Raw genomic sequence first — 72,089 nt, forward strand, 5'->3', positions numbered from 1 at the left:
GACAACTCATAAAGTCTAGAAAAAGCCACGGCCAGGGGGACATTTAACAACCAAGAATCCTCCCAAAACAATGTGGTACTCCCATCACCTACCTTCCTGACTATGTTATCAACCAACCACGTAGACTCAACCAACCCCACACCAGCTCTAACTTGGTTTAACTGACGCCACCAAATCGAACCAACACCCTCACAAAACCACACCCTCCCCCCCAACTCTCCGTATTTCGCACGCAACACCACGTTCCATAAACTTTCCCTATCCTCCAAAACCCTCCACACCCACTTTCCTAGTAAAGATAAATTGAACTCCCGTAATCTTTTCACACCCAAACCTCCATTCTCCTTATTCAAACAAATATTATCCCATTTAATCTAAGAAATTTTCCTAAAAATGTGTGACGAACATATACATTTTTTTTTGTATTATTCTTGATAATTATAATTTTTTGAGGGAATTGTTGGTAATTTATAGAAGTGAATTAGATGATATAAGATGAAGAAAGAAAAGAAGAACCATTGATTAATAAATTTTATAGGATTGTGGTTATGTTTTTTTGACAAAAGGACTGTGGTTATGTTGTGCTCAAATAAATTTCATTTTTTTTTAATTTAAAATGAGTATATGTACAAAGATGGTTAACATAATGAAGAATGTGGGAGGATCAGAGGTTATGTGGTTAAGTGGGAGGACTGTAGGTTATGGTGCTCAATTTAATTTAATACTCTATGTTTAAAGTATATCTATTATTAGAAATAACTTTTCAAATATTGTCCGGACGTTGTCCGATGGGCAATTTTTGTAGAATTATTTTTATTCGTAGATGGACTTTGAACTCTATGTTTGTATCTTGACATTGATCATCATATCAAGAGTTTTAGCTTGAACTTAGTGTTGTTGTTTTTTCTTTTTACAGAACTTAGTGTTGTTGTTTTCAATTTAACAATATTTATGATATGATGGATCTCTCTTTAAATAACTATCCAAAAGCATTACCCTCAAAACCATCTTTTGTCATTTCTCACATTGCTATATACCTTCCCTCTTAATATCCCTTTTTTTTTTTTTTTTTAATCATCAAATATTATTAAACGTCATCCTCGCAAGACGCAAGATATGGACGGAACAATATATAAATGGTGCCGCATATATACGGTACACCATAACCCCCATACAAAGCCCTTGAAGATAACCCCCAAAACACATCACCACCTAAGACGGACACCTTAACAGAAACAAACCCTGTAAACACAGTATCCATAACGGCCTATCGTCACTACTCACCCCAGAGAACACCCCTCAAAATAAAACTCCCAGACTTCAACATCCAAACTGAGCCACATTCGAAAAGCTCTTAACCGAATGAACATGCAGCTTCCACAACCTCTCAACCTCCGATCCACCGAAAGAGCACAAAACAAAATCCCTAAAACCAACTTGAGCCAAAGAGCTGACTCTCGATCTCGAATCAAAAGTGATCGGCCCACTAGACTTTAGAACCAAATCAGCAGGGCACCCCTTTCCCCCGGTACACCAGAGAACACCATATCAACTCAAACAGGATTGCAGGTAGACACCAACTTCTGATTGCAGGTAGACACAACTTCCGATCTCGAAGCAAAAATAATCGGCCGATCGGACACCAGCACACAATATGTAAGACGATAGACATGATATGCAATTGGTGCAAACAACCAACCAGTCACAAGGAAAATGCTCAAACACAACGGGACACACACCCTCCAAACACCCTACACACCTAAACAACCCAAAAGCGATAACAAGAGCAAGTGACGACGAACAAAGACCCGTGTCACAGACAATGAATGACAACCCTGTGCCACTACTACGGGAAATACTTAGGTGCCATAATTTCTTTGGTGACATATGTTCATTTTATATGAGAGAGAATGATTAAAATAAATTATTTAGATGAGAGAGAATGAGTTGTTAAGAGAGAGATAGACACAAAGTTACCCATGACACCAATGACACCAAAAAAACTATGGCACCCAAGTGCTACCCCACTACTACCAACTCTCTTCACATCTTTATTGAATTTGCTGTGAACACCATTTCTCACACCCAAATTGAAATTCAAATTCACTACTCTTTCTCGTGACATTTTCCCCTTTTCACTAATTTGAATTTTATTATATACTGACATTTCATATTTAAAATTGGGTTATTTAAGTTTTTAGTCCCTATAAAATATACTAAATTTTATTTTTAGTTCTTATTAAAAAAAAGATAGATTTTGGCCCCTATAAAAAATTAGCAAGTGGTTTTAGTTCCTGTTAAATTAAAATTTGTTTAATTATGTTTAAACTTCTAAATTTTTGAAAGATTTTTTACAGACATGTTCATAACATCGTAAGACACCCCTTAATAAAATCTTTTAGTTTTTTTTAACATGTATTGAATTAAATATAAATTTTTCTAAAAGCCAAATTTTCAAGGATTAAAAGTATGTGTTGGTCCCTGTTAAATTAAAATTTCTTTAATTATACTTAAACTTTTATATTTTTAAATAATTTTTAACAGACATGTTAAAAACATTATAATAATCTCTTTTATAAAAAAATTAGAATTTTTTAACATGTAATGAATTAAATATAATTTTTTTTAAACGCCAATTTTTCTTACATTATTTTACACGTTTTTTGACCACGTTAATGATGTTTATAACCTATACTATCATTCTCACCTATAAATACCCCTCCATACTTCCCGAATTCCTCATACGATATCACTTTCTCCCCCTCCTCACTCTCTCCCTCTATTTCTCTTCTTTATTTTTTCAATATTCTCTTTGGGGGGTAAAAAGTGAGCAAACTTCTTTGGGGTAAAATAGTGAGTAGCTGACTTGGGGAAGTGATCGACTCTTGGGATAAGTTTAAATCTGCTTTTTTTTTAACCCCATAAACTTTTTACCGTGGGTAAAAAAAATTCTTGCGGTAAAAAAAAACCAGATTTAAATTTAGCCCGAGGGTTGATGATGTATTTTCCCCAAGAAAGTTGCTTACTATTTTACCCCAAGAAGGTTGCTCACTTTTTACCCCAAGAAGGAGAAAATAAGTAGCGAATTTGAATAAATTATTGTATGAATTATTAATAAAATGAGATATTGTTTTATTTATAAAAAAATGAGATATTGTTATATGCCTCAATTTTGTTCATTCCTTTTTATTGTATATTTTCTTTTATTTTCTAATGTTGTATTTAACGAATAAATATTAATTTAGTTCATTTACTTTTATTTATATTTGTATTTATTTAAAGAATAATATCGAATCAATAATTTAGATTAATGTAAAAAAAATAATTTAGAATAAAGTTAATAAAATAATTTAGATTAATGTAAACAAAATAATTTAGAATAAAGTTAATAAAATAATTTAGATTACTATAAACAAAATAATTTAGAAAAAAGTTAATAAAATAATTTAGAATAAAGTTAATAAAATAATTTATAATAAAGGCCTTAAATGTAATCAAAAAATAAAATAAAGGCCTAATTGAAAATTATTTAGTGCATAGGTTTTATATGCACTAAATGCTAAAAAAAAACAGTAAAAAAACGTGTAAAACTCAATAAAATCATGGTTGAATAACCGACCAAAGTTCAAAAAACGTGTTCTTGAGTTGTGACCACCGGCCAAACTGGCGTGAGTTAACTCACGCTAGTGTTAATCATGGGCTCAAGAACACGTTTTTTTGACTTTGTTCAATGCATTTTAATGTATTTTACACGTTTTTGTTAAGTTTTTACACGTTTTTTGACTCTATTTATGGTAGATATAACCTATGTTACAATCTCCCCCTATAAATACACCTCTAAACTTCTCCATTTCCTCACACCATCTTCCATTCCCACTCTCCTCCTCACTCTCTCCCCCTATGAATCTTCTTCCTTTCCTTGTTTTTTTCCTTCTTTATTTTGGTGTAAAAAGAGAAAGAATGATAAGTAGTGGGAATGCTGGAGAAAAGATAAGTAGTGGGCATCTTTCTTGGAGAAAAAAAACCAGATTGGTAAAACTAAATGTGCAGATTTAGTTTTACCCCAGGAAGGTCGGTTTTCTGGTGGTTTTCTTTTAGTTTTACGTCAGGGAGGTTGGTTTTCTGATGGTTTTTATTTTTTCGCAGATTTAGTTTTACCCCATTGTAAATGTAATAAATATTATATTAATAAAATGATATTTTATATCTATTATTTTTGTTTCTTTATTTTTGTTAATTGTTGCAGTTATTTTACGAGTGCGTATTGAATATATTCGAATAAAGGTTACGTTACATTACATAAACAACATGTATGTCAACTATATATGTTCAAAAATATGTCATATAATTACATTACATTACATTCGGGAATGCACCTTCCAACTACAACAATTGTCTTGCCCCTGAATGGGGCAAATTCAAAATGACTAAGCAGCAGGACTCCAACATACGATCAACATCTTGAATGATGGTATTCAAGTGTCAAAAGAATGAGGTGCATTCTTTGACACTTGAGAATTGCCCCATCCAGAGTAAGACAATTGTTGTAGTTGGAATGTGCATTCCAACTACAATAATTGTCTTACCTTTGAAATGGGGTAAATTCAAACTTGCCAAACAACATGACTCAAGCATTTCACCCGGCATTCATGTTTTCCTTTGAAAAGAATAAATTTTTGTTAGGCTTGCATTAGATGATAGTATTCAAGTGCCAACGAAATGAGGTCCATTCCTTGACACTTAATACCTTCATCTAAACCAGCCTAACAAGAATTTAATTTGTTCAAAGGAAAAACATGAATGTCGAGCGAAATGTTTGAGTCCTGGCTGTTTGGCAAGTTTGAATTACCCCATTTCAGAGGTAAGACAATTGTTGTAGTTGGAATGCACCTTATCCTAACTAATGACGATCTTCTGGTGGAATCAAGTTGTTGATGATATCTTAAGTTGATCTCAGCAACGTTACCCGCATATCGATCCACTGGAATATGGTGTTCTCCCAAAACATACTCGTCACGTTTTCGTCATTCTTTAACTCCACCCAAGTGAATGATACCCTTCCCTCGTCGAGCGTTGGACGTTTATACCGGACGTATTCCACCCTCCTTGTGTCTCTGGGGTTGACTCCTTGGTTGAATTCATTCAATTGATCCTTGAGACCTCTTAATGTTACATCAAGACACCTAACCTTCAACCTCTGAGGTTCTCCGCCGTTGCATTCTGCATGAACATCGATCCACCCGCAATTGCTTCAAATCTACACAATAAGAAATTAAACACAATCAATGAAAAACTCATTCCAACATTTTATCAAACACTTGGAGTGCAAATTATACATAAACCCTAAAAATGATAACTACAACATAAACATGCAAACATCTAAATAATTAAGCAATATTACTCATTTGCATGTTTTTTTTTAAGTAAGGAGAGAGGACAAGCATCAAGAGGCATCATCGACATCCCAACTAGGTTGGCATCCCGAGAGACCTCCATCCTATGCCGCCAAACTCAAAAGATTTTATTAAAAACGGGGGGAAAATATTTACAAAAGGAGGGGGGACTAGACCAAAACCCTCAAAATGAACAAAAAAGAAAAGAAACAGTGGAAACAACAAACACTCTAATTACAGATCAAGGAAATCTGTAATTAGGAAATCCACATCTATCTCAAAAAAAATCAAGCCTCAATTCACTTGGAAGAGTGTCAAGCCAAACCGCACTAGCAGTAGCAAGTAAGTCATTTCCCTTAGGTAATAAGGGGTCTTTATTATTAATGCTATAGGCCAATACCAAGCAGGAATTTGTGCAAAATTAACCATCGGTTCCGCAATAAAAATTAGAATAGGTTTGTGAGACATATATAAATTTTTAAAGCAATCCAAGTATCAGAGTTACTGATACCTCTAACATTCCAATAGAGGAAATTCATCGATCAGTCGAATGATTGTCACCCCGAGCACGAGATTTATTAGGCTACTTTGCTAAGACTTGTTGTACCTTGAGTTTCTGTTTATGTTTTCTTGTTAGAACATGCACGAAGTCTTCAGCTGCTGATCTTTCATCATATTCTCGGACTCTTGCCCACAAATCTAAACCATGCTGGATATTCTTGCTAGGATGAACCTCTTGCTTTTGCAAAATAACCACATCTTGTTCCTTTTCCGTGGGCATACTTCCACTAACAACACTGGGTGGTTCGACAACCACAGGTGATTTCAAGGCGTGTGATCTAGCATACACATCATCGTGCTCAACAACAGTATCTGTCTGAACCTGCACCGATTCTACAAACTCGTTATGCACCTCTTGGTGCTCAAAAACATGCGATGAATGTGGTCCACTCTCAATGGAACCTTTGGGACTCTCCTCCAGCTCCCTCGGGCTCGAAAGATTGTGCTCACTCTCGTGAGAACCTTTGGGACTCTCCTCCAACTCCCTCGGACTCGAACGATTGTGATCCACCTCATCTGAAAGCAAACCAGAGACATCATCCATCGTGGGGTTCTCCAACACCTCCCTTGATGTCAGATGTAACTTCACTGCTATCTCAGAATGAACGTCAACGTGCGCAACAGAGGAAACAACTTCTAACACTGACATAGTATGTGGCAACTCTCCAAGAGAAATTTTATCAAACACATTGTGTAATGGAAAGCTGAAAGTATTGGACGACAAAGACATATCCATCTGAGAATTAGCTACTGTAGAAGTAACAACTGGCCCCTTCTGTGAATTAAAGGTTAAAGTAGGGGCAAAAAAAAAACAAAATTTAAGCAAACCCTAAATCTAGAAAAAATCTAATCTAAGTGTAAAAAATCTAACATAGTCATGCAAACATCTAAACATCATACTACCTCCGTCCCTAATTATAAGACCCTTTTGAGAATTTTTTTTGTCCCTTTTTATAAGACCCTTTTTCTATTTTCAACTACATTAATTATTTCTTTACATACATGCCCCTATTTATTATACATCTTTTTCTTCAATCAACAATAAATAGAATGTTGAAAGCATAAGCCAGCTCTCTTTCTTAAAGGATAAAATTGTAAAAACAATAGTTATTACAAACATATTTAATACAAATATCCACTATCTTAATTCCCGTTATTTTTTCAAAAGGGTCTTATAATTAGGGACGGAGGTAGTAACAATTAAGCACTATAAGTCATTTCCATGTAACATTTTCTATCATTTCTTGCAAAAAAAAATTAAAATTTTAACAAAACACTAAACCTAAAAAATTCTAGATTAAGTGAAAAAATCTATCATACCAACATATAGTTTAAGTGAAAGCTTACTTGTTCTTGTTGGAGTGTAGTTTGATTTAAAAGATCAATCATACAACCATAATGCTCAATCTGAGGCACAATTTCAAATCTCTCCATAGCTTTGAAGCATCTTCTCTTCTTCTACCAGACCACAATGGTTGCAAGCAGATAACACACTAGTCATAGTTATCTCATTTGGTTCAAACCATTATTCCTGTAAAATCACCGCAAACACCTCCAACGCTTCCTACGAACATCCATTGACTCCGCAGTGTCCACGGCATTCATATCAGCCTCAGCAGTGGTTGTCTCTGTCACCAATTGTACAGTGTTCTTTGTAGCATCCCATGCAGTTTCCACATTTTCCTTACCAACTTCTTCAACACTCTCCAGCACTTCTCTTGCTTTCTCTGATCCTTGATTTATTGCTCCTAATGGATCACCACCCTGAATTAAATAAAGTACACAGTATTTAAAAATACATATTTGTAAAAGAAAAAAAAATTGAGGTATACTTGAGTATGAATGTGAGATTGTTTTGCAATTGAGAAGTTGAAAACTTTGGCAGCATTAGGAGTGGTTTTGACCAATTCTTTACACTGCGCAAGAAAGTGAAATGTTTTTGCCATTTTTCAGTGATGATAGGTGACAATTATTAATATCTTATGTCTTGATGCAAGTATGTGAATGAATTAATCTAGCTTATATATATATATATAGTATGAGGAAGTAAATATCTAAATGGATTGTGTTGTGTGACACGTGGTGGAAGGTAAGACATGAGTCATGAATATTGGAGTGATTTTGTAACACAACACGTTCTTACGTTGTCACCAGCAATAGCGGGAAGAATTGGCAAATTTTATAGTACATTCAATAAATTTGAGTGTATCGGTACACCAAGTCGTAAAATTAATAATAAATGAGTTATTTTTTTGAAGAAAAATAATTATTTTCTATCATTGACAACTAAGATAATTAAATTTTATATACCAAAAGCTTCGACGAAATAAAATTTAATTTTTAAGAATTTTTATTACTCATAACAATGAATATTGATTATTTTTTATGATAAAATGTAAATTTTGTAATATGATCCTTATAAACAATGAAATGATGGTTTTTCTTATGAAATGATGTTTTCTAAAATATAAATAGTGACAAATACTTTTTTATTTCATTAAAGTGATCTTTAATTTATATATTTTGTGAAAGAAGAGTACCGGTACACTCAAAATTGTGAGTGTACCATAGAAGTTTCCGAAAGAATTTTGTATTTATATATACGGTACTTAATTGTGAAAATGTAAAAAATATGCATCCGGTAGATACATACCGGAGGTGCAAATATGAAAAGTTAAAATGAACCACCGGATTGTATCTACCGGAGTCCCTGATATTTAAAAGTAGAGGTTAATTTCGTATTTTTAGGGGGCTTAAAAAGATATTGGGGGGCCTAAAGAGCAACCTTCATCATCTCAAACCCTAGCAGAGTTGGGCTTTGTCCTCTCTCATCAGCAGCAGGGGCCACCATATTTGTCCCCACCAATACCACCGCCGAGATTGAACTTGTTGAATTCTGCTCTTTACCCAAATCGTTTCGCTCATTTTCAAGATAAATGTCACAAATGCCCCTGCATAAATTAACATGCGCTGCGTGAGTTAACTCACGCAAATTATAATTCAACAAAAATTACATTGAAATCCCAACGTGAGTTAACTCACGTTGGTTTTCATACACACGCTACATGAACATCCACCCACCATATATTTTGCAAACCTCCAAATCTGACCATACTCCATGTGCAGATAGTGACAAATCTGACCATATATTTTAAAAACCGAATCCATTGACTTGAGAAAGCCAATTGGTTGATGAAGTGATGAGGAATTCATGATGGATGGTCCTTTGTAGAAAGTCAACACAAAAGCACCTGCTATTGAGATTAGGGTTAATACCTCTTTTCGTCCCTGTAATATGAGCGAATTCCGGTTTTGGTCCTTGTAAAAAAAAAGTTTAGATTTTGTCCCTACAATATAAGATTCTTCCACTATTGGTCCCTCACTTAACTTTGTCAACAGAATCTGCTGACGTGTCATGCTGACTGGAGAAATATTTAATTTTTTAGTTTTTTTAAAATGGAATCATATGCCACATAGATTAAGTTGTTTGTTTTATTTAAAAATTAAATAAAAAACAAATTAAAAGTCCAGTTAAAAACCCAGAAAAATATGATGTAACATTGAAATAACAAAAAATTAGATTTTATTTTATTTGGAAATTAATATTTTTGTATGGTATTGAAAGAAATAATAGTTGGATTTTTTTTTTTAAAAAAAAAAAAGAGTTAATAGAAAGCAAAGATTGGTGCGCACGACCGTGCTTTCTTTTGAAACGGTCGTGCTTAAACTCACTGGAGTTGGGTTTGAAAATGTTATGGGATGTTCGCACGACCGTGTTTACATTTGAAACGGTCGTGCTTATAGTGACTGGAGTAGGTTTTGAAATTGTAAGGGCATGTGCGCACGACCCTGCTATCGTTTGAAACGGTCGTGCTTAAACTAACTGGAGTTGGTTTTGTAATTGTAATGGGATATACGCACGACCGTGCCTGTTATTTGCCTGGTCGTGTGTGATTGTCAGATAGTGTTTGGTGTGTTGTCTGCAGTCGGTGCACGGTCGTGCGTGCATGTGGCACAGTCATGTGTGTGTGTTAGCTGACATATCCAGTTGAACCAACAATCATTAGTAAAAAAACAAAGTCAGGTGTTTTGTTAACATGCAAACAAGTTCAGATTAAATATAATTTACAACATAATTAAAATCGGATCATTGTTCATACCATATCTTAAGGAAGTTAGAAAAGCTCTTAAAAGAGTACTTTCAAAATGCAGCCAAAACAAAACATTAAAGTTGAATAGGTGTAACTTTATTATTGTGGACCGGGTGGTGGATATTGGATGTTGAGTTGCCTCATTGTTGCTGCAAGCATTTGTTTGACGACTGCAACCTCATTATACGTCCTGTCAACCTTCGCCTCCATCCTTCGACGCCAATCATTGTCGTCTTTCAAACCCTCTGTTGGTTGTTTTTCCTCCCGGTAATCACTCATTTCTTCGTCTTTGGCAGCCTGCTCTTTAGGTACCCGTGAATCTAAATCCATATAAAGCCAATTTGCTGGAATTGTTACGTCAGTTCTCGATGTATTTGGCAACAAGATTGAATCTTCGCCGAATACCAACAATATAAAATTCTTGTTGTTCCCATCTAGATCCCTTACCATATGTATCTGTTTACATAAATCAATATCAATGGTATAGTTTCCATCAATGCCAATTTCTTGTGTTGCACTTCTCGCTCCCAGCTTCCAAGCAATGAAACTAACCAATCCCCCCGCCACTATCTTACCTTTGGCTTGTGATGTAGTATTTTTGCATCAAACAATAGTAAGTATTTATATCGTCTCCACAGGGATTGGTGTGATATTCTAGGCCGTTCAACAATTCATATCAATCTGAGCTAGGGTTGCGAAATTGTTTTGGTTCATAAACTATAAAACTACAGAAACGTAAATGGGATGAGAGTTAACAGGGAAATGATTATGTTGGGATTAAACTTCATCAACCTATACATACGTATTTGATGAGTCATTTATATACTATTTTAATATGCTTTTTAGTTTAGTTTTATTTAGATTTTATATAATTTTATATTAGTATTATTTCCTTTTTAGGATAGTTTACTTTAAATTGCAATTTATTATATTTCAGGAAAGAATATTGGATGGATTGAGTCTTGGAGCAAAAGAAAGGGATTTGGAGCCGATTGGACACGAAAATATGAAGATTGAGAGACAAAATACGTCTCCACACCTTTAGCTGCTTTTGCTTGGATTCTGAGCTATTCTATTTTAGCGCGCAATCTCTCGTGGAATATTCTTAGAATATACTTGCTTAGATTTTAAGTCAAATGTGTGCTATAAATGGAATAGCTAGCCATCACAAATATTCATCTTTTCTTGGAATGCAATATGTGACAATTGTTTTCTAATAAAAGTTCATTTACTTTATTGTTATTTACTTTTATGCTTTCTCTCTTCTTCTCCTTGTCTACGATGAACGTCAGTGAGTAGACTTCTCTTGTCTTGGGATTGTTGGATAAGTCTAATGACATAATCCTAATCAAACTAAGCTTTAAACCTTAATCTTATGTAACCCTAATTCCTTATCTAAATTCACCGCTTTAACATGGATCAACCATTATCAAACTGTGGAAACGAAAGTGGAGGGTTTGATAATTGTTTATCCATCATCTCAAATATCAATTCATAAAACGAAAGTGGAGCTTTGATATTCGAACAAGTGAATTTAGACAAGGATTGCAAAGTCAGCGAAATAGGCTTTGCAATCTTTGAGACATATAGTTTCGATCTTCAAGGGAACTAATAACAATCAAGTCAGCGAAATAGGCTTGGTTGTTAGAGGAACAAAAGAGAAACTGTCTTGAGAAATTAGGTCTAACATAAAGTTATAAGTTTAATAGTTTGGTTTGAGAAGGACTTGTCGTTAGGATGAACCAATAACCCCAAGGCTTTTATCTTTTATTTTATTATTTACTTTTAATTAAAAACCCCAAAACTTTCTACCTTATAAACCTTTAGTCTAATCATTGTCTAAAGCTAATTGGATTCATAACTCCCTGTCGGAACGATACTCTTTTCATACTACTTCGGTAAGACCGTGCACTTGCAGTTTTATCCCATCAAGTTTTTGGCGCCGTTGCCGGGGACTTATTGTAATTTGATTAACTTTTCAATAGTGTTTAGTCTTAAAAAAAAAAAGTTATATAAGTAAATAAAATATATTTATATATAAAAAAATATTTTATTTCTTTTTCTTATCTTTTTATTTTTTATATATTTATCTCTCTCTATATATATATATATATATAAAAAAACAAAAAAATTATATATATTTATATATAAAATATATCTCTCTCTCTCTCTCCATAAATAAAAAAAAAACATATATATATATATATATATATATATATATATATATTTTCTTTCCTTTTCTTATCTCTTTATATATATATATATATATATATATATATATATATATATATATATATATATATAATATCTCTCCCTCCCTTTCTCCTTATTTTTTTTTTTTTTTATTATTATTTTTTATTTTCTATCTTTAACCGTTTTGATTTCAGGCATGGTTCAAAGAAGATAATAACGATATGGATGAGAAACGTGCTCTTAAAGAGTATGGAATCACATCTTCAGATGAGCCGTACGATGCTATTGTGTACCCAACGGTTGAGGATATTAAATTTGAAATAAAGCCTGCACTTATTTACCTGGTGCAGCAAAATCAATTTTTCGGATCACCCACTGAGGATCCGAATTTTCATATTTCAACTTTTCTAAGACTCAGTGGAACTTTGAAGGCAAACCAAGAGGCCGTAAGGCTGCACCTCTTTCCTTTCTCTTTGAGGGATAGAGCTAGTGCTTGGTTTCTTTCATTGAAAATTGGTTCTATAATTTCATGGGACCAAATGAGGAAGGCATTCCTTTCTCAATTCTTTCCCCATAGTAAAACTGCTCAATTAAGGAGTCAAATCACACAATTCACTCAAAAAGATGGTGAATCTCTTTACAATGCGTGGGAACGTTTCAAAGAAATGCTTAGGCTTTGCCCCCATCATGGTTTTGAGAATTGGCTTATTATCCACACTTTTTATAATGGTCTTTTGTTTTCCACAAAAATGAATGTTGATGCAGCTGCAGGTGGAGCTTTGATGAATAAAACTTACACAGGAGCCTATGATTTGATCGAGAACATGGCATACAACCACTATCAGTGGACAAGTGAGAGAGTTATCACTGAAGGTACTCCTCCACCCTCTAAAAAAGAGGCAAGTATGTGCCAAGTTTCTAACCTTGATCATCTATCTGCTAAGGTGGACACACTTCTTCAAAAATTTGATAAATTAACTGTAAGTGTCGTCACACCTGCTCTTGTTTCACCACCTTGTGAATTTTGTGGAATACTTGACCATACTGGTGTTGAATGCCAACTAGGTAGTGTTGTTAAAAGTCCCGAGCAAAAATTTTATACCTTTGGACAACAAACAACACCACCCGTTTATGCAAGCAACGAAAGAGTCCCTCAAAAATCCAGCTTGGAAATTTTACTAGAAAAACATGCTATGGAGCAATCCAAGCAATTTCAAGAACTTAAAAATCAAACTGGATCTTTGAATGACTCTTTTGTCAAGCTTACATCTAAAGTGGACTCCATTGCTACTCACACTAGAATGCTAGAAACTCAAATCTCTCAAGTAGCCCAAAAAGTAGCTACTTCCTCTCAAACCCCCGAAGTCTTTCCAGGTCAAACTGAAGCCAACCCCAAAGACCTTATAAATGTTATTCAACTTAGGGACGGTAAGCAGTTAGAGGACCCCATTATGAAAACTAAGACAATTGAGGGTGAGATAGAGAGTGAAAAACAACAAGGTGAGGAAGTCATAGGAGAGAGTGATAAGCCAATCGTTTCACCACCTTATAAACTCAAAATCCATGTCCCACAAAGGCTTGTTAAGCCTAACCTCATAGTGATTGAGAGTTTTTCCACCCCTTGTATGATTGTTGAGAGTGAAACCATTGAAAAAGCTATGTGTAATTTGGGAGAGAATCTTAGGTTGATGCCACTATCCCTTTGGGAAAGATTGGGTATTGGGTAGAGAAACCTTCTAATCGTCAAGCTAATGACTCTAAAAGAGCGCTTCGTGGGAGGCAACCCACGGGTTTAATTGCTTTTTTTTTTTGTTTTTTTTTTTTGTTGTTTTAATTTATTTTGTAGGTATTTGTCCAAAAATGATGCGAAAAATGAAGAAAATTGAGCCTTGCATGTCCAGAAGCTTGGCACGGCCAGTGCCAGTGATGGCACGGCCGTGCCTGTAACCTAGCCATACTTCACCAACTTCCAGAGAGTTGGCACGGCCCGTGCCTGTACTCGCACGGCCGTGCCATGGTCCCAGACCCTCTTTTACCATTTTTTTCGCTTTTCTTCTTCTTCCTTCATTCTCAAACACAAACTACCCTCATCCTTCAACTTCCCTCTCTAAACCTCCATAACATCAACATTTAAACCTCCATATCTATCTCCATTCATCATTCCAAACATTTACCACCAATCAAAACCAACAATCATCCATTCAAACACCAAATTCTACACTATTTAACCCTAACCCAAAAACCAAAAAAAATTCTTCACCAATCTCCATCATTAAACTCATCAACCTCACTTAAACCCCAACCCATCACTAAACCAACCTTTCCAAACCATAACCTTCCCTAAAACCCAAACCAAGTTAACTAGGTCAACGGCATAAAAAAGGCAAGGAGATTGAAAGCTCTAGAAGTGGTGCAAAGAAAGAGAAAGCAACATCCAAGAACCATGGCATCCATTTTAAAGATGACAAGCAAAGGAGTAGGTCTAAAGCTCTTATATCTCAATCTATTTATGTTTGTCGATACACTGATAATAATGCTATGGATAGACTAGGAAAGAGGTAGGGACTGATGAGGAATGATGAGCTATTTATGAGAAATGCTTTATAACCATCATGTTAACATTTGCTATTACTTGCTTGATTATCTTGTTTCAATTGATAAAAAGAAAACCAGATGATAAGGGTAATATAATGGTAGATGGAATCATCACTTTTATTGCTAAGAAGTTTGGGGTGAGTATGAATCAAGGGATCAAGAGGATAGATGAGAACTATTATCTAAACTTTTATACTACTTTGTCATTCCTTAAAACCCATGACCCTACTCACAATTACCAATATGCATGGAGAATCATTAGAGCTAATTGTTTGATTATTCTACCTAATTCGGACATTACTAATCCGGAGGTGGTGGAAAATTTGCTTTATGTTGGTACTAACCCACAGGTACAAAATGATGGTGATGATGGTGGTGATGAAGAGGAGGTAGGTGCAAACTTGCACCATTAACAAGAAGCCGGTGGAAACTATAATGATGAATGGTGGGCATTGATGCAAACCGAAGTTCAAAGAACATGCACCGAGCAACAAAGACAAGGTGTTGAAATGATCGGGCTAAGAAACGATGTCCTAAGGGGCAATCAAATAAATGAATAAAACAATCAAATGTTCCGATACATGATGCAACATCTTCACCTCCAAGGTCCACCTTAAGGACTTCAATAAAATTGTGAGCTCTCCTCTTCCTTTACTCTTCTCTACCTCTCTTCTTTCTTCATCCTCTTCTTCTTTTTCTTCTTCTTCTTCTTCTTCTTTTAAATCATTGAGGACAATGCTTCTCCTAAGTGTGGGGGGAGCCTAATAAAGTGTCTTTAGTCGTAGTGTTTCCAAACTCCCTTGAACTTTATTCTTTTGTTTTGTTTTATTGTAAAAGGCATGGTTAAGTAGCTAATTTTTATTGAAAATATCATGGCACAAAATTTTCATTGTCTCCTCTTATTTGATTGATTCTTGTACATAAAAGCAAACTCTTGTGTTTTAAGTCTTCTTGATATACCCACATCTTGTTTTAAAGTGAATAAAATTCTCCAATGAGAAAAACACAAAGTTGCTTCCCTTGAGTAAATGTATGAATAGGTATTTTAAGGAAACGCGTTTTAATCTTAGTGGTGCATTAACCTTTAAAGATTCTCAAAGTGCCAGTAGTATAAGTTAGTATAAGGGAGTTCATAAAAAGCCAAAAAGCCAAATAAATTCCAAGATCTCATCATTGAATCTAGATTGGGGAAGGAGGTAGGCCCTCCGACTTCCTACGTGAAGATGATTGTTATCTTGAGGAAAAACTTTAAAACGCATCATTGAATCTAGATTGGGGAAGGGGGTAGGCCCTCCGACTTCCTACGTGAAGATGATGTTTTAAGGGATACCATTGAATCTAGATTGGGGAAGGGGTAGGCCCTCCGACCTCCTACGTGAAGATGTTGTTCCTTAAATAAAGAACTTAAAATGTGCAAATGGCAAAGAACAAAGATTCTCAAATACTCCCATCTCTCTTATATGAATTATAGAAGGAATCTTTCTTGGTTGGTTTAGTGCTAGGATTACACCATGTTTCCTCATAATGCCTATCTTATACAGGAGCAAGAAAAGGGTTGGACTTCACACACACACTCACTTGAAACTTGATCGTTGGGTTGAATAAAAATTACAAGAAATGCTTGAGTTTGTGATTAGTGTACATTTGGGATTTAAGCCCTTGAGGAGACATGTGCTTTAATTGAATTGTCATTTGATATAACTGTTGGAGCTACTATGTTTATGCCTTTTGCTTGAGGACAAGCAAAGATTCAAGTGTGGGGGAGTTTGATGAGTCATTTATATACTATTTTAATATGCTTTTTAGTTTAGTTTTATTTAGATTTTATATAATTTTATATTAGTATTATTTCCTTTTTAGGATAGTTTACTTTAAATTGCAATTTATTATATTTCAGGAAAGAATATTGGATGGATTGAGTCTTGGAGCAAAAGAAAGGGATTTGGAGCCGATTGGACACGAAAATATGAAGATTGAGAGACAAAATACGTCTCCACACCTTTTGCTGCTTTTGCTTGGATTCTGAGCTATTCTATTTTAGCGCGCAATCTCTCGTGGAATATTCTTAGAATATACTTGCTTAGATTTTAAGTCAAATGTGTGCTATAAATAGAATAGCTAGCCATCACAAATATTCATCTTTTCTTGGAATGCAATATGTGACAATTGTTTTCTAATAAAAGTTCATTTACTTTATTGTTATTTACTTTTATGCTTTCTCTCTTCTTCTCCTTGTCTACGATGAACGTCAGTGAGTAGACTTCTCTTGTCTTGGGATTGTTGGATAAGTCTAATGACATAATCCTAATCAAACCAAGCTTTAAACCTTAATCTTATGTAACCCTAATTCCTTATCTAAATTCACCGCTTTAACATGGATCAACCATTATCAAACTGTGGAAATGAAAGTGGAGGGTTTGATAATTGTTTATCCATCATCTCAAATATCAATTCATAAAACGAAAGTGGAGCTTTGATATTCGAACAAGTGAATTTAGACAAGGATTGCAAAGTCAGCGAAATAGGCTTTGCAATCTTTGAGACATATAGTTTCGATCTTCAAGGGAACTAATAACAATCAAGTCAGCGAAATAGGCTTGGTTGTTAGAGGAACCAAAATCTAATAGTAATCAAGTCAGCGAAATAGGCTTGGTTGCTAGAGGAACAAAAGAGAAACTGTCTTGAGAAATTAGGTCTAACATAAAGTTATAAGTTTAATAGTTTGGTTTGAGAAGGACTTGTCGTTAGGATGAACCAATAACCCCAAGGCTTTTATCTTTTATTTTATTATTTACTTTTAATTAAAAACCCCAAAACTTTCTACCTTATAAACCTTTAGTCTAATCATTGTCTAAAGTTAATTGGATTCATAACTCCCTGTCGGAACGATACTCTTTTCATACTACTTCGGTAAGACCGTGCACTTGCGGTTTTATCCCATCAGTATTCTCGGATTAGTGTTGGAGATCCTAATTATCAATTGATATTATCACATATTGCTCGACAACATCATTCGTGTCCAAATGATATCGTGAATTCTATTGAGTCGTTCAATCGTCGATTTCCCAAACTACTAAACGATCCACTAGTCGATTTTATCGTTGTATAGTTGATTTTCCAAACTATTCAATGATACAAAAGCTTTAAGTTCCAATATTCAAAGTGATTACCAAAACCTAATTCCATGTCTATAACAAGAGATTTGATAGAAGATTATTCTAACCTAGATTCAAAAGGTATTTTTCAATAACAATTCAAATCCATAAGATCAAATAAAGAATTTATGCACGACCGTGTCAATAGTACGCACGACCGTGCCGTTTGTGTGCCAACAAACAAATTAATTAACTAACTTTTTTTTTAGACATTAATTAACTACCTATTGCTTAAAAAAAGAGGTGGCGCAGTCAATTAAACACATTGCAACCAACAAGATATTACACAAATATTTAAATATTCAAGAAATACTTTGATTTCGTGTTCAAATAAAACAATCCACAACAAATTAAACACGTTCCGCCAACATAATTTCAAATTTAATATAAATGCTTAGGTTCACGGCCAAACACACGCAAAGCAACAAACAATTTAAACAAACGACCTGTCACGAACATCTTCGAAAAAAGGGCCATCATACACCATTGTTCGGTTCATCCATTAGGAACATCTTTAATGCAAAAACATACTTCACAATTCATCATGCTCCTCCAATCTTCAATTTTAATTAAACTTCTACACTGTTCGAACAATAATAAATTATTTACAATATTGACGCTAATATGAGCATTTAAGTTTTAAACAATAAAAACTTAAAACATTAGATAGTAACGGCTTCAGACTTACCATGGGTGTGTTCCAATCTTCAGAGTCTTCATCATACCCTTGATCATGATTGGAATTTGTTGATTGATTTTGTGATTCTACATTAAAGTCTTCTCGTAAACGACAAGATTGCCGGTTGTGACCCTTAACTCCACATATTCCACATTTTGGCGAACTCCGCTTTCTTTTTCCACTTGCATTACGAGATGACGACGCAGCTGATGCTCCACCTCTTTTCTTAAGCCGTTGCGGATTACCTAAACTTTTTCCTGCCACTGAACCGAACACGTGCAATTCATCAACTTCACCCCTGCTTAATGATTCCAATTTTTCAGTGTCACTTTCAACCATTTCCATGGTTTTATGTATATATTCAAGATCTCCACACTTCAACACCGCATTTTCCATCCTCTTACAACGCTCCACAAACATCACATACGTAGTTACAAATGCAGGATCACAGTGACTTGAACTATTACGGTTTTCGGCATTGATTCCATCTTTAGCACGTTTGGTCCTTCGTTCCATCAAAAGACATTTTGGCATTTCAACAATGTTCAAATACACTAGAACACATAAGATATGTTCACAAGGAATACCAAATGTATCCAATCTTTTCCAAAAACATTTAAATTTCAACTGTTGTTCGCAAAATGTCACGATCCAATGAATATCATTTCTAGGGTATTTGAAAACATTATAGGTAAAAATGGAACCACTGCGCCCATAAACTTCAACTTTGCACCGACTAGATCTCTCCAATACGGGCCTAAACTGCCTAAACACTGACCTTGTATAAATTTTTGAAGTTGACTTCTCTAAACTTTTGTGTTGAGTTTGCAAAACTGTTTCACCAAAAGAAGATGCATAGTCCGCCTCAATTTCTCTATATCTAACATAATTCAGCCACCGCAGAAAATGCTGTAAAAAAATCCACCAAATTCGACAGGACAATAACATATTTTCCAAATTCAGAATGTAGACCTTCACACCTTGAGGTTGTTCTGAAACCAGCATAAAATCTACCACAGATATGCGCAGTTGACCATTGCTCTCGCTTCTCATACAGTTCATGAATCCACTTATTATTTTCCAACCCAAACTCTGCAACCAACTCCACCCACATACTTTCAAATTTTTCGATATCAAAATCACCAAACATACACTGTTTGAACTTCGGGACAAATTTTGGATTTTTGATATTGCTCATTGCATTTCTTGCCAAGTGCCAGGCACACAGACGGTGATGAGCATTTGGAAATACTATTCTAATTGCATTTCTCATTGACAGATCTCCGTCAGTTATAACTGACACAGGTGCCTTCTCGTTCATTGCCTCGAGAAATTGTCGCAGCAACCACACGTAAGTGTCCTCAGTTTCATCACCAACAATCGCACTACCAAATATGACACTTTGATTGTGATGGTTCACACCGGAAAAAATAACTAACAGTGTGTTGTACTTAATTTTCCGATAAGTGGCATCAAATACCAAAACATCTCCAAACACCGAGTAGTCCATACGGCTAACCCCATCACACCAAAATAAATGTTGAAGTGTTCCATCTTCTTTAATTGTGTGCCTCCAAAACATTATATCATTCGTACTACACAACTCCTTAAGGAAATCAATTGCATCATCTGCATCTGTACTCTTCCTCTCACTTTTCTTGAATTGCTCGTTGTATATGTCTCTTCTTGTATATCCAAGATTTTTAAATCCACCAGCCTGTGAAGCAAAAAAACCATAGATGCGTGACGTTGTAATACCAGTTTTCCTCATTGTTTTCATTTGGTATTTGTCATAGTCGCTCATCTTCCTATGTGCAAGTAGCATTCTCTCATATCTAAAAAGGTGTGATTGTGAATATCGTCAAACAATTTTATGTACCATTGACCGCTACCATCGTCAACATGTACTTGAATTTTTGTCATACAACCACACCTACTAGTTGGCTTCTGCTCTCTTTTTCTATCAACATTACTTGCAACCCTGAGACCTTCTCTATGACAAACAAAGGTTTGTTGAACAACATCGCCATCCTTGTTCTTAACAACACGGCTTCTTCTACCAGCAAATCCCCATACACAACCGTACAAATTGTTAAACTTGAATGCAACTAAACGATCCGGAAAATGGTACCTCATGATTTCATCAGACCTTATTTCCTTATAATTAATTCTCTCAAGGTCAGCCATGCAATCAACCACCGTTTCATCGTCAAAGTTGCACTCATACAACGAAGTGTAGATGTCTTCAACATCTTCATCTGAGGGACATACATCACTCTCTGAACAAGAGCTATTGTCCATGTCCTGCACAATAAAAAATGCTAAATAACTTAGTAATTTACAATCCTCGGACCAAAATTACCCAACTGTTTTCGCTAACTTCAAAAATAATTTACACAATAATCAAATCACACATCAACATACCTCTACCTCTGAAGCTTCCCCAGTAAGGTTGCATCCCCCAGTTATGTCGCTTACATTAGGAATTTCAAAAATTTCTAGAATTTCATGAATATTCATCTTCCTGTTCATACGACATACATCGATTTAAATAATCACAATCACAAATTCACAAAAACACACACTTCCTTTATATGAACAAAATTGCAGGAATCAAACAAATACAATACTACATGGCAAAACTAGTAGAAAGCAAAGACAACTACTTCCAGGATGTAGGGCACGACCGTTTCGGTAATCAGCACGACTGTGCTCGAAAAACATACAATTTATACTTCATGCATGGAATTTTGGCATGACCGTGTCCTTACAACGCACGATCGTGCTCGACTGCAGTTCGAAATCTATCTAAAAAAAACTAGCCTAAACCATCCATATTTACTTCCATTATGACAAGCACGACCGTGTCATTATTAAGCACGATCGTGTTCATGACAATAAACTATATGCATCCAATCACCAGTGAGTTTAAGCATGGTCGTGCATAAATTAAGCACGATCATGCACGACAACAGCTCCATAAAATTTCTAAACAACGTTGTGTTGCAGACATTGTTGGTTTCTTACCCTCTTTCATTGACCAAAAAATTACTAAGAAATTAATTATTTATTCTTTCAGTTATGATATCTTACACTCTTTTATTAGCCAACAACAATACTATACAACAACCATATAACATACCTTTAAGTTGAAAATGAATCAAGATCTATAAACCAAACTAAGATGAAATCTCCGGATCAATAAAGGAAAGTGAAATAATGTTGAACAATTTTGTTCATGAAGAAGAACTTTAAGTTAAGAATGAAGGAGAAAGGATGTCAAGAACATGGATGGCTATGGAGATGAAGAAGAATGTTAAGCATGAAGAAGAAGGGAAACAAAGCTCAAAATGATATTTACTGGTGTGTCACGTGTGAAAAGAAACTGAATTACTACTCTCCATGTTTCAATTTTAGTAGGGGGTATACAAGTTATTGCTGATAACTGATGGTTTTTTAGGGGAGTGTGAGCAGCAGAAACAATAAATGGAATATTTTACAATATAATATGTTTCATTAAAATATTCCAGCAGGTAAAAAAAGCAGTTTTTACCTCCACCTGTCCAAAAGAAAATAACGCAATGCAGAAGACACAAGAAACCGTATGAAATATATTGTTTTTAAAGGATGAATAGTATCTTCGAGTAGAAAACCGTCATGTTAGCATTTAATGCAAGCAAGTAGAAGTCATTCTAGCAATTGTGAACAGTACATCAAAATTTTACTCATTATTGAGATTTTTTTTTTATTCCGACCCTGTATGCCAAAAAAAATTCAAATCTGACCCCTATCAGATTTATTTCCCAAAATGACCCACTTTCTATTTTTGTTCTTTTTTTTTTTTTTGCCGTTTTCCTCATTCCCGCCATTTGAAACGGCGAAATGAGCCCCCTCTCTGACACATGTCTGCGCGTGACAGGTTCTGCAGGTTTGACTTGCTTTTTTTTTTATTTTTTTTTCATTCCTGCCGTTTGAAATGGCAGGATTGGATATTTGATTTTTTTTTTTTTTGTTTTTTTGAGCAACATATGTATATTAAAAACATAAATAATAATAAATAAAAACATATTAATGATAATGATGATAAATATTAATTTATGCATTTAAAAACACTAATTATTTTATTCATAAGAAATAAAAACAAAAACTACTTTCTCCACGGCTTCCATTTACGTCAATGTAGGATGGAGACATTAAAGATGTAGTAAATAGTATGGGTAAAAATATTATCTTATGACATTGTTAAGTCCAACACCCATCATGTCAAACAGTTTGACCGAGAAAGGTATACCTTCTCAATTCGTGAGACCGTCAACTACAGGGAGGGAAGGCCAATGGAAACTTTCAAGGTAAACCTACAAGCGGGGTGGTGTGATTGTGCGAAATATCAAGCTTTACATTTGTCTTGTTCCCATGTCATAGCCGCGTGTTCTTCATTTCACCATGACTCGCAACCCTTATTCCAATTGTGTTAAAAAACGAGAGTGTTTACTCCATCTACAACACAACATTCAAAGTAGCCCACGACAAGAGTTATTGGCCCCCATACGACAGTCCCGTGCTTTGCCATAATCCAAACATGCAAAGACTAAAGAAAGGTCGACCCAATAGTACTCGCATAAGGACTGAAATGGACGAGGAGGTGGTAGAGAGGACTCCAACACCGAGACAGTGTGGGTTGTGTCGGCATACCGGTCATTTTAGGAGAAATTGTCCGAGTATAAATAATCGATAGTTAATAACGTTATGTACTATGTGTTCAAATAAATCGATATTTATCATCATTATCATGAATATGTTTTTATTTATTATTATTTGTGCTTTTATTATACAAATGTTGCCCTAAAAAACAAAAAACAAAAAAAAAATCAAATATCTAATCCCGCCATTTCAAACGGCGGGAATGAAAAAAAAATAAAAAAGCAAGTCAAATCTGCAGAACCTGTCATGCGCAGACATGTGTCAGAGAGGGGGCTCATTCCCGCTGTTTCAAATGGCGGAAATGAGGAAAACGATAAAAAAAAAAAACGAACAAAAATAGAAAATTGGTCATTTTAGGAAATAAATCTGATAGGGGTCAGATTTGAATTTTTTTTTTTGGCATACTGGGTCGAAATAAAAAAAAAATCCAGAATTTTTTTTTCTGACCCTGATTCCCAAAACAATTCCACTTTTGACCCCATATGAGAATTAATGACAAAAATGACCCACTTTCACATTTTTTTAATTTTTTTTGTCCTGTAGTGGGCCATTACCGCCAATTGAAATGACGGAAATGACAGATTTTGACACGTGTCAAGGCCAGCCGTTTTTTGTTTTGTCCTGTAGTGTATTCAAAAAATTGAGAAAAAATTTCAATTTTTAAAACCAATGTACATTTGATGTTTATTTTCGCATCCAATAATATATATACCATTTTTAAAACCAGATTCACACACCATGAGGCATGAACCATCCAATTTTTCATTTTTGTTCCCTCAAAAAAAAAATCATTTTTTTTTAATATAAGTGTTATAAAAAAAAAATATAGGGTCCCCATGAGCTTAGCTCATTTGGTAAGGGATAATGCACAATATCTGCAGGGGCCGGGGTTCGAACCCCCGGCATAGGCACCTCACTTATTCATCTTTAAGGTGAATTTCTCTAGCCACTAGGCTACTTGACAAAAAAAATAAATATAAGAGATTTTATAATTTTAATTGGGTTCTAGATTTTATTTTGAAAAATTACTCGAATATGAACAAAATCTAGATTTTATTTTGAATATATATATCTTGAAATAATATATATATCATTTCGTCGGATAATTTATCGGTGAAAAATATATATTTCTATATATATATATATATATATATATATATATATATATATCTTCGTCGGATATTTTATCAAAATATATTTCGTCTGAGATCCTAAATTATCCAATAAAAAAACAAAAATGAAAAAGTTGGATGGTTCATGTCTCATGGTGTTTGAATCTGGTTTTAAAAATGGTATATATATTATTGGATGCGAAAATTAACATCAAATGTGCATTGACTTAGTGGAACACAAAATAGCAATGTCCCATACACGCCTGTTCGACTCCCTTTGGGAGCAAAATTAAAATTTTTTCTCAATTTTTTAAATACACTACAAGACAAAACAAAACAAAAAATGGAGGTTGAGTGACAAATACAACTTAATCTATATAGGACCATTAAGAAATGCATGATGAAGAGTTGCTCTTTCACGTCGTTTACATGAGTAGAAGTAGAACCGAAGCAGTTAGAGCTATTACTAACCTCACTGTTTTGATGAAGAGTTGCTCTTTCACGGCCTTTACATGCACTTCATTAACACATAGTATTATAAGTATTATAAATATGATGATAGAGTATGATAATTAGATTGCATATTATAAATAATACATGCACCTTTTCTCTATGTGTTGTTTCTTTTTTTAGCTTCATTTTTCGGTAACATTACTTTTAGGTGCTGCTAATTTACACCCACCTAAATCACTAAGGTGTAAATTAGCAAGCTACACCCACCTAAAAATACTAAGGTGTAAGTTAGCAACCTACACCCACTTGATTATATACACTCATTTTTATAAATTTTATCAAATTGTTTACAACCACCTTACTAATTTACACTTATCACTTTCATCTCATTCTAAATATTGTTTCCTTAAAAGTTTGTCTCTATTACATATTTTATACCTTAAGCATGTCATTGTTTTTTTTTTTTGTTTCTTTTTTTAAGGATCTTACTTAAGATAGTTAAGAAATTGCCCTTCTATTTAAATTTAATTAGAATAGAAACAAAAAGGTGTTTTAGTAAAATATAAGTGTGTGTAATTTACATGTTAGTGTATTTAGGTGGGTGTATCAGCAGTCCCCAATATTATATACCTATATATGATTTATTTATTATTTGAAATAATAATAACAATTATAATACTTCTTTCTTTCTAAAAGAAAATGTTCTTCTCAATATATTTTTGTAACACTTATTTTATTCCATTTTTATTTTAGAAATTTATATGTAAATATTGCCCCCACTACTTTAAATCTCTGGCTCCGCCACTGACCGCACCTATTCAAGCCGAGAAGAGCTAATAAAAAGGACGAACTCCAGTTCTAATTGAAATATACCCCTCCTTTTTATTAGCTCTTCTCGGCTTGAATAGGTGCGGTTAAAGCGCACCATCCAATTCTTAAATTCTTTATTTATCCGAAGCCGACGCCACTGTTTCTAATTCTTGGTTAATGAAGAAAAGCTTAAAATCTGCAAAAAAAATAAATTCTTTATTTATCTCTAGGTTTTTGAAATATATTCAAATGACAGCAACCCCAGCTGAAGTAGAATTTGAATGAAGCACGTCCTGGCCAGATGAAAATCCAGAGCCTGCATAGCAGATGAAATTCCAGATTTTTTTAATCTGCAAATATTGATAATATAAGATGCACAAATAAAGTAAAACATGTTAAATATACCTCTCAAAGGACCTTTCCTCGAGTTCAGTGCCAGCCACCGATTGCTCTGCCTCCTCCTCAAGTATGAAATATGGATTCTTCTCATCATTTGGCACAAATGTGTAAAACACCACTAGGTAGAAGATGATGTTTAACATCTCATATGTTAGACTACTTACCCACCTAAACCTATATTTTGTGATGTGGTTAAGGACGAAGTCTAAGCTACGGATGAAGACCAGATAGAGGACCAAAAGAACATAGAAATTTTTGAAGATATTTAACTTCAGGCCAAGAGCTTTGTTGTTTCCATCTCTTGAATTGGCAACTTTTTTAAGGAATCTAATGCAATACTGCGTTGTAAATACAACTACACAGCCGCACATAATATCAACCAAAATGAAGACTAAGGCTGTCCAAAGATGGTTGTAGAAAACATGTCAACCACGACATTAAAGAAATATAATCTACTTTTTAAAAGAAATATAAACATGTCAACCACGATATTAGCAATTTTTTATAAACAAGTTTAGTTTAATTGAATTAGACTCTCGAAACTCATACAAACCTCGGTTTAAACGGTACTCACAGATCACGTATTAAAGAAATATAATCTACTTTTTAAAAGAGGTTATTTTTTTAAAAGTATAATAGTTTGGTAAAAAAAAAAAAGGTTATTTAAACAAAAATCCAAACAAAAATTAAAAAATGGCTTGTAGCCTCGCTTTTTTATTGTTTTTTTTAGCTAAATAGAGTTAAAAAAAATTATCCGAGTCTAATGTATACTAAGTCGTAAATCTTTTTCAATCAGTATGATATATTGTCACTCTAGTCACAATTGCACCTTCTTATCTTATCTTATTTAAAAGAAAGAAGAAAATACTAACGAATTCTACTACTTAAACATCAAACGGAAAACTTATAATTTTCTTTCTACTCTTTCAATACATCATACTCTCTTTTTTTTATAGAAAATATCATAACTCTCGAATTCATTCTCTTAAAACAAAAATTTATATCGGCATTCTCAATAGAGCTGTGAGTTTCGGCTCGACCAAATAGACCGGCCCAATGAACCAGTATTTTAGGTTAGGCTCGGGCCCTCGGCCAAATTTATCGTAGAGACAATATTTTAAGGGGTAAAACAGAATTTGTAAATCTTAATGGTACTCAGATCATTTTTCTTACTCGGGAGGGTGCAATTTTAGTCTTTAATTAAAACAAATTAATGGGAGGGTGCAATTTCCTTTTAATTTGGAGGAAATAAAAAAAATTGAATATTGTAGGGATTAAAACAAATTAATTGGAAATAAAAAAAAATACAAAGACCATTCCAAAAGGAAAAAAGTTGTAGAAACTAAAAGTAAAAAATTAATATATTACACTATATGAAGTAAAAACATATTTAAATCTATATTATAAATAAAAGATAGTTGAGAGATAACTTACTTGAAGAATGGAGTATGTTTTATTTTTATTTTTTGAACAAAGAGGGCTGAAGTCCACTTGATGAATATTCAGGCAAGGTTGCAATTTTTTGTGAAAAAGAAAAATACATATGTGACAAATGAGTATCAAACCTAAACCACTCAAGTTGAAGGGTAGTAGATTTTCAACCAAGTGATTCTAGGATAACCAGCTTAAAATGACTTCCTTTTTCTTACTTGGGAGGGTGCAATTTTAGTCTTTAATCAAGTAAATATTAAATTAATTGTCATAAATCATCTGAGCACCATTCATGAATCCATTGTTATGAGAATCCTATACACCTATCTAAAAGTAAGAGCTGAAGACCACAGCTGAACTGTTCTGTGCCCTCGGAGCTAAATAAATATTACAATCTGAACCATTAAAGATAACTAATGTACATCACTTCCAACTCTCTCTTTACAATGTGATCCGCATTTTCATTGGATAAATGGAGGATACTCCTTTTTGTGAACATACAGTAGACACATCAACCACTCCCGATCCAAATATGAGAAGGGTTGCCAGCTCAAGTAAGTCTCATTGTTAGGTGACAACGAATGAGCTCCGGAATCTTGAGTATAAATTACAAATGTAACGACTTCATGAAGATTATTATGTGCATAGAAAGAGCCACAATGCTTACAGGTAGTAACTTGGAGGGAATCCCTATCCTCGAGCAGCTGCCCGTCTGTCTTGCTCTTGCATTGATGTACTCATCCTTGCTTGTAGTCACTGAGACGTTTACAGACATAGAACCTAGCAGCAATTTTAAATTTTAAGACAGAGGTGCAGTACCATATACTTCTTGCAAGAAATAACAGTTCATGTGGTAAACTTACAATCATAGTTAGTCCATCCTATTTGCTGACGAGCCAAGTCATAGACAACTATCTTATCTTTCAGGACAAGATCTGCATTAGAAGAAACAACATCAAGGATAAATTCAATTCTCAAAATACCTAGTTGATCATTTGTGACAAATAGATAACAAACATTAAATTAAATATCTGCTAGAAATCAATTTGAATGATAATAATGAGAGTCCCCGACCATTTTTGGATCACACTTGAGAGTTCGGTAAGAATGTTTACTAAAATATTAAAAACAACAATCAATTCAAATGTTTAGTTGTTCCCTAACACTCGATCAGGTGTTTTCCATTTTCAGTTGTGATGGGTTTTGTGGAATTATGAAGTAGTAACGGACTAGAAATGGCTAAAATGATGCCTAGTTGTTTGTCGCAGATACAGAAGACATCTTATTGAATCTTTTACCATTCGTGAGAGTGCCCGTATCATAATCAAATGCGAGAATTCTATTTTTTTTCAATGCCTTGCAGAGTTTAGTCTGTTTAAATTTGTCCATCAACTAACCTCCTAAAATTGTGACTCCCTCTTGCACTTTCTGGAAACCTATGCACCACATTTTAGCACCGTCCTGTTGAAGCAAATTGAGACGTCAGTGGCATACAGTTCCAAAGAATAACTTCCTTATATCAAGAATGTAACCAGACTCGTAACAGACATACTTTACCTGGAAACCCCTATTCAAAAGGTATTGTGATGGTTTTAAATCCATTGATGCTCCACCCTCAAAGTTGAAACTGACTGTAGGAAAACTATCATCTATACTGAATATGTAACAAACACAAATTTTAATGACATATTCAGAAATCCTAACAGGACAGACTATCTTTTCATATGAAGTATTTTATAACAAATATTATGTTCGTAATTACCTGGTTAAGACCAGATAACACTGGCTTCCTTTTGAAATAAAGGAAGTAGCAAATTGTGACACGGCCGTATCTACCTATACATCCATTTAGAAACTCAACATCAGTATATGCTACAGTCAATATCATTCATAAAATACAAGAGAAATAAGAAAAAGAAGAATTTGTTAGCCTCTCTCTACCAAACCACCTTTTGAAAAAATTAATGACAAGAATTATATAATAAAATGAAGTAAACCTCGTATGGTGTTAGATTGCTGAAGTATTTTAGCATACAAGTCTCCATTAAATCATTTCCACAATTTATTTAAAACAAGAAACAGTTATTTACTAGATCAACGTATGGTTCAAAACTGATACACACACACACACACACACACAAACAAACAAACAATATAACTTAATACCAGTCAAATAAGAAAGGAATGTGAGAATCCAAATAAACTCAACAGAGAAATGTCAATCGGTGATCTAGGCAAACAATGCATAATTCCTCATAGAAAAGGCAAAGGAGAATAATATGCCTAACAAGCAACAAAGTTCAACGTTTCAAAGTTTTGGGCGATGTATAAGAAAACTTACTGCGTTGACAAGAGGATCATAAGCTTCTTGAACAAGATATGACAATGTTGTACCACTGTCAATGATAGTTCCTCGTTTGTCAGATGTTGCAAATACAGCTGGATTAATTGAGAGAACTTGCCCATTGACAGCAATGCTCTGAAGATTTAAGTTGTAATGAGGCCTGAGATTGAATAAAAAAGCAAAAGACTGGTCAATTATACTGCAAAATATAGCATATAGAAGTGTGAAGTATCTAACAAGAACAATAACAGCATATGAAGCATTTTAAGAACCTGATTTTTAGCAACATCAACTTTTACATTCAATTAAATTAAGAAATTTTTAAAATGGCTTTCCATTGCCAGGTTGATTCAATCATACTCACCAAGGGTGTGGCATGTGATGTAACTATGTGTAAGAGAAAACATAAAGGAACCCAATGGGGACTCAATTAACATACGATGACAAGACATATTCCTTCAAGACAATATCATCTTGAAAAACCAAAGCATTTTGTTCTCCATAGTACTTCTTTCCAAAAATAAAAATGATAAGTTTCATAATTATGGAGCAAGTAATTAATGATTACCAATTGACAATAATGTAATTGTAAATATTTGATTCCATAAAGTCATAAACTCGTTTCATAAATGCAGTGTATCTTCCATTATATCAATATTGTGCAATATCAGGGAAAAGTGATGCACAAACTGGGAAAAGAAAATAAGAAAAGCAGTGCGGAAGAGAACATACTGTGATGGGACAAGTGGACTATAAACAATACTTGGCTCCAAAATCTCACCAAGAACTAGAATGCCTCCTCCATTGCCATCTCCTTTCAAGCAATGAGAGAAAACTTTGGGTGTTATTCCTCGTGATGACAATTGTGATACAACAGATAGTTCACCAGGGCCAAACCCAAGAATTCCATCGACCGCTTTATCCGTCTTAGTCAAATCTCCAGACTGATAGGTACTACACCTATTGCAAAAACAACCATTCAATGAAATTTTATTTCAAACCAAAATTCATATTAAGTACTAGTATTGACAAAAATATGTGAATATATGCAAAAACTAGCAGAGAAGATAAGCAAATCCCACTATTTACCATTTCTCCATTTTATTGAAAAATCAACCTATTGACAAAACCGGCATTACCAATTTACCCCCCAGCACCCCCCTCTCCCAACATTCTCTCTGGTTTTCAGTCCTACCAAGCATGTCCCATAGATTCCTCTACAAGGATAGGCTCCCTTGACCAGCCTATCCAGGTCTAATTTCTATATGTTCCGAATCCCACATGAGTGTAAACACACAAACACACACACACCATTAAAATTGTCCAGAATAAATATGCAAAAGGGTTACTCACCCGAAAACAATGGTAGCTGAAGAAGCAACATTGGCAGGAGTAGATTGTCCGAGAATCATGTCAAAATACATGGCATCAGAGACATAAACACCGGAAGTACCACTCCCATCTTCATACTGAAAGGTGTAGCTGCACTGATTAACCTGAGGGGAGCATTGAGCTGCCGCACCTTGAATCGCAGAAGCGCACATGGGGTCCGAGCAAGGAACCAACGCAGCTGTGGATGAACCAACCGTGTCAAAGAAATTGAGCTCAATCTGTACCAAGAGAACAGCAAAAAATTAAGTTCCAAATCAGAACCTTGGTTGCCAAGGCAACAAAACAATCACAAGAAAGTTGAAAAATGCTGACCCCAAGTCCACTAGATTTAGGGCAATTACTGCAAGTATTGCAATTAATCCACAAAATGTCACTTCCAGTATCAATCTGAACAGTAAATTCCCTAGGTGGAGTTCCCATCTTTACTTTGGTAGTATACAGCCTGAAAAAAGAAAACCAACATCATCATTAATAATAATAATTAACCCTGTTTAGATAAACAGCTTACATAAGCACTGATATAGTATAAGCTATTTGTCTATCAAAAAAGATAAATAAACAGCTTACTTAAGCAATTATATATAAGCTATTCCAGAAAATGTCTGTTTCAATATGAGAAAGCATAGAGAGAGAGAGATGATTACGATAATTACCCGTACCCAAGAGTGGATGGATCGGAAGAGCCTTGAACTCTGAAGTCGACAACACCACCAACACTAGCACGCAAAATTCTCCCATGGCGAACTCTGTCACGAGCTCTAAGCGTGTCTATCTCAACGCGGTGGTTAAGAGGAACGTTTCGTTGTAGAGGAAGGTAACCGGCGCCGTGAACCGCCGTGGCGACGAAGGTGAATATGCAGCATCCAAAGAAGAAGAACGTTGGAGTGTGAAAACGCATTTTTGTTTGGTTTTTTCTGTTTATGGGTTTGTCTAATAATGGGAAATGGGAATGGTGATGATAGAGTCGGTGCATTGGAATTTGGAAGTGGAAAAGAAGAAAAAGAGTGAGGTGTTACGGTTTCTTCAGGACTATGATGGTTGATCATTACACTTAATCAGTAACTACCTCTCAATTGACGTTTCTTCTTAGCACTGTATTCCACTCATTTTAGTTAGTAGTTTTTTTTTTTTAAACAAAATAAAATCTATATTATTAGACGTATAATATCACCTTAAAAATTGAAAAGTGATGACTCCAACAATTTTTTTAATCAATTATTGTATGACCACCTATCATTTCTTGTGACATTGTTTTACCTTTTTATATTCATCCATTTGAATTTGTAAATTACATCGAAGATAACACATATCTCATGCGATAAAATTGAAAAGAATTAGTATATGAATAAGCTTACATCATCTAAGTTAACAATGTAAAATGGTAAAATATTTACAAAATTAAAGTGATCAGAATGCTCGTGTCATCAAACATTGATGTTCAAGTCATATTTTATTGAATTTGTAATGAATTGAAATGGAACTATCGGTTAATTGAAACAACAAGACAAGAAACTCTAACTACGTTGTAGTTAGACGACGAAATAACAAAAATATCATATATAAAAAAAAACGGTGTGTATGGATGATTTCATATTAAAAAAAATTGACTCAAATTAACTCATTTCCGATAGATGAAGAAAAAGAGAGATTATAGAGAAGATTAAACTTGTTTCACTAAGAAAAACAAAGTCCGACTATTGACGTGCATTTTGTTGATATTTGAGTTAAAAAGTAATGCTAATAACCCTTATTTTAATATACATTTTTTAGATATTCACTATTTTATCGATTGAAATGCATATGATTTTACCATTTTTTGTGGAACCATTTTAAAAATAGTAGGACTCACCTGTATTTATTCAATAAAAAAGTAAATATTAGAAGAAGAAAACAAGTGTTAAAATAGTGTTGCTAACATTATCTTTGTGTTAAATCTTTATTAAGTTGGTAGAATTTTTCAGAATGAATTATAGATTGTATGATGATGGTGATATATTATTAATATAAGATAAATACTAACGAGTGTCTTAAAAACGTGTCCTAAAGTTACTCCTTAACAATCTTTAAAAAGTAAATTTTTATAAAGATTGATATATTCAATGCATTGAAAATTAAACTATTTAATTTTTTCTATAAATATTTGTTTAATTAAGAATTCTTAAAAACCGTTCTTAAATCACTCGTTAACGACATCCATTATATAGAGCCTTCTGGTAGATAGCTAGTATAACAGAGTTCGGAAAACAGAGAATGAATCACCAAAACAAACAAAAAAAAAATTAATTCAGTATTGACATCCCAATCCATATGAAAAGAGACACTCTAACTCTTGTTAGTTGTTAGTAATTGTTTATGTTATACATCTACCAAAGCATGATATAAAAATCAAATTTATTATGGTGTGGTGGATCACATTCACATGGAGATTATAACAGTGTCTTTGAAATATATAGTTCATCTTTTGCAAAAAATTAAGGACACTTACGTGAACTTCTACTGGAAATTAAAATTGCAACGTCTACTGAACATACCGATATTGAAAATTTTGACAAAAAAATCGATATTGAAAACGACATGGAGCCCCGATACTTTAAAGATGGTAAAAAATCGTGTCTGATGTGTATGCAACATCGACCCTAAATATTATAAAAAAAATATTGATGAGGCTAGCGAGATATGATTATTATGGTTGGTGTTTTCTAGGTTTTGAGTCGAGACAATAAAACTTGGTGTTTTTATTTAAATTTTATGAGTTTGATGAAAAATACAATGATGGTGAAGTTCATGAACATATGAACATATGAAGAATAATATGAATATGAGTATTTGTTTTTTCTGAGTTTTTTTACAATAAAAAATTATCTATAATAAAAACTATTATTATATCACACGTGGCAAGCCAACTCAACACTTTTTTGTAATAAAAAAAATAGAAAAATGACTAACTTGCACACGTTTTAACATATAAAGAATTTAAACGGTACAAAAAAATAAATAAATGATTCAAGTATTACAAATAAATAAGATAAAAGATTTGAACGAGACAAAGAAAATATAAAGAAATTAACTATTACAAATAGATAAGATAGATGAGCCCTAAAATAATTTGCCATATTGTTCTTAGTTTTTAATTAAAAAAATTCATTGATTCTAAGTGCTTGTTTGGTTCGGCTTATTTTTAGTCTAGAAGCAATTCTAGAGCTGGAGATTTAAAAAAGGCAATTTTTGACATGTTTGGTTCAGCTTTATAAAAGCAATTCTCTTCTTCAAAAGCGATTTTGACTGAAGCTACAATTCCTAGTTTTTGAGTTAACTAAAATCAATTCTCCATTAAATTTTATATTTTAATTAGGCAAAATTACATTTTTAGTCCCTTAACTTAATTTCATGTAACAGTTTGGTCCTTTATCTTTTTTTCATTTGAACTTGGTCTTTTTTGTCCATTTTCATATACATTTTCAAGCTTCAAATCTAATATTCTTATGCAAACAGAGAAAATTATTATAGATTTGAAGACTGGAAGACCATAAGAAAATAAAATCATGAATTTAAGCTTAAAAATGTATATGAAAATGAACAAAAATGACCAAATTGAAATGAAAAAAATATAAAGGTGTTGAGGCAAAATCCCTAATTAATTTTAAAGATAATAAACTTTAATGATTAAGGATTAAATGGACTTTGATTCATTCCTTGGTATTTAACTTGTGCTCTTGAGTGTTTTCACTAAGACAGGAACAAGGTTTGAATCATACCAAGATGCATAAAATCAAAAGACATTGAATCCATGAACTAATTCTGAAGTTCAGAAAGTTAGTTCAGAATGTTGATCAGAACGTTCTGATGATAGTTCAGAAGGTTGTTCATAAGCAACCCATAATTCATCAAGAACATGAAGAGCATGCAAGTACACTTGACATGAATAAAAGGTCCAGAAAAGTACATCTACATGGATCTATCAACAAATAAAGGCATGGACAAGGAACTATGTCAAAAGGATCTTTAATGTTCATCCAAGACTATGAACATTAAAGCACTAAGAATATTCCAAAGAGAATATTGTCCTAGATGATGCATTCACTGCACTTCAGTTGTATCTTACTATTAGGTTTGATTACATTAAAAGTTAAGTCTTACAAATCAACCTAAAGTAAGAACAAATGGAACATTCTGATATCAGAATGTTCACTTCTGCACATGCTTCCAGCCATGAACAGTGTAGTTGGTGGAAAGATGGAAAAGCTAGCAAAAGGAGATCTTGCGTCAGAGATAACGTGTACTCTGAGATGAATCAAGCAAATCTCCTTTAAGCATGGGCCTGAAGATTGCAGATCCACTATCCTCTCTCTCTTGCACCAAATCCAAGACATATTTGTTTCAACTTTATCCTACTTTTTCAAGCAACTTTTGATGCATATGGAGAAGTAACTTTTGAAGGATAAAACTTGAACATACCTCATGTCACGTATGGAATGGACCCAGAAACTCATCTGACACTCATCCTTGATGAACCCAGATGAAGAACATCATGAATATCAAACATTCTGATGAAGAACACAGCAACATTCTGATGTTCATCCTGGGAACTCAACAACATTCTGATGTTCACCCAGATTTTCAAGTAAAAGCTTGTGGGGCCCAGGACACGTGGCATAACACCATTGGTCATCTTACAACGGCTATATGAGCCCAAAGACTCTATAAATAGAGATCAAAGGCTCAACATTACTTGCACCATTGCAAAGCATACAAGAAAACAACAAAGATTGTTTGAAGCTCTTGCAAAACTGAAATTGATCAATCTCGAAGGCTTTCGTTTACTTAGTGCAAATCAATACTCTTTGTTATCTGAAAGATAACTTCTTCCTTCTCCTTTGTTTGATTCACAAACATTCAACCTCCATACAAATTGTAACAAAGTCTCATCTAGCTTTAGGGGTACTAAAGTGTTAGTTTGAGCAAAGGTTGTAAAAGTCTAAGTGGTTAACTTAGCAACAAGGTGCAAGCCTGCTGAGGCTTAGAGAATACATAATTGTAATTGTTCAGGTGAACAAAGATTGTAAGGTGCAGGATTTGAGAGGTTATCTCAAGCATCATAGTGGAAACTCTCACAAGATTGTGAGGAGTGGACTAACCCACATTGGGGGAACCACTATAAATTCTCTGTGTGTTTATTCTCTCTTCCCTATACTCTTTACTTATTGCATACACAACACACACAAACACATTTACTTTATTAAACTGTTTTTGCACTCAGACATCAGAATGTTCTGAAGTCTGCTGTTAACTTAATCATTCCAAGTTTCAACTTGAGAATCAATTTTAAGTTACAGGTTTAATTTTTAAAGGGTCACAATTCAAACCTCCCCTTCCTTGTGACTATTTTATCTACTTCAAAAGGACCAAACTGTTACCTAAAATTAAGTTAAGGGACTAAAAGTATAATTTTGCCTTTTAATTATTACAATCCATTATTTTCCTTTATTGTCCTTTATCAATTCTCCTTCTCTTTGATTTGTATTTAATTTGATGAACCAAATTTAATAAAAAAAATTAACGAATCAAATTAAACCTAAAAGATATTTATGGTCAGGAGTTACCAAATTTTAGATTTTTCTTTACGGTTTTTCCGTTCAGATTTACTGTATTTTTCTTTTACGCTATATTTATCATTTTTCGCAACTAGCTCTATTATTATTGTTTAACTTATATATTTTTTATCAAAAAATATGAAATACATAGAACAAATAGTCTGTTAAAATTTTTGGTTTAATGATGATATTTATTAATTTTTAAATTAATATATAAAAAATTATTTATTTAAATTAAATAATATATTTACATTTAATATTGCACATATATTCAAAACTATGTCCATTTATTTGTATTTAACTATGTCTATTTTAGTAATTATAGATTCAAAAGTGATTTTGATCAAAACAATCCAAACAAGACGACATTGCCGATAGGTCTTCGATTGCTGACATTTGGCATAAGCAGATTCCTTCAAAAGTCTCTTTGATGGTGTGGCGTCTTCTCTAAAACAGACTTCCGACTAAAGATAACTTGGGTCGTCGAGGTATTCTTGCATCGACGGATTTGGCTTGCTCTGTAGGCTGCGATTCATCTGAAACAACTAATCATTTATTTTTGCATTGCACCCTTGCAAGTAACTTGTGGTTTAATGTGTGGAAATGGTTAGGTATTTCATCAGTGCTATCAGGTGATCTTCGACACCACTTTATTCAGTTCACCAAGACGACGGCTATGCCTCACTTTACACACCACTACCTTTTCATTATTTGGTTCGCAACTGTTTGGATGATATGGAAGGATCGCAACAGCCGTGTATTTCAAAATTCGGCTTCTAATCCTTTAATGTCTATTGAAAAAAATCAGCGTCTGTCATTCTTATGGTTGAAAACTAAAAAGGCTAATTTTGCTTATAGTTACCACGACCGGTGTAACCAGCCGTTTCTTTGCTTTGGTGTTAGGGTGTAATCTTTATTATTTTTGGTTGGTGCTCCTTTTGCAGCACTTTGACTTGTAAATATTTAGCGGTGATTGTCCTATTGCACACCTTGTGCGGGAGAGTCTACCGTTGTGTTTGAATATCATTTTCATTTGTTCAAAAAAAAAACATTCATTCTATTTAATCAAATTCTATATTATCGTATCCAAACATAAATCAATTCCCTCAAATCAATTATGTCAGAATCAATTATGCCATAATCAATTATATCCAAAGCTGAACCAAACACACCCTAAGACACAAATCTATAATTGGTCTCTCTTTTATAAAAATACGGAGAATACTAACTGGTGTTCGAGGGACACTAGTTAAGGAATCAAAACATGTAGGTTTATATAAATAAGTAATGTAATTATCACTTCATTAAAATAAAAATTTACATTTTGAAGACAAAATTTATATGTGAGAACCGTTTAACCTGTACGCCATGGCATCCGTTAGCAAATATATACACCATATGATCACTATTATAAGTAAAAATCAACATTTTAGATTTATTTATTAAATAATGTTTGTGACCTATCATAAATACCATATACATTATTAATTCAATGGATTTAAAATGTAGATTTTTGTTTATAGGGTCTTACTAACCAGTGCCGCAATGGTTAAGAAATTCTGACGTAGAAGTTTTGTCTTGGAAATGTAAGATGTTACATTTGGCCAAATAATGCTTATATTATTTATTTTTTATTAAAAACTTACTTGTTTCAATTGCTTAACCAATATCCTTGGCGCAATAGTTAGCATTCTTCTTATTTATAATACTTATCCAATATATCTAGTTTATTTTTGTACAAACCGAATATATATATTTTATACTCTTGTCGGTCATATTTACAAAAATCAATTAATTTTATTAGATTTATTAACTAATTAATTTATTTGATTTAGAATATAGACTAAATATATCAATTATTCAATAAATCAATTTTTTATTTTATTATTTTTTTATTTATAAATAGAAACGGAGGAATATAACACAATCAATTTCATCAAAAACAATATAAAACTATCAAAAGGATTTTTGACTATCGGTGCATTGAACACGAATCCCTTTTAAGATTTGAATGTGCTTTCTTTTGACGCAACATTTATTACCCCCAAGTCGCGAACACTCCTCAACAGTAACAGTATTACAGTAACACACATCGCAGAACCTCTCCTTCCTCCGTAACCCTAACCCACCGGAGCTTCAACTCTTCACCATGTCAGAACCTTCCACCACCTCTCCTCCACCGCCTACAACCAAAAGCTGGGCCGATCAAGCCGATGAAGAAACCAATCAAACCTCCACCTCCGCCGCCGACGAAACATCTTCCCTCAACGTCAATGAATTAACCATCGACGAAGAAAACAAATCCCTTTCTAAATCTCTAGACGATCCCGACGACTCCAACATTACAGCGGTTCGTCATCTTTATCCTCTCTTCTCCCTTTCAATTTCAAATCTCGCCCAGAATTTCAAAATTGAAACTGAATTTCACTTAGGGTTTATGAATTTTGGTGCAGGTTACAGCTGGAGACACTCCTTACACATCCGCGACGACCTTCGAAGAATTATCTCTCTCGCCGGAGCTTTTGAAGGGATTATATGTGGAGATGAAGTTTGAAAAACCTAGCAAAATTCAAGCTAAGAGTTTGCCCATGATTCTTAATCCTCCACATAGGGATTTGATTGCTCAAGCACATAATGGTTCTGGAAAAACTACTTGTTTTAATCTTGGGATGCTTAGTAGGGTTGATCCCAATTTGCAAGCTCCTCAAGCTCTATGTATTTGTCCTACTAGAGAGTTGGCTATTCAGGTTAGATGATGTTTTTATCTTTATGCCCTGTTTGGATAAATAACGTAGTTAAGGGTTTATAGTGTTACGTATAAGCTATATCTATAATAGATTAGGGGACTGTTTGTTGCAGATTATAGAAAGAGTTATTTTGATACTCAATTAGTTTTTTTAAAAAGCAGAAGCTGTTTCGTGTTTGTTTACGAAAACAAGAAAAATATATATTTTGTGTTATTTAGAGATTTAAAAAAAAAAGTCTGAAGCTATTTCTGTCTGCATACTGCCCATAAAAATCACTTTTTTGAAAAATGGTTTTGAACTTGTTCATTTGTTTACCTCCTTGTTTTTGAAAAAAATTGATTTTGGAAAAAGTTAATCGTAATAGCTTTTCATTTTAGTCAAACATGATTGTTAAATAAAATCCTAAACAAACACTTGTATATGACAAAAGTGTTTTTTTTTTTTCTTCTAAAAAAATTAAAAACAAATACGTCCTTAATTAATCAGTTATAAGAAAACGTTTTTAAGAGAAGCTACTAAAAACAACTTCTCATTTGAAGCAGTTTTTAGATTACTTTCAGATTTAAAATTCTTAAGAATCCATACCAAGCAGATGGAAACTTCCAAGGGTGATTAAGTTTTTTCAAAAAAGGGGATTAAGTTGTAACAAACAGGCTATAAATAAAGTCATATTCTTTTCATATAAAATACTATCCTATCCTTGAGAGCTTATATGAAAATAAGATGAAAACCACATATGGAAATATCATAAGCTGACTCCATAAGCTCTTTCAAACAGTTTCACAAATGCTTATGCTAGTAGATGAGTTATTCAAATAGTCCTTTATTTGGTTTGATTTAATTTGATTATTCTTGTTTCATAATAGCCTGTGTTGAACAATGTGGCCTGTTTGTTATTTGCTGTGTTGTGTGTTAGAACATTGAGGTTCTCCGTAAGATGGGGAAGTACACGGGGATTAGCTCAGAATGTGCAGTTCCTATGGACAGAAGAGATTCAATTCCGGTAATGAAAAGGGCGCCTATTATGGCTCAGGTTGTTATTGGTACTCCTGGCACAATGAAGAATTTGATTACTTATAAGAAACTTGGAGTGACAAAATTGAAGATTCTCGTTTTTGACGAGGCGGATCAAATGCTTGCTGAGGTAAACTTTTTCAGTCTAAATAGGCTTACGTACAAGTACAGCCATTCTATCTTTCATTAATTAAGTATTCGGAGAATTAGTTATACCCTGATTGGGTTATTGAATAGATGACTACAGTTAATTAAGTATTCGGAGAATTAGTTATACCCTGATTGGGTTATTGAATAGATGACTACAGCGTAGACCTGTGCGACGAGCAATTGAGTTATGATTCAGGAATTATTAATTGAAGAAACTAAGCAATGAATGAATTATTATTTGATTTCTAATTTGCTGCAACTAGTAAATGAGTTTTTTTTTTATTAAAAAAAAAGAGTAAATGAGTTTTTTTTTTTTAATTAAAAAAAAAGTCAATGAGTTTTTTTAACCTTGCAAATAGTTGCAACAACAACAATAGAAGCACTCTTCATCGATGAGAGTTCCTTTTCAATTCATTAATGTTTGCAATGAATCGATTGATTTGATCTTTCAAACTAAACTTACTCAGTACCATTTGGTGCTAATACTCTTATGGACTATGGAAAGGTGCTGACATTAAGAGCTGATGTTGCATTGCTAAAGGGCGTTTAATCTGCATATAGGTTTACCACTTATGAAACAGCTTAAAACTTATTTGTGATTGGTTATTTGTTGGGTGGACCACTGGGAGAATGACTTGAATGCCCTTTGCAGAAATGGCATGAAAAATGCCTAAAGACCAAGTGCTTTTATAGATATTAAGATTAAGATGACTCTCCCCTTGTGATGGGTAAAGGGAAGAGGTTGCTATCAAACACATCTTCTTATATGTAGTTCTAGCCAGTAATTACTTCCAAGTTAATCAAAAACTTCAAAGTAAATATACAGGACATACTTGGATCCAGTTTTTGGTTCAGGGAATTGTTTTGGTTTAATTTGTCATGCGTTTTTTCCTTTTCTTTATTTTTAGCAGGATTTAGTTGCTAAATATAACGTGCCTTCATTTGCTTAATAACTGTAAAACTGTGCTGTTGCAGGATGGATTTAGAGATGATTCTCTGAGAATAATAAAAGAAATAGAGAAATTCAATTCAAGCTGTCAGGTTTGTTGATCTCTCTCTTGCTTAGTGTGCTTGCATGTATGACATTTCCTTTCATACAAGAAATTCTTGCATAGATTTAATCTGAACAGGCCGTGTAGAATAAGGCAACATCTACATCATCATTTTTCATTATATAATGTGTCAAACAACCACCAACAACCAAGCCTTTTCCCACTAAGCATGGTCGGCTACATGGATCAAATTACGCCATAATGTTCTATCATAAACCATATTTCTGTCCAACTCTTTAATTTCTAAATCTTTCCTAATTTTTAAATGACGATGTGTCAGTTTATGATTGCCATCCATTAGGAAAGCATGATCAAAATCGAGCTCTATCTAAGCCCTTTCTATAATCTGTGAAAAATGTTATTAAAATGCACCGCATGCCATCCATTCATCTTATTATATGAGAAGAGAAAACAGTAAGATGTTTTTGCAGTTTATTATATTCACCCGAATGATGTTTTGCGCGTTCCCGCACATAAAATGGCCAATTCATTACTACAATTTACATTCAAGTAAGGTACAACAACAAAATATGAGATTAGGTGAAGTGAAGAAAAGCATGACACAATAAAAGAAAGAGAAGGATACATGAAAGAAGGGACGAGACTGGTTTGAACCCACATGCTGCCAGATCATGAGAATACATTGGGGAGGATAATGCTGTTATTAACAGTCTTCCGTGAATTTCAACTTGAGAACAAGATGAAACTGGTTGGGGGGATATTGATAGGCCCATTATGCAAGTTTATGGTAAGAAGGGCAGGTGGATGCAGGAAAAAGATATTGAGCCACAGTAGGATAAATTCCTGCAAGTGCTATGAGAGGAAAAAACATGCTGCACAAGAGGAGTTGGTGGGACGAGATATTGAATAATAGCAGGATAGACATGTGGCAATGAGGGAGCGGGAGAGAGGATACGGAAATCAGGCAAGGATGCAGAATTATTATTTAGGACTTAGGAGGTGCATAACCGAAGGTGGGTGCAGAGCATTTTAAGGTGGTAATAGGCGGTTGGTTAGGCTGTACTGAGGAACAATTTCTTTTTTTTATCAGTTTACCTGCATTACCTTGTTTGATCTTGTTTTCCTAATTGTTATCTTTTAAGGAGCTTGCTCCATTTTCTTTTCATATTTTTTGTCTCTTGAAATTTCTTCTATAAGACTGTAACAGAAAATTGATCCTCTGGTTGTATTTTCCTATTTCGGCTTATAGCTTGGGGCTAAAGAGGATTCGTCCTTGACTGGAAGGATTTCACTTTTCATTTATCTATTGATCTAGATCTTCACTAATACAATTTTGTTTTCTAGATAGAAACTATTAGAATCATATCAGACTTAAAGATTTCAAATGTTTGTGTGTGCTCTTTATGTGTTACATTTGCTTTTCTAGCGTTGTTTATCCACTAAGAATTTTTTGATTGGCTTGTGTTTTTGCAGGTTCTTCTGTTTTCTGCTACATTTAATGAAACTGTCAAGAATTTTGCTACAAGGGTTGTTGGGAAAAAGGAGCATAATGAACTTTTTGTGAAGAAAGAGGAGCTATCTTTAGATGCAGTAAAACAGTACAAAGTTCTTGTTCCTGATGAGCTTGTTAAAATTGACGTGATTAAAAATTATATATTTGAACTAGGAGAGAATGTGGGGCAAACTATTATATTTGTGCGCACTAGAAATAGTGCAAAAATGTTGCACAAAGCTCTTGTTGATTTAGGCTATGAGGTCACTTCCATACAAGGTGCTCTTGACCATGTTGATAGAGACAAAATCGTCAAAGAGTTCAAAGATGGTTTGACTCAGGTTCTTATATCGACTGATGTTCTTGCCCGTGGCTTTGATCAGCAACAGGTGCTCATTTGGTCCATCTCTGTGTGTCTTTCTCTTTATGTGTGTTTAAACTTTTTTTTTCCTTTTTTTTTTTCTTTTTCTTGATGCATCCTTCCATTGCATTGTTTAGGTTAATTTGGTTATAAACTATGATCTTCCACTGAAGTACGCTGCTGAGTACACCCATGGCCATGAACAAGAGCCTGATTATGAGGTGTATTTGCACAGGGTTGGTAGGGCTGGGCGATTTGGGCGCAAGGGTAAGTTCTTAATCTGTCTGCTTAGTGTTGTGTAGTAAACTGCCTGCTTGGTGTGTGTAGTTATCATAAGTAAATTACTATATTATTGTAACAAGTGAGCGTCATGTTAATATTTTTAGTTGAGCTTGTTTAAGCCAAACATTACATATCTCACATTGCAGTAATTTAGCCATGCTCTTCCCATATATTATAATTCTAAGAGCAAACTCTGACCCCAAATCTTTTGTTGGTGTTATTTTCCTCAAAGAAAGTGTTGTTGCCACCATGTTTCATTGGTTGTAAAATAGATGGCGATCCTATTATTTCTCTAATCTATCTAGTAATATTTTAAGGGTTTTGTATATGTGGATAGCAAATGTTATTTTGTGCTCGAGAAATTCTAGACAAAGTGTATAAATATGGCTGTGTCTGGAATCATTTCTGTGAGCTGCATTTTCATGTCCCACAAACCTAATCTTGCAGACCCCTTGTTGGACTGATTGACCCTGCTTTGGTGGGATAGCAAGAGGGGATGCATTCAACATATATTCTGTTAGGAACCTTGTGGGTTGGGCAGAGTGAGAGTTAACTCACTTTTGAGATACTTTGCTCTGGGGATTACAAGAAGAAACTCTTGTAATTATTCTCATGTAGGAAATTATACACTCATTTTATACTATCCCGTTCTTGGGTTTCTATCAATATTTAAAGATTCCACATTGGTAAGAGATATGACCAAAGTACTCTATCGTTATAAGATTTGGCCAGTCATTTCCCTTGAGCTAGTTTAGTTAGGTATAAATTCCAACACGGTATTAGAGCTTATCTGAAACCTGATAGAGTTGTCCATTGATGTCTAAATTTTACTCTCCATATGTCCAACTCTGGGGGTTTGACTGGCACCCACTTCAACTAGATATATGGCTAGGGGGATTTTTTATAAAGGCTTGGGCAATCTTACCCCTGATCTGAGCTAGCCTTTGGTATTTTGTTTGGCCTATATTTTAGCATTTTCTAAAGGAAGTCAAATTGTAATTTCAGCCCCAGTAAGTTATGCACGTTATTTTCAGTGGTGGTGCAAATACCATGTTTTTCTTACATTTGTTTCATTTGATTGAATAGGGGCTGTATTTAACCTGATATGTGGTGAAAGGGATGAAAAGACCTTGTCAAAGATTGAAAAACATTTTGGCACCTATATAAAAGAGGTACGCTAATTGATAATGTACTTGGATTATGATTATGATATTCCATTCAGCATAATGCAGAAAATCGGATCTTTAAAATTCGAACACTTTGTATGCATGTGCAAAGGGTTATGAAGATATGCATCTTATGTAAATCATTTTGTTAATGTCACTGGATGTAGGTGAAAGACAGAAGTGTTGAAGATTATAAAGTTGCTCTTAAAGAAGCTGGTTTACTGTTTTGAATCTGTAAAAGTTGAAGGATCTTGTAAGCTGTGTTGGTCTCCTGAATTTCTGGATTACAGCATATCTATGCCACACTTTGATGAATTATTTTGCATGGATATACAGTCTGGTTTAAGTTTTGGTGATGGAGAGTTTGGCTTCAATGTTTATTATGGTATGGACGCTGCTTTGCTGTCTTCAGTTTCGAGTTCAAATGTGCGGACAAACTTTGGACTAGCTTTTTTATCTCCCTTTTTCGTTGTTGAAAGAATCCATGGTATACTAGTATATTCTGTATGAGTGGTTTATGCGGATAAATTTTGGGAGTTGAGACAACAGTAATTTAAAAACAAAAATGTTACTCCCTTCGTCTCATTTTAGGCGTTCTTTTAAGTTTTGCAAAGTTTATAAGATAATGATTATTTGTGTTGATTTCACTATTAAAAAAGTTTCACTTTAAGTTTTGCAAAGTTTATAAGATAATGATCATTTTAGTAGCAGTAGTAAGTGAAGTAGTCATCTCATGTGGGTTGAAATACAATAATAAAGGGTTTAATAATGAAAACAAAATTAATAAGTGTTGCATTTGTTATATTAAAAGGACAAATAGTTTTAAAGAGTTAAATGGTCTATGGTCTAGTGTTCAAGTTCTGACAAGAAGAAAAATGCTAACATAACAATTAATATCCTAACTAGGGCTGACAATGAATTGAACCAACTTGAAAATAGTTTAAGACTTGATTCGATAATTAATTCGTTGAACTTGGTCCATGAACTAAATGAGCCGAACTTGAGCTCAAAGTTAAGTTCGTTAAATAAACGAGTTGAACTTGAACTATGTTTGACTCAATTCGTTTGGTTCATGAACCATCTCGATATATATATATATATATATATCAATTGACACTCCCTTCTATTTAATTTATATAAATGTTTACATGTTTATAATTTTAAGAGAATGTTTATAATTTTAAGAGATTGTCTAAAGATACGGTATTGTACTGGATGAAGGGTAAATTTCAAGAACTGGTAAAATATAAAATTGATAAACAAGGCAAGACCATTATTCCTTGTCTTCCATTACATGTTTACATTTATAAGAAAAATGCAATCAACTTTCATATTACTTTGCCCCAATTATTGATTAATATGCCACAAATTGCAGCGGATATCGAATTGTCATAAATGCTTGAATTCATACTTGTTTTGGTTATAGTCATACCATGTTTAAGATTTGATGTTTAGTTTTCTAGTTGTTTTTACTTGTCAATCGTGATGCTATCTAGATATAAAGTGGAAGTTTATTATACTTGGCTTATGAGAAAGAAAGAAAAAATAAAATAAAATTAGGGCCTCATCTAATAGCAAATAAGCTTGTAAATATCAAAGTAACATTCTTTTGTTTTCATAAATCCCACATCGGAAGTGGGTACACAATAGATGGCAAGCTTTGCCTATAAATAAATGATGCATATGCTGCACTGTTCAAGGTAGTGGTAGAGACCCAATTTCACTATGGTGAATTTTGTGTTTCCCTCTATCAATTTATTTGTTTAAATTGTGTTTTGTTTTTTTTATTTTTGAATTGTTGCTCAAAATGTTGATCTGATCAATTGATTATGTGTCTCTTGTATTTTATTTTTTTAAAATTTTGGACCAAAATTTTTAAGAGTTTAAATTAGTTGAATCTAATGAACCGAACCGAGCCTTTTACGAATATTAAACGAGCCGAGTTTGCGCTTAAAAAAAAGTTCGGTTCGAACTCGAGTTTCGAGCTGAATCAATTCTTAACTAGTCGAGCTCAGACGAGTTCGATTCGACTCATTTCCAGCTCTAATCATAACATAGTTTTGGACATAACAAATATTGCACAAGAGATGCTTATAATGAGTCAATGTCAAGAACACAATTTTTGACACTTTTTAATACTTATTCCTATTGAGTGGAATTAACATTGATTTTAGAGTTTAGAAATTGCCTCATATAAAGTGGTGGAATTCATTTGAGTTTTACCAAATGAAAGTGTGTTAGAAAGAAAGTGTTTCTAACATTCATTTAAAGAGTGATGTTAACAAATGTCTTAAAGATATTATTTAAGAAACTTATAAAAAAAAATTATCCTACTAAAAATATAAGTTAAATACATAAAAGTCATGATTACATAATTTTATATATAAAAGTTTACTGCCTTTAACTACTTTAACAATATCTTAACTTGTTATGATTTTTGTTTTTTAAAATCTAGATGCATGTTGTAGACGAATATAAGTACTTGATTTTCTCCATACTTATTGTTCTGGATGTGGAGACACATAAGAGAGCTACATTTACGATAACAACTGATTTTTGTTTTTTATAAAGTTAATGAATCAAATATAGAAACATCACTAAAAATTACGTTTCTTAATTTTTTTTTACATATTCAATGTTTTTGACCAATTTAAAATTTGTTTTTCTTTATGACAAAAAATTTATTTTCTGAAAAAAAAATAAATAAATTTCAACCTAACTAGAGCTGCACTTTAGTTTAGTAAAGGTTTTAATTTGCTGGTTAGCTTAGAATTATATGGTTGAAAACCTACCCTTGAGGTTTAGTGGTCTATATTTAATATTCTGACACAACAAAGTTTTTATTAAAAAATATGGAGTTTAAAAAAATTAATTCTACATTAAAATACTTTTCACTCCAATGTAGTATTTCCTTCACTTTTAATATAAGTAAAAAAATCCAGAAATTCTAGCTCAACTGCAAAATGTCGAAATTGTTAGGCCGGATGTCATGACCGGGGTTCGAACCCCGGTACCTCCACTTATGTGTGTGAGTTTATGATGGTTTTGCCATTTCGTTTATTTACCAAAAAAAAAAAATATAAGTAAAAAAAAAATGTGTTAGAGTTCGAATATCAAATTTTCCATTTATTCATATTAAAAGATGAAATTTTAACAACTAGATTTGAAAAATGAAATAAATTCTTAAAAAGAAAAAAAAATACTTCTATTTAAACCAAATTTCTGATACTTTGAACGATAAGTAAAAACACAAAGGGAGCATTTATTTCCAAAAGAAAATGTAATAAAAGGGAGCATTTCAAATTTGTAAAATTAGTGAAAGGAGGAAGAAAATCTGAAGTCGGTGGTACTAGAGAGATTGAGATTGAATATGTCGATGTATCTTCGTCTTAGTAGATGTGCCTCTCTCAATTCGCTCTTCCACAACTCACTGCTTTCCACCACCGTCAGATGCTGTTCTTCTTCATCGCCGTCGCCGTCCGGTAAGTCTAAGCCTGATAAGAAAAAGCTCGGTGATCGTCTTTCCGCTGTTATAGACGCCGCCAACGATCGTAAACTACCTCCCGAACTTCGCGGCCAACGCAACAATGTTAGGTATACACACACATTTGTCTCTCTTACAAATTAGAATCACAGTTCTACATAATTTGATGGATTCAATACTCAATTGTATGTCTTTTATGATAGATATGAGTCCAATTAAATATACGATTATGATTGATTGACAGTGTAAACAAACTTTACACTGTTAACGCATATTGATAGTAGAGCATAATTGACCTTGCTTTTGATGACTTTGTGCTGTTTAACACAAATTGGCGGTTTGACAGGTCAGAAACCGACTTGATCAATGTCGTTGAGCAAAGAATATGGCATTCAATGGAAGAAGGACAATTTGAGAATTTACCGGGGAAAGGAAAGCCGCTTAAACTTGACACAAATCCTCATGCAGATCCAGCTGAAGACACCTTATACAGAATCCTTTCGAAAAATGGATGTGCACCGGAGTGGGTTGAACTTAACAAAGAGATAAGATTTAGAATATCTGAATGGAGGAAGTCCTTGAAGAAAGCTTCGGCAAATAAATGCAGTGAAGATCAATCTATGTGGGTTGGAAGTTCACAGGCTTTGAAATCGCAGTTAAAGGAAATCAATGATAAGGTGAGCTAGCTAGGTCATTTTGGAAATTGGGTAATTCAAATGGGTTTTGCAAGTTTTGAATTCTATCTTTGATATTTGTAATGCACTTGTAAATTGTAATACATCTTCTGTTTTTTGTCGTCGTTGTAGGTTTTCCGGTATAATCTCATTGTGCCTTTTGGTCGGCAAATGAACGGCCTGAAGTGGGAGAAAGAGCTAGGTAATTTAGATGAATGATGAAATTTACTGTTGAGGCGACTGGTATAATATTATAGAATATTACGATTTGTTATTTTCCTAAAGGGTGGTTGTGCCAGCTGAATAATCAACTGGCTTCAGTTATAGTTCAACTTCGGTTGATTAATTCGTTTTACTAGCAATGGCTTGATAAGGCTAGCGATCTCGTAGCTGTTATGATCCTTCGTTCGAGCTTAGTATGGCTGTACTTATATGGTGTATTACCTTCAATTAGAACATCACCCCCTTCCTTTATCCATGTGCAATTTGGGTAAGCAGAAGGAAAAGTGTAATGAAAATGTATGGGAAATTAAGTGGTCTTAAAAATTATACTATAATATGCATTGTGTTGATTGACATGTTATATTTTGCATAAGGCAATTATTCTTGGCTCAGTTGACAGAAATTTTGTTATACTAGATGGTTGGGTTGAATTTGAGGACGATATATCTTTCAATGGTAGTATGAATTTGTCGTTGATGTTCAGATGACACTAACATAGAAATTCACATTTAAAAGAATTTGTCTTTCTAAAGTATATGATTTTTATTGTGCTCTAATTCAAAACGGTGATCAACAAATGCATATTGTTTGTAGACTCATAGCAGCTCTAATTCCCGAATTCGGCTAGCCACAAATATAAGAGATTTTGTGTTTTTGCAAATGAATTTTTCTTTAATTGTCTTTCTATTGTCTTTTAGTAATTCAACAATAAGAGTCCACGGTATTTCTCCTTGTGCCCCGACCACGAATATTGAATGATGAGATCTCGCCATTAGAAGGACGATTCCATCGTGCCTCATCTTTTGGAGCTTGTGGCCAGTATTTTTCTTCACCGAAATAGTTGTCTTTTTTAAAGGTGAGCTTTTGAACCTGAGAAAATTTTCCTAAATGTCTGCTCGGAAAATTGTTTAATGTAGATGGGTTAATTGAGCATGAAGGTATCTAAACTAGTTGATGTTGTAGACTGATGAGGAAACCATTATGGATAGTGGTATATGAAATGCAATTGAAACTTGGGACCTTCAAATGTGGCAAAGCTTTAATTTGGAGGCTAGAAGCTCTCAAGATTTCTTGAATCTATCAAGCAAAGCATATGATAGTTCAGAGCGATTCGTGGATGATAATTCACTTGGTCACCCAAGGTTGTAATCCGAGGCATCCTTACCTTAGCATGATCAAAAGGATCCCAAATTGGCGTATAAAAAGATGGTGGCCATTGTATTCTTGAATCTTTCCCATTGTTGCACAAGAGCCGCTTTTACTCCCTCTGTCCCTAAATGCGGGTCATTCAATGTGAATTATCTCCTCTAACCGAATTTTCTCAGAAGGGTCAGAGATCAAAACCAGCAGGGATCGAAACCTTGACTACTAACTAATTCTTTGTTGATAGTGCAAATTTTGTAAAGGTAAGGAATATTTAAACAAAAACTCAGACCATTTGAATTTGAAATACAGGTCACATCAAAATTTTGAATAGGCTGACCTATTTACCACGCTTTGTAGTGCAACCAAATCCAAATGGCGCACCTCTGGTGGTGTTTCACAATTACAACTTATTTACCACGCTTTGTTTTATACAGACAATTATCCTTCCTATGGCTTAAAACTTTCGATTTGGGACAAATTATATTATTTTTAGGGAAATGTTAACCTACACATAAAGTGGAAATTTTATTTAAAAAATTGTATCAATTTATTTTTCTAAAGATTGAAAATTAATGTTTTGTAATAAATATTTACTATTTATAGAATCTTTAACATGTGCCGCTCTGGACACAAATTAGCATAACCCTTATTTTTATGAATAATGCTAAATAACGCAAAATCTTTTATCTCGAAGGATCGCGAATGACGTGGTCTGTTTCTATCTTATCTATGCCAAGCCTTTTCTCTTGTCAAACTACTCTCTTCCATACACTAAAACAAAAACTTCTCTGTTCCTTTTTCTTTTCCTTCCAATTGTTGTCTCTCTTAAACCTCATCCTTCCCTCTTTTTCCAATTAATAATTCATTAAGTGAAGTATTCACTACAAATCTCTCAGATTTTTTCATCTGGTGATTCTCCATCACTCCAATTTAAAGAATCAGGCGTTGAACTGTCCAACAAACTCCATTCCTGGCTCTGTAATTTTAATCAATTTCCTATTCATGATTGATTAAAATTTGAAGTTGCTCTATCAATTGAAGTTGGTTTGTAATATTAATCAATGGTGGAACAATTGAAGTTGGTCTCTTAAAAGAAAATTGAAGTCGGTTTGAGCTGTTCTTATATTAAAATGTTTTTAAAAAAATTAAAAATATAGCAAGGTTGGAGCTTTTTATAGAAATGGTCTCTTAAAATGTTTACTATAGTTGGTCTCTTAAAATGTTTCCGAGATTATGTTTACTATATGAAAGAGCTCTTCTATTTTACTATAGTTGGTCTCTTAAAATCGCAGAAATTCACGAGAAAACCTCTCATGAGAAATAGCACCGCTCTATTTTTATAAAAATGTTAACGAGTGTTCCCGAAATACTACCTTTTTTTTTTTTTTGGTAAAAAAACACTCATTAACAAGATGCTTAAAATTCTTTGACATGACACAAAAAAAGTGAACATGAGTATTTAAGTGGCTTTAAAATTTGAAAATGGGTGAACTAATAGGCATAATCTCTTTTATTATGCCTTATAGTTCAGCCCAATCCAAATATTGAGGGGAACACTTGTAGAAAAGCTTTAGAAGTTTTCCATAGCTCACCACTGTGTTTGAGTGTTTCACAATTGTCATGAGTTATCTCACTTTATTTTATATAGGCATTTCTGCTTACGATGGATTAAAAACATTCCATGTGGGACAAGTTATATTTTTTTATGCTTTGACAGGGCATACAAGAAAGTTAACATAACATGGCACGACTAAGGCTAGCGAGTCATCATGCTATGATCCCTCTTTCAGGCTTAGTATGGTGTCTTTTCCTTCAATCAGCATGAAAGGGAAAGTGTAAGTAAAAATTTATGAGAACATAAATGGTCTTGAAAATTGAACTCTACCGAACATGCACTGTGTTGATTGGCATGTTATATTTTGCCGAAGGCAATTGTTACTTGGTTCAGTTGACAGAAAATTTGCTGTAACTACTAGATGGCTGGGTTGATTTCGAATGTCATAGCTCTTTCAATGGTGTGATTTAGTAGAAACAATTTTGTTATCAATTTCCAGTCGGCAACACAATAGAAATTCACATTTAAAAGAATTTGTCTGTCTTTCTAAAGTATATGATTTTTGTTGTGCTCTAATTCAAAAGAGTGATCCACAGATGCATGTTACAGACTCATAGCAACTCTAATCCCCAAGTTTGGCTAGCTACAAATAAAAGAGATTTTTTTTCCTTTTGTAGTTGAAATTATTCTTTAAATGTCATTCTTCCTATTGTGTTCAAGTGCATATCATCTTTTGGAGTTTGAGGCAAGTATTTTGTCTTCACCGAAATCGCCATATTTTTCAACGATGAAGCTTTTGAATTCTGAGAAGATTTTCCTAAATGTCTGTTTAGAATGCTTTGGAAGTTGTTTAATTTAGATGGGACAATTAGGCATGAAGGTAATGGGATGCACTTGAAACTTGGATCTTCAAATGTGGCAAAGCTTTCATTTGGGGATTCGAAACTCTTAAGATTTCTTGAATCTATCTATCAAGCAAAGCATATGAAATTTCAGAGCGATTCATGGATGATAATTCACTTGGTCACCCAAGGTTGTAATCCGAGGCATCCCTACCTTAGCATGATGAAAAGCACCTCAAGTTTGCTGATAAAAAGATGGTGGCTAATGTATTCTTGAATCCCCGTTGTTGCATGAGAGCTTCTTTTAGTCCTCAACGATTTTTAAAAGATGCACCCGTCCAAAAAGCACACGTTTGATGGGAAAAAAAATCCAGTTTTGTTTGGGTTTATTTATATTTTGGACGACAAATAAATTTTATTTTTTCCCTACTAAACATACGTGGTTTGTAAGAAATCATGGGAGAGACTAGTACTTCTCTCTTGCATAACAAGAAATTATAATTTAACGTAAACGCACAAACTTGAGTGTCAAGGAAAAAATCATACTATGAAGAAGCAGTCTCTTTAAACTCAGTTATGTAGTACCTGTTCAAGAGTCTGTTCTAACAAACATGTTTATTATGATGGGTTTTTAATTTTATGTTTACTTTTTATTTTCCTTTAGTTATTATTTCCTTAGGTCAGGTTTATGGCTCTTTGATGATTTTTTTTTAATGTAATCTACTTTAGCATATAAAAGAATAGTGTTCGTCGGACTAATTTAAGTTTAAATTTTTTACTGAATTTTTAATCCATTTAGATCCAAAATTAGCATCTATAAAAAAAAAAGCATAATTAACCCAATATAATTGCAAAAATATTAGCATAAATGCAAAAAAAAAAGAGAGAGAGAATAATAAAAAAAAGAAGATGAAAAACACTCACTTGTTTGCCAAAAATTTAAAGATTATTACTTTTTTCGGTCCGTATGTTTCTTGTGCACCCTATCTTTTTTCTTTCAAAATATCATTTATTCTGATTATTTAATCTGAACTCACTTATGGCGAGGAGGAGAGGGCACTTGAAGGAGGGAGGTATATATGGTTCTGTTTGGTAGAAGGAGTTGGTGCATATCCGTAATGGTATTGGGTTTCAGGAGGGAAGTTGGACTAATGAGAATTTAAGGAGGATAATGGGTGATGTGTTGATACTTATTTTCGGTTTGATCCTTGGTTGTAGGGTTTTCCACTCAAGGAGCGGTTTATGGTTGTTTCAGTTGTCAATGAACCAGAGGGCGTCAGTAGCAGATATGTTTTCTTTGAGGTGGGGTGAGGAAGAAAAGACCTGGAATTGGACGCGTCGATTGTTTGCTTTGGTGGAGGAGTCGGTAGGGGAGTGTAAGACTTTACTTAGCAATGTTATGTTACAAGTTAGCAATGGTGATCATTAGCAATAGAAATTATATCCCATAGCTGGTTGCTCCGTCAGTGGAACATTTAAGGTGTTAGCTCAGTCTGTCCCTATGTTCATACTCCTATTTTAGATCTTTGGCATAAGGACATTCATTTGAAGGTATATGTGTTTGCATGGCGTCTTCTTAGAAATCGGCTCCTACCAATGACAAATTATTTAGGTGAGACGTCCTTAATCAAGACTCTCAACTTTGTGTGAGCGGGTGTGGTGCTTCAGAATCGGCTAATCACTTGTTTTTGAAATGTACTTTCTTCAGCAACATTTGACAGCATGTTCGACATTAGATTGAGTTCTCTTTAGTTGATCCTTCAACTATTTCATATCATTTTATGCAGTTTTCCTTTTTAACAGACGGTTCAAAAGTACGACGATCTTTTATGTATGTTATTTGGTTTTCATGTGTTTGAGAAATTTTAAAAGAAAGGAATAATATAATATTTAGTCAAACGGGAGTCTCTATTCATCGTCTTTTAGATAAAGTTAAGTTACTTTCCTACTGGTGGCTGAAGGCAAGATATGTTAATGTTACTTTTTATCATGGTTGGTGGCTAAACCCTTTCTCTTGTTTGGGCATTGGCTAACAACACTTTATTGTTTCTTCTCTCTCTTTTGGGTCGTTTGTACTCTATTTGTAAGACTTTGATGTTTCTCTATATTACACTTTGTGCTACGAGCCTATGATGTACACATTTTTTCTTAATATAATTCATTTTTGCTTGTTCAAAAAAAAAATATTAGTGTTGATTTTAATGATAAAATATGTCATTTACTAAAACACTCTTATTAATGGAGTAATTAGATGATTGAATTGCAATAAATAAAAACATGTTAATGGAAAAAAATAATATTGTATTAATTAATATTATAAAAGAGACAATAACTTGAGTAAATAAATAAAGGACAAGGGCATTTACGATGAGACACAAAAATAACTTTTTTTAAAAAAAAAAAATATCTTAAATATAAGGGTTAAATAAGATTTTTGTCCTTATAAATATATCAAAAATTTAATTTTAGTCCCTAAAAAATAAAAATGAGATGTTTTCATCCTCACAAATTTTTTTGTTTTATTTTTGGTCCCTAATGAATATAATTTTGACATATTTTTGACATTTTAGAACATAATATGAATATATGAAGGTTGAACACAATAAACTAACACAATGATAATATAGATACAATTTGAACATAAAAATGTTATAATCTTGACATTCACGTAAAAATAAAGTGGTCATTAAGGATCAAAAACAAAATAAAAAAAATTTGTGAGGATGAAAACATTCAGTTTAATTTTTTAAGGACTAAAATCAGAATTTGTTATATTTATAAGGATGAAAAACTTATTTAACCCTAAATATAAATCAAAATATATATCAAAATATTGAATTACACTCTGAAGTTAAATTGAATATTGATGGAAGTTGTGATTCTTCCGGTGACATTGGTTATGGAGTTTATTTTGTGATAGCAAGGGAAATTGGATAGCCTAATGAGTTATTTGCGAAACAGATTCTTGATAAGTCCTCCATCTTCTTCAAGATTCATACCACTCTCATATGCATGTATATTGTATACGCTTTTTTGTTGGTGAACATTTTTGGATTAAAGAGCATATTCATAATATTTCTTTCCAACATGTACTTCGAGAGGGCAACCATTGCGCATATTTTTTGACCAAGCTCAAATGCTCTTCAAAATAAGCTCGAACACGGTTCAAGATTAAGTGTGATATTTTGGCATACTTCCCCATCGAAGTTGAAGTCATTGTTGAGGCTAGATACCCCAATCTAAACCCTATTCCTAGAACTGTTTTTCTTTTTTTTTCTTTTTCTTTTGTCATTCTACCAAAAAAAAAAAAAACACTCTGAAACCTTTCTAGCAACCAGGGTATTGAACCCGAGAGGCAGGGCTCAATAGGCAGCCACCTAAATAAATAGAGTGCCTCGAAATTTTGATGGCCTTGAACCAGTAAGCATAAAATTGTTTTTTTTTTTCACTACCCCAAAATATAGGTGTAACACGACCAAAAAAGAAAGGCCACATCCACTAGCCTCAATAAATAGATAGGATACCTCAAAATTTTGAAGCGGTTAACCATTGAGCAAAAATTGTGTTTATAATTCTTTTTATGCTCAATAGATAACAACAACAGAATATTGAGGTAACACTAATTAAAACACCATTAAATTATCCTTTAGCTCAACACTGTGTTTCGTATTCCCAGCTTAACCACACTTTTTTTATTTATTTTTTTTTATTTTTTTTTTATGAAAGAACAACCATACAAATTAGATTTGACTAATACCTCAAATTCGTCCTTAAATTTTAAAAAATCGGTCAAATTTGTCCCTGAATTTTGCGAAATATCTATTTAGTCCCTGAATTTTACAAACGTCCATCAAAATGGCCCATCCGTCCAAAAGCTCCGTTAGTGGTGATGATGTGTCCCTTGCATGCTGTGTTGTCTTGTACACGTGTCAACAAGGCAGCCACGTGTACAAGGACTGAATTGATGGAAATGGTAAAAATTCGAGACTTAACTTTTCAATATAATTTTTCCTGTGTTTCCAATTATATCCCTCTAAAATATGGATCGATTTGAGACTTACTGGCATAATTTGAGGACTAATTTGATGAATTTTGTTATAATTTAAGGGCTGATATGATTGATTTTATTTGCAGAGAATAAGTACAAGGAGATATGACATGAGAGGACCAGTGATTTCAAATGACATGCATAAACAAACACCACTGAAGGGTACTGCTCCACAAAATCCAACTGCTCCTGGAGTTATTAGAGTTTCAAATCCAAAATCCGCTTCTACTCAACGCCAATACATGAAGTTTATCACAACTCCAGGATTTCCAAAGCATTGATACTTGTTTAAATTATGCTTTTGGACTAGTTTAATTAATATTTTTTGGACTTGTTTAGTTTACGCTTTTTTGGATATGTAATCACTTAAGAACATCAAATGATTTGATGACTTGATGGCTATGTAATGTTATTTTTTTTTTTGGCTATGTAGTGACTTATGAACATCAAATATATGACTTATGATGATATGCAAATATGTGTCTTTTTTATAATCAAAGTGTCTGTCTTTTACTTTTTACTTTGTTCAGCAGATGTATGCACCAAGGATCACAGTGATATCTGTTGTGAAAAGTCAAGGACCTATTTGATGGTATTTTCACTAATTTGAGGATCGAAATGATGGATATGCATATAATTCAAGGACCAATGTGATTGAATTTTTGACAGAAAGGTTTGATTCATTCATTGACAACCTCTTTTCATTACAACATTACATGGACTTGACACAATACAATAGCATTTTAAACAACTCAGTCAAACAAAATACTCCTATCAATATCTTAATCAACCTAAGCTCACTTCCTACACAATCAACTTTATCCATCAACCTTGTCCTCCAAACCTCTTCTCTGCCCCTAACATTTGGCTTCTCCATCAACCTTGCATTTCTTCCATGACCAACACCATTGTTTTTAAAATAGCCTAATTCTTCAGCTTCATCAACCCACACAAAAAATTTACAATTTTCACAATTATCTTATACAATCAAAAGACAAAATCAGTATAATTTAAACAAAACATTCATACATCAAATAACTATTGTTAAACAAACCTTATGCAGAGGGCAAGCATAGAAAGGCCTTCCTGGGTTATTGACGGTGTTTGTTGTTCTCACAACACAAATTCTAGGACACCAACATTGAAGCTCTCTCACATCATCATTGCACATAGAGCTTGAAGATGAATACCGGTTGTTGTAGTTGTTTTTGCCCATTCGCGCACCCCCCATCAATTTTGAACACCGAATCTACAAGGCAGACCACTTGATTTATGAATTTCGAATTTAATCAAAAAAATTAGGGTTCTAAGTTTTTTGAATTGGGGAAGAAATTTGACATCAATTCATGGAATTTTTTTTGGGGATTTTGAACTCTATGTAAGGAATTATAACATTAGGGTTCCAAATTTATATATTTGGGGAAGAAATAACCCTTAACGAGGAAGAGGAGAAAGAGTCGTTACTCAAAAAGAAGGGAAAGAGCTGTTGCCAATTTTCTGAAAATCCATCAATTTGGTCCTTGGAAATTTTGTGTAAATCCATCAATTTGGTCATTGGAAATTTTGTGTAAATCAATCAGTTTGGTTCCTGCTTGCGTGGCATCTAACGTGGTAAGCTTTGTCAGAGGTTAACGTTACACGTCACCTCCGTTAACAAACCAACTTAACGGAAGGACTGATTTGATTGACATTTTGTAAATTCAGGGATTAATTTGATATTTCACAAAATTCAAGGACGAAATTTGCCGATTTTTCAAAATTCAAGGACGAATTTGAGGTATTAGTCAATTAGATTTATATTTATGTTTTTTTGACAAAAAGTTAGATTTATATAGTTAAATACCTCGTTATCTTCAACACATCACTTGATACAATCCGGTTATATGAGTATGCCCAATGTTTCTCGGCTCACGGGTTTTTGGTAGAGTGGGAGCATGAGAGAAAGAGGAACTGGGTGTTAATTTCAGAACATTGTTGTTTCCTCAGAACCTTTTCTTTGCAATATTATACTATATTGTCAATGCCTTCTGTTGATTTGTTATATTTTGCTGTAGTTTGCAGTAACTACTAGATGTTTGTGTTGAGTTTGAATATGAGAGCTCTATTCATATGAATATCTTTTAATAAACAATGTGATCTAAGTTTAGATAGACTAGCGAACTAATATATCAATTAGATTAAACTCTCTTTTGATAATCAAGATGAGTTTTTTTTAGAGAATTTGATTATATATTGTATCATATTTCAATTTTAGTTTATAATAATACATTTAAATATGTAAAAAAGCAATGTATACTAATAAGCTTAAATTACTGAAAAAGTTAAAAAAACAATTATTTTAATTCAAAGTACAAAATATAATATAATAATAAATAATATTATTCATATTTATTAAATGGGTCGGCCTAATAGGTCTAAGAGGCTTTTTGAATGGCCTGTGGCTTGGTCCTTTAAGCTAAATATGCTTCTAAAAAAGCCCAGACCTTCTCTGTTGAAGAAAAAAAGTCTGGCATGGTCTGTCGTAGGCTAGACCGTAGGCACCTGTAGGTCGACCTGGCTTGTTCCCATCCCTAATTGGAGACTAGAAGCTCTTCTTGAATCTATCAAGCAAAGCATATGATAATTCAAAGCGATTCGTGGATGATAATTTACTTGGTCGTTTATGGTTGTAATCTGAGGCATCCTTACCTTAAGCATGAAGCGAATGTAAAGAGACATAAATGATATAAATTCTCATTTTATTGATAAATCAATATTTTCATAATACATTCACATTTAGGGTTGGGAATAGGCCAGACCAGCCTACAGGGGCCTATGGCCTGGTCTGTTTTGGCCTGGCTTGACCTGGACTGTTTAGTAGATAGGCCTAGGCTTAGGCTTTTTGGAAAGCCTATTTAGTTAAATAGGCCAAACTTAAGCTTCAAAAAAAGACTGTTAAGCCTAATAGGCCGACCTATTAATACTTATTTATTAAAAAATATTTTTTTTATATTAAAATAATTGCATATATTAAAAATATAAACATCTTTTTCTCTATCTATTAGTCCCTTAATAGGCTTTGTTGTTATAGGCTTTTATGTAGGCTTTAATCTAGTTGAAATTTACTTGTAGTGAAATAGACTTTTTAAGTAGGTTTTAAGACATGTTTAACCTATTTAGTAGGTCAAATGAACTATTTGATGGCCTTAATGTGAAGTAGGCCTGTAAGTAGGCTTTCAGGCTAGTCCAGGCTTTTAAATAGGCCAGACCAAGCCTAGAAAAATGGCCTATGATAGGTCATAGGTCAGGCTCAGACATGTGATTTATTTCGTAGGCCAGGCTCAGGCCTATCAAAGTCTGGCCTGGCCTATTCCCACCCCTATTCACATTAACATAAACATAAGCCTTATTACAATAAACTATTAGACGTCTAAAGTTAAATCTCTAGTAGAAGAAGATGAAGAGGGAGGAGATTGGTGTAAGGTTTGTTTCCTCTGCCATCCTAAGAAGAAGGGAACAGAAGGGTAAAGCTAAATCTGGTGGGAGAAGGAGACTCTGATGAGCAACCTTAAACTCAGACAGAGCAAACTTACATCTATATAGTGAGTGCCAATTTGCAAAGTGGAACATTACCCTTAACCGTTCATACTAGAACTAGATAAAAAAAATAAAAGAAACCTTTCGAGAAAAGGACAACGCGGTGGAACATTGTAGAAGAAAAAACAAGGAGAAATGTGAGATAGAATGAGAATTTGTGAAGGATGGGTGTGTATTTATAAGAATTTACCATCTACAAATACCTCACACTATGACCCGAAAGGAGGAATAGTAGAAACATATATAATTTTTCAAAGAAATAGTTCAAGGGAAAAATCAAGAAGTTCAAAAGAAAGAAAATGAATAGTGATATTCGAACAATTATTTTTTACAACTATCATGACAATTTCTTTTTCCTCTCTTTTTATTAGTAAAAAACAATGGAGAGAGAAAAAGGAAGATAAAGAATAAAAACTTAATGTGAGTATTAAAGAGAATTGTCAAAAAATTGTCACAAAATAATTGTACAAAAATCATTTTTCAAAGAAAATAGAGACAAACCTCCATCCATCAGTAGTAAGTTTTGTGAACTCCATCCATCTATACATTGTATATTTTCTTATTCATTGTTCTTCGTTGTGCTAATTTCCTTTTTTTTCTTCCTCTGATTTTATGTAGTGCCACGCTCTCTATTTCTGTCGAAAAAAAAGACAGAATGCATTTCAAGTATATTTAGTATATTTTTACTAAATATTTCGATCTTTAATTCTTTTAATTTTTTTATATGTATCTTTACAAAGTTTTTATCGTCATTTAACAATGATTAATAATCTCTATCAAAAAACATACAAATCATACAACGTATATTCTATCCTCAAATCGAATTTTCTCCGAATTAGTCGACTACTATGTGAACTCCAACATCTATATTTAACATATACTTAAAAAAATCCATTTTTTGAGTCAATAAGAAAATCATACTCCAGTTAAACTTATAATCTTCTAAATTTTATGAGTTCAACCGTCATTTTGGAAAATAAAAAAGTAATTTATTCATTTTTTGAAAATTAATTAATTTTTGTTTATCTTCCAAGCAACTAATTCCCTGTATATTGTCATTTTTCATATTTATCACTTCAAATTCACTATATCATAATTTTTTTAGATTTATCACTTCCAAGCATAACTAATTCATTGAAAATGTAAAAAAAAATATTTGTTTTTGCATATATAAGCAGATAAAATCCACAAAATATGCAATTCAAATGTTTAAATTTTTTCCCTAAAAAAAAATGTTTAAATTTTTCTTTCATAAAAAAATATTTAACAGATTTTAGATATAAGAAAAAAAAATATTAAAATCCACAGCATGAACGACTCAAATATTTAACAGATTTTATAAATAATTTTTTTGATAGAAATATTTCATTATTTCTTTTCATTTAATATCATGCTCTTGTTTCACTAGATTTTTCTTTCCATAAAATATATATATATATATATATATATATATATATATATATATATAATATGGCAGAAGGCCTCAAGGTGCATCAATTTCTTTTTTATTATAAGTGTATCTGAAAATTTTCATCAATCTTAAGTTTCAACTATATATTTGTGATTTTGTTCTTTTCCCGACACATCTTATACTAGGAAGAACTCTTTAATTTAGATAATATATTTCATTTTAGCCTCTTCAAAAAAAATATATATAAAGTTTCAACTATGTTTTATGAATCATAGTTTTTTTTAGGCTAAACTGCACTTCTCGCCCCCTATGTTTCAAAATGTTACGATTTTGGCCCCTATTAAAAAAAATGGCAATTTTGGCCCATTTCATCCCAAAATTGCTGAGAAGACGCCACGTGTTCCAAAAAAGGGGCCATAATTGCAACTTTTTGTAAAGATAAGGGGTCAAAAAACATATTTCACATATATTAGGGGGTCAAAAGAGCATATTTCCCTAAACAATAAAGGTCACTTGTGCCATTTTTTTTAATAGAAGATCAAAATCGTAACATTTTAAAACTTAAGGAACGAAAAATAGAGTTTAACCTTTTCTTTATTTATAACCCCAACACCAAAAATCTTTACTCGCATGAACTATATGAGTTTTGGTGTCCAAGATCACAGATAAAAAAATAAAAAACTCAGATTCAACTCTAACAAATATATTGGGTAACAATTGTTGATTCAAATTTGAAATTTGTACTATCCAACAAGTCACCTATGTGTTACACAATTACAACTTCTGCACCACACGTTCATTTATATAGGCAATCCTCCTTCCTATGGCTTACAAACTTTCGATATGGGACAAGATATCTATCTATCTATACAAAAGACATTTTCTGCAAGTTAGAGTTCTATAGTTAAACGCATCTTTTTCTTCAACACGTCACTTTATACGATCCAGTATGCCCAATGTTAATTTCAAATTAATTTTCAGATTAAGTCTTCAATTTAATCATGGTTCCTCGGCTCGTGGGTTTTTGTTAGAGTGGGGGGGTGAGATAGAGAAAGAGAATGGGTGTTAATTTCCACACACGTTACTGATAATTGTTGTTTTCTCAGAACCCTTTCTTTGGAGTCTTGTGGCTGATATTATGCTTCACCCAAATCTTCATGTTTCAAAGGTGAAGCTTTGGAACCTGAGATTTTTTTCCCTAAATGTCTACACATAATGCTTTGGAAGTTGTTTAACGTAGATAGGTCAATTAGGAATGAAGTTATCAAATTAGTTGTTGTAGGGCGATGAGGAAACCATTATGAAGAGTGGTAAGATGCACTTGAAACTTGGAATCTTCAAATGTGGCAAAGCTTTAATTGGAGACTAGAAGCTCTTCTTGAATCTATCAAGCAAAACACATGATAGTTCAAAGCGATTCGTGGATCATAATTTACTTGGTCGCTCATGGTTGTAATCCGAGGCATCCTTACCTTAAGCATGATCAAAAGCATTCTAATTGTTGGCCTCAGTCCCTCAATGAAGGTCATTCAACGTGAATTTTTTTTCTCCAACCGAATTTTCTGCAAGATCGAAACCTTGACTGTCCAAGTCAAGTACCATCTCTAAAAGAAAAGAAGCAAGGTACCATTTAACTAACTCATTGTTAATAGAGTGCAAAATTCTTATAGGGGAGGGCTACATCTATGTATTTTTTTTTTTTTTTTTTTCAAATAACATAGTGGTTGAAGCTCACACATTTTAAATGTAGAGAAGTGAGGTGTTTGGAGTTCGAGCTCCGTCCCGTGCATATATTATGCACGTCCCCTACCTATGGTATGCAATATCTCTACTATTAAGCTCACGGGGACGATTTTGATATATACTTTAAATTTTCTAAAAAATAAATAAAATATGAGACCATAAGGATTTGGTCTTGAATTTGGAAGGCAACCCGATCTTCGACATCCAAATCTAAATATCGGGGAACACTTATAAACACAATTTGGAGGTGCATTTAGTATATTTTTTGTAATATCGATCTCTAATTCTTTTAATTTTTTAAATGTTATTGGTACGAAGGTTTTACTATATTTAAATCTCTGTCAAGAACACATAAGTCATACAACGAAAATTATACCTTCCAACCGAATTTTCTCCATACAAAATTAGAGATCGACTACTATGTAAACTCCAAAAGAACTATTAAGCTCCTTACATAGTAGTCGATCTCTATTTTTACATAGTAGTCGATCTCTAATTTTGTATGGAGAATATGAGAACTATTAAGCTCCATACAAAATTCCTATGTAAGGAGCTTAATATGAGAGCTCTATCGACACTAACACATAGAAATTCACATTTAAAAGCTTCTTTTTACCTCAGTAATAGTAAGTATTAAGCGTATATTTTTGCTGTGAACACACTCAAAAGAGTGATCCACAAATGTATGACACAGCAACACTAATCTTTTATGTTTGATTAGCCACAAATATATATAGAGCTACCAAAACAAAAGAGATTTTGTAAATGAAATTTTTATTTTTTAGGTCTCTCTTTATATTGCCTTTTAGTGATTCAACCATGTTCTAAGCTAACAAAGCAATCAACTCAATTTGACTTGAGGAGTGTTGGCACTAATAGCACCCAAGAGAGGAAGATTCATGATACATCCACTTTGGGAGTGTAGTGGCCAATATTTTGCTTCACCCAAATCTTCATGCTTCAAAGGTGAAGAACCTGAGAATTTTTTTCCTTCTAAATGTCTATACAGAATGCTTTGGAAGTTGTTTAATGTTAGATGGTGGTGGCTATTGCATTCTTTTGCAACGTGAGTTGATTTTATTCTCCAACAATTTTTTTAAAGAAGTCAAACTAATTCATTGAAATTGACATCGAAAAGAATCAAACCTCAGACTTTGAGTGCAACACACTCTAAGGTCTCAAGTTGGCACCATCATACCAAACAAAGTGAATTTTCTCCAAAGACTTTTAAAAATGTATCAATCCAAAAGTATATGTTTTAAAAATGTCTAGATTTATTCATTTCGAAGAGGTCAAACAGGTTTTATTTTTACCCTACCAGACATATGTGGTTTTTAAGAAATTAGAGAGAATAAAACCATCTCATTTGTTGTATTCTTGAGATCATCAAAAAGTCCATGTGTATTTCTACCCTTAGGAGTAATCATTTTGTAATTGTTTGGTAGGGGCTAACACTCATCTCTTGAATAACAAGAAATGAGTAGTTCCAAAAAAACCGGTTTAATAAGACGAAATTATAATTTTTATGTTTACTTTTATTTTCCTTAATTTCCTTTATTATGATCTCTTTTCTTCTTTTTATGAAAACTTAGTATATAGTCCATGAGTCGTTTTTACCTCAAAAAAAAAGTCCATGGGTCGTTTTTTAAAATATATTTTAGCTTATAAAAAAATAGTGTCCGTCGGACTAATTTGTCGTTTATTTATTTTACTGAAGTTTTAATCCATTCAGATCCAAAATTAGTTTACAAAAACATAAAAAGACGCGGAAGTGTGTGCCCCAAGCAAACACTTGTTTTTCATATCATACCCATTGCATATTCTATAAATACCCTAAATTGAGACTAAGAAAGTATGAGGTACTGGTGAAAAACAAAATATACATTTTTCAAAGAATTAGTTAGTTCAAGAGAAGAATCAACAAGAGTAGAAGTTCAAACGAAAGACGGCAAGAGAAACCTCTATAGAAGTAAGTTTATTTATTTATTACTTAAGAGAGAAGATAGAGATGTAGTCGGTAACGTATCGATAACATAGGAATAAAATTCAATGTATCTAACGTTTATAACACTCACATGTTCTATACATCAACTCGGAGTAAGTGTATCGTGGAATTTACGGCATTCTGTAGAGAGAATATAATGCAATTTTTTCTTAAAAAATGAACTTTCTAATTTTAACAAAAATTATGATTTTTAATATGATGAATTACTTAAAATGCGCCACAAAGTTACCTAAACATTGCTGACCATATAAGAAAAATCCTATAAAATTAAAGTAATATACATATAGTATTTTAAACCGGATCAAATACCTTAATTGCGTTGGATTAGAAGGGAAAAATAATAGTGCTAACCTAGGTATGGGGACCACTAGAGCATGATGGACCGTGTAGATGATGCCACGTGGAAAATAGATTCCTTGATCATAGATGAATTTTGGAAATACAACTATAGAGAAGCTGTGATGCTGATGTGTATAGCCGACCCAACATTGTGCCACTGCCAACGTAGAGACGCAAACAAAGATCCAAAGTAGCGTAAGCATCAAACACTTCACCTCTCCCTTTTAATCCAACGTTCCTTATTCATTCCTTATACCCACCACTTTTAATCTCCACCCTCCATTTAACTCTACCACCTATATTTTATTCATCCTTTGTCTTCTTAGTCTTACCTTCTTCTGTCTTGTTCAATTCTTAGTTCATTTCAATCCTCGTTTCTTTACTCTCTCTCTCACTATGGTTTTGAGAATCCATTGATGTATTCTACATTACATTACATTATATATCATTCATCAATTTAGACTATGGTATGTATATACACATATGTTATAACTTATTGTGATTTAAATTTAATATGTTCATTTGATTGATTTTGATTTTTGAGCAGGACACAATGTTGGTTCCTAAATGGCTCAAACCACTTCTTAGCACACCATTTTTCAATGAGTGTCGGATTCACGCCGACGCCGCGAGGAGTGAATGTAACATGTTTTGTCTAGATTGCAATGTTGATGCCTTTTGCTTCTATTGTCGTTCTTCAAAACACAAGGATCATCAAGTCATTCAGGTAAATTAGAGGGTCCTAAATTATTTTCTTATGCACATTTTTTATAATGGGGTTGGTTAAATTTTGTGATTTTTTAATAAGATCTTCATTTTTCTTTATCCTAAAGTATTGTTTTTTGTTGGTTTAATTAGATAAGACGATCTTCATATCATGATGTAGTGAGGGTGGCTGAAATTCAGAAAATGTTGGACATTAGTGGAGTACAAACTTATGTGATCAATAGTGCTAGAGTTTTATTTCTGAATGAGAGGCCTCAACCAAAATCTGGAAAAGCAGTTCCTTACATTTGTGAGATTTGTGGAAGAGGCCTTTTAGACCAAGTTCGTTTCTGTTCTTTGGGATGTAAGGTGAGATTTTGTTTCATAAACATTTTTTTTCATATAATCAAAATGTGCATATAATTCACAAATCAAATAGCTTAGTCCTCTTCACATCATAATTTTAAAAACACCCACCACCTACATTATTTGGAAAGCTCATCACACCATAATTATATTCCTTCCATCATTAATCATCATGTGTATATGAAGCATATAACTATAGGAGCAGTACTTCATTGACATTTCATCACATTTATAAAAATAATCATATTATCTAGTTAATATTATTGATATATTTTTTATAAAGATAATTATTGAATAGTAGATAGGAACATGGTATAATAATGTGTATAAAATAATCATGAATCAATATATGATTTGTTTAATTTGATACGAATTAATTGTTGTGCTGGCAATGATTGAATTAGCTTGTAGGAATAAAGAGAAATGGGAATGCAAGCTTTGTTTTAGATGCAAATAACAATGAGGTATCAACAATGGAAGAAGGAATGTCAAGACAACAAGAAGAAGAATTGCGTGAAGGCTCACAACAAGGCATGTATCCAGCAACTCCTCCAACACCTCCTTCAAACGCAAGAAGAAGAAAAGGGATTCCTCATAGAGCTCCTTTTGGACCCTAGTCATTTTATCAGAACCGACTCGTTTATAGTCAAGGAATTCACGCATTCACGCAACAGGACATCGATGACCGTGTAATTAAGATTGATCAGAATCTGACAAACCGATGTCACGAAAACGTGAATGCGGTATCCAAACCGCAATCATCCCCATTCCTTAAAATTGGTACATACTCAAAAGTCACAATATTTTTTCTTTCTTTGAAACAATTGATTTAAATTAACCCCTCTTTAGGGGAATCTCTTTTGTGTAATTAATTGTTTTTTCTTTTAAAGAAAAAAATTATATAGGCTTTGGTGGTTGGAGAGGATTCCAGTTGTCCATTGTCCATGAAGTGAGAAAGTAAAGAAAAAAAAATGAAAAGGGTATATAGGAAAGTTCCTTCTTTTGGGGTATGGGTGTGGAAAACAACAAATTCTCCCTTGTGAAGAATCAATAATGCATATATTTCATATTTGTTTAATGTTTGATAGTTGCAAGTGTATATATGTCATTAAGCAATCAAAAAGCAATGCTTTGTGAACTCCGTTTCATAGTTTTTGATGACCCACCATCCAAATGGTCCGTTTAATTAATTATATCATTTTTGATAGTAAAAAAGGTTGTTATCATTTATCATATTTTATATATTTCTATGTGCATGCAATGTAGTGGGAATAATCGATTTACTATTTATTCTTACCACTTGAAAAGCTCAAGGGTTTTAGTAATTTCGTAGTTTCTATCTTTTTCACTTTTTCAATCTCTACTTTTTTTCTTTTTATCTTTGTTAAAAAAGCTACTTACTTTTGTTCTTAATTACCTCGAGAATTTGTTAGGAAAAATTGAGTAAATGGAAAGGGTAACAAATGTTCTGTCTTTATGGTATTATAATTATGCAGTGTCATTTTCTCTACTTAATTAATTAAATCAATGAGCCAAGGTAATTAGGTAGAGTAGATATGGATTGATGGCTACTCAAAAGTTTTCAATTCTCATAACTCACAACGTCCAAATTTAACCACGGAGTAGGTACTAAGACATTTTACTTTTCAAAATTTTTTTATACAATATTTTTGAAGTTATAATAGCACAGAGCTTAGCACTCGGGTTTAGTTGCGTTGTTTTAAAAAAAAAAAATTAAAATAGAATATATTACCAAATCAAAGAGTTATTCCTATTATAAGGTGTGCCAAGGAAAAACATCAGGTCTAAAACAATATTTACAAAACAGAGAAAGGAAAGCATCAAAAGAAAAAAACACAAAGATGATAGAAACAACAACTAGTCACAGCCCAACATTGCTAGGGGAATAAGCCACCAACCATGGTAATTGAGGACGGTAACTAAATTTTGTCCACTAATCGCAAAATCGAGCAATCTTTAGCATTGAAAATCTTGTTATTTCTTTCTTTCCATATTTTCCACACAGTAGCAAACCAAATGATGCTCAAAAATGAATGTCGCACCCTTGGACCACCACCATCAAAACCAAATTGGTTGAAATGACCTGAAGCAACGAACGGTAGAACCATAGAAAGACAAATCCATTGAAGAATGTAGTTCCAAACCGACCAAAAAACGAGCAATGAAGAAATAAGTGATTGACAGTTTCCAGAGAGCCACCCAGTAACACACAAACAAGAGTCTTGTTAAAAAAAACACACAAACAAGAGTCATGATTTATTGCACCACGCCGAAACAAATTATCCTTTGTTGGTAACCTATTTTAAAACAGAAGCCAAGCAAAAACTACAACCTTCAGAGGGATATCCTTATGCCAAAGAGACTTCACATCCACCAGAACGTCAACTATAGGCTAAGATGTCAGAAAATTATAAGCACTACGAACAGAGTAAACATTTGATTTTTCTAACGTCCATAGCCATATGTCTTCGTTATCAACTTGCAAAGTCACATTTTGAAGCAATAAACATAATTCCTCCACTTGCTTCTCCTCCCACGCAAACAACCTTTGCCTCCACTTCAAGGCCTCACCATTCTCCCCCCACCCTAATTGGAACATATCAAAAACTGACACCCGTTTGGACATCGATAACTCAAACAATCTACTAAATCTTTCTCTAAAGGACACCCCACCAACCCACGCATCCGACCAAAAATAAATATGCTTCCCATTCTCCACCAACCTACGAAAACTAAAAAGATATGTTTAGTTGCATTGTTATGTTTAAGTTTAACGGAAACTAAATTTAACCATGATTAAACAACATTTTTTTTATATAGAAAATAAACATTGATTTATATGCTATTATACTTTAACTTGACCAAAAAAAAAACTACACTTTAAATATTTATTTATTTTTTGACGAATAAAAGCAAAAAATACCACTTTAAAGAATAAAAGCTAAAAAATATTACATGCTTACGTGAAAAAATATAAATTCAATTTTCTCATATTCAAGGTACATTGTAAAGAAATATGAATTTTATAAAATTCTAAAATGTTTAAAATACACTATTAATAAGCTTCTTTTTTTGTCTTCTTCAAAAAAAAGGCTTATTAATAGTGTATTTTACTTCTTTTACAAAAAGTTGTGTATTTTATTTACTCAAGCTAGCTATAAAGCACATTTTTATTCCAGAGTATTGAATCTAAATTTTAGAATTATTTTTCAAAAGAAAGCTCCCCAAACCCACCGACTTTTTCATTTTCTTTTTGTAGTTAAAAAATGAAGATGCAATGCCATAAAATTGACAGGCAGTACAGTAGTATTGGCTGTTATAGGATATACAGTTTAAAAGGTAATTCTATAGTAATGTTTTTAGGATACAATGTTTAGACTCAAAAAAAGCTATTACTTGTAATTCAAGTTAATCCTACTATTTTAGTCCTAACACAAAATGTGGTCTCCGTTTAATTTTGATAGGACCACGTAAATTTTAAGTGTGTCAAAAAATGTGTTGGTAGTATTTTTCTATAATATATATACATATAAAAGTTATTTTGTAATATTCTCAGAGGATATATGATCTCTACCTTCATATTTGATGTATCATCAAAATGTTTTCGAAGATTTTCTTTTCCTCTTGATCCTCTCTCCGCATAAAAAAAAAATGATATCCGACCCTGAATTAGGCCATTTTTGTGGATCTTTATATAAAGGTGAAAGTTTAATCTGAAAACAAGAACATATAGAGAATTATTTGACTTTATATATAAACAAAAAGGTACATATATGTTTAGTTTAAATTATCTCAATCACATGAGGTAGAAGCAACACATCGCACAATGATCAAATTGTACTTACAAGCTCAGATGATTCAGATCAAGCACATGAAGGATTTAACATAATAATCATAGATTCAATGCAAGTATACATTGCCAATTACATATACTAAAAGATGGATAAAGAATGGTGTCCCTAAGATAGGATTGAGTGAAGAAGAGCATGAGATTGAGCAGTCTAGTGAGAGATGAGAGCAAGGAAGAGAGGCCTCATGCCCCATGTTTTGAACGTTTTGGTTAGTGTCTAATGGGAGTACTAGTGATTAAATAGATAAACAACTAAGACTTTGCTTGTTTGGTGGCCGCGGTGCTTCAAATTTTGCTTGTTTGGTGGCAGACCCCCCAGTCATTGAGTGTTCGTTATTTGTTTTCTGTTTGTGTGGTGGAGGTGGTGCTTAGGTGAGGAGGCGGGTGTCTGTTGAGGGTATTTTCTTTTGGAGGCGGCCTCTGTTACTCGGGTCCTTCTTCGTCGTCACGAGCTCTTGTTTGGTTGTTAAGGTGTTTAGGGTGTTTGGAGGAAGCGGGTACTTTGAGATTGGAAGTCGGTGTCTGGCTGCAATCTTATTTGGCGTGATTTGGTGTTTCTCTGGTGTACCGAGGGTGAGGGGGTGCCCTTCTGTTTTGGTCTCAAAGTCTAACGGGCCGATCACTTTTGATTCGAGATCGGGAGTCAGTTCTTTGGATCAAGTTTGGTTTTGGGCTTTTTACGGTTTCTTTCGGTGGATCGGAGGTCGAGAGGTGGTGGAAGCTGAATGATCTTTCAGATAGGAGCGTTTCGTTGTGGCTCAGCTTTAGTGTTCAGGAATGGGATTTGGATTTTTGAGGGGTATTTTTTCTTTGGGGTGAGTAGTGACGATGAGTGGTGTTGGATTTCGTTTTTACAGTGGCTGTTTTCGTGAAAGTATCTGTTTTAGGGGATTTTGGTGGGTGTTGTCCTCATGGTG

The 72,089-nt window shown here is 33.4% G+C and overlaps 5 protein-coding genes and 1 non-coding gene across 9 annotated transcripts; 3 read left to right on the forward strand and 3 right to left on the reverse strand.

Annotated features, from left to right (window-relative positions):
* Positions 1 to 5,134: 5,134 nt before the first annotated feature.
* LOC112417073 (uncharacterized) lies at positions 5,135 to 7,939 on the reverse strand. 3 transcript variants are annotated; one of them, XM_024771869.2, is made up of 3 exons: positions 7,787 to 7,939; positions 7,302 to 7,718; positions 5,583 to 6,658 (listed from the first exon to the last, which is right to left on the reverse strand). In XM_024771869.2, the coding sequence occupies exon 3, from the start codon at positions 6,601 to 6,603 to the stop codon at positions 5,977 to 5,979; it is 627 nt and encodes a 208-aa protein (XP_024627637.2). In that variant the 5' UTR covers positions 6,604 to 6,658; positions 7,302 to 7,718; positions 7,787 to 7,939; the 3' UTR covers positions 5,583 to 5,976. The 3 variants fall into 3 exon arrangements, 2 of the variants coding, with proteins under 2 accessions (XP_024627637.2, XP_039683326.1); XR_005642919.1 differs by lacking the exons at positions 7,302 to 7,718; positions 7,787 to 7,939 and adding an exon at positions 5,135 to 5,257 and having other exon boundaries at positions 5,905 to 6,856; XM_039827392.1 differs by lacking the exon at positions 5,583 to 6,658 and having other exon boundaries at positions 7,251 to 7,718.
* Positions 7,940 to 12,885: 4,946 nt separating this feature from the next.
* On the reverse strand, positions 12,886 to 12,992 carry LOC112418760 (small nucleolar RNA R71). Its single transcript, XR_003008850.1, has one exon. It is a non-coding gene; the product is annotated as a small nucleolar RNA R71 (small nucleolar RNA).
* A 14,873-nt stretch (positions 12,993 to 27,865) lies between these two features.
* Positions 27,866 to 32,459, reverse strand: LOC11430510 (aspartic proteinase 36). Of its 2 annotated transcripts, none has more exons than XM_024778055.2 (10): positions 32,029 to 32,459; positions 31,682 to 31,811; positions 31,331 to 31,587; positions 30,710 to 30,937; positions 29,975 to 30,137; positions 29,396 to 29,469; positions 29,191 to 29,287; positions 29,031 to 29,094; positions 28,497 to 28,568; positions 27,866 to 28,413 (listed from the first exon to the last, which is right to left on the reverse strand). In XM_024778055.2, the coding sequence occupies exons 1-10, from the start codon at positions 32,340 to 32,342 to the stop codon at positions 28,241 to 28,243; spliced, it is 1,572 nt and encodes a 523-aa protein (XP_024633823.1). In that variant the 5' UTR covers positions 32,343 to 32,459; the 3' UTR covers positions 27,866 to 28,240. The 2 variants fall into 2 exon arrangements, with proteins under 2 accessions (XP_024633823.1, XP_003590422.3); XM_003590374.4 differs by having other exon boundaries at positions 32,023 to 32,459.
* A 6,466-nt stretch (positions 32,460 to 38,925) lies between these two features.
* Positions 38,926 to 45,855, forward strand: LOC11434133 (DEAD-box ATP-dependent RNA helicase 38). Its single transcript, XM_003590377.4, has 8 exons — positions 38,926 to 39,310; positions 39,414 to 39,707; positions 40,624 to 40,851; positions 41,847 to 41,912; positions 43,358 to 43,765; positions 43,875 to 44,004; positions 45,106 to 45,191; positions 45,353 to 45,855. Exons 1-8 carry the CDS (start codon positions 39,110 to 39,112, stop codon positions 45,413 to 45,415), a joined length of 1,476 nt encoding a protein of 491 aa, XP_003590425.1. The 5' UTR covers positions 38,926 to 39,109; the 3' UTR covers positions 45,416 to 45,855.
* A 2,584-nt stretch (positions 45,856 to 48,439) lies between these two features.
* On the forward strand, positions 48,440 to 49,943 carry LOC11423114 (dnaJ homolog subfamily C member 28). The gene is made up of 3 exons (XM_003590396.4): positions 48,440 to 48,779; positions 49,016 to 49,346; positions 49,476 to 49,943. Exons 1-3 carry the CDS (start codon positions 48,556 to 48,558, stop codon positions 49,560 to 49,562), a joined length of 642 nt encoding a protein of 213 aa, XP_003590444.1. The 5' UTR covers positions 48,440 to 48,555; the 3' UTR covers positions 49,563 to 49,943.
* A 16,602-nt stretch (positions 49,944 to 66,545) lies between these two features.
* On the forward strand, positions 66,546 to 68,462 carry LOC11430511 (protein RGF1 INDUCIBLE TRANSCRIPTION FACTOR 1). Its single transcript, XM_003590391.4, has 4 exons — positions 66,546 to 66,697; positions 66,778 to 66,957; positions 67,089 to 67,304; positions 67,706 to 68,462. The coding sequence occupies exons 1-4, from the start codon at positions 66,695 to 66,697 to the stop codon at positions 67,916 to 67,918; spliced, it is 612 nt and encodes a 203-aa protein (XP_003590439.1). The 5' UTR covers positions 66,546 to 66,694; the 3' UTR covers positions 67,919 to 68,462.
* Positions 68,463 to 72,089: the final 3,627 nt, after the last annotated feature.

Source organism: Medicago truncatula, chromosome 1 (genome assembly GCF_003473485.1).
Source record: "Medicago truncatula cultivar Jemalong A17 chromosome 1, MtrunA17r5.0-ANR, whole genome shotgun sequence".
Taxonomy (NCBI): Eukaryota; Viridiplantae; Streptophyta; class Magnoliopsida; order Fabales; family Fabaceae; genus Medicago; species Medicago truncatula.

Bases quoted from the DNA above. Each gene is read 5' to 3' on its own strand.
- LOC11430511 (XM_003590391.4), top strand. The intron at 66,958-67,088 runs GTAAATTAGAGG...TGGTTTAATTAG, and splicing joins AGGATCATCAAGTCATTCAG to ATAAGACGATCTTCATATCA. The intron at 67,305-67,705 runs GTGAGATTTTGT...TGATTGAATTAG, and splicing joins TCTGTTCTTTGGGATGTAAG to CTTGTAGGAATAAAGAGAAA.
- LOC11423114 (XM_003590396.4), top strand. From the start codon at position 48,556: ATGTCGATGTATCTTCGTCTTAGTAGATGTGCCTCTCTCAATTCGCTC. The intron at 48,780-49,015 runs GTATACACACAC...GCGGTTTGACAG, and splicing joins GGCCAACGCAACAATGTTAG to GTCAGAAACCGACTTGATCA. The intron at 49,347-49,475 runs GTGAGCTAGCTA...TCGTCGTTGTAG, and splicing joins TAAAGGAAATCAATGATAAG to GTTTTCCGGTATAATCTCAT.
- LOC11430510 (XM_003590374.4), bottom strand. From the start codon at position 32,342: ATGCACCGACTCTATCATCACCATTCCCATTTCCCATTATTAGACAAA. The intron at 31,812-32,022 runs GTAATTATCGTA...TTCTTTTTTCAG, and splicing joins CCATCCACTCTTGGGTACGG to GCTGTATACTACCAAAGTAA. The intron at 29,470-29,974 runs GTAAGTTTTCTT...ATGGATGTATAG, and splicing joins ATGATCCTCTTGTCAACGCA to GTAGATACGGCCGTGTCACA.
- LOC11434133 (XM_003590377.4), top strand. From the start codon at position 39,110: ATGTCAGAACCTTCCACCACCTCTCCTCCACCGCCTACAACCAAAAGC. The intron at 39,311-39,413 runs GTTCGTCATCTT...ATTTTGGTGCAG, and splicing joins ACGACTCCAACATTACAGCG to GTTACAGCTGGAGACACTCC. The intron at 40,852-41,846 runs GTAAACTTTTTC...GTGCTGTTGCAG, and splicing joins CGGATCAAATGCTTGCTGAG to GATGGATTTAGAGATGATTC.
- LOC112417073 (XM_024771869.2), bottom strand. From the start codon at position 6,603: ATGTCAGTGTTAGAAGTTGTTTCCTCTGTTGCGCACGTTGACGTTCAT.